The sequence below is a fragment of the Phragmites australis genome, chromosome 2 (assembly GCF_958298935.1).
Source record: "Phragmites australis chromosome 2, lpPhrAust1.1, whole genome shotgun sequence".
Classification (NCBI taxonomy): Eukaryota; Viridiplantae; Streptophyta; class Magnoliopsida; order Poales; family Poaceae; genus Phragmites; species Phragmites australis.
Window position 1 is genome coordinate 50374968 of NC_084922.1, and position 69461 is coordinate 50444428.

A 69461-nucleotide genomic window follows, 5' to 3' on the forward strand; every position below is an offset into this window, starting at 1 on the left:
ACTGGTCATTAGTGATAGGTCATAATTTGACTTTTTACTAATGACTTTCTAGGATGACCCGTCACTTATGACTGGCCAAGAATGACCTGTCACTTATAACTGGTAATAAGTGATGAGTCACAACTTGATCCGGCACTTATAACTAGCCAAGTATGACCCGTCACATATGACTCGACTAGGATGACCCGTCACTTATGACTGGTAATAAGTATCAGGTCACAACTATGACTCATCATTATTTTTGTATTTTATTTGTTTATTTTTCACATAGTGTTTTCTACTTTATCTAGATTTGAGTCGTTCTACTTTGTAACCAATAACAGTTTAATGTGAGAACTTATAAAACTCGCAAAATTAGAAAATAACTTCGCTTTTGAAGTATAGCTTCTTCTTTTTTGAAAGATCGCAGCGAACTAGAGCTTTAGCCGAGCATATATATAAAGAAGAAGATAATTGATTCAGTTTATAATGAAAATCAGGCCCAAAAATATTAACAAATGCACGATTTCAGAAAGGAAAATTGGCAAACAACCCCAAGACGACAATACGACCTCATCTCGAATGGAACAACGCCCAAACCAAATGGCACAACCAAACAACAGACAAATCGAACCCAACTCAACACGTGTGCTACCAGCCAAACAATTGTCTCTCACACAACTCAAATCGGAGGAGCCCTACTCCCACACCTCACCTCTCTATCAGAGGAGCGTGCATTGGACCAAATCGCTGTTGTGAAGCGCCAATCTAAAATGAAGAGTTGCTATGAATCGATAATGTAGGGGTAAACCTACAAAAGAAGCCAACGGATCATACGAAGTGAGCAAGGGCTTCTCGAAGAGATGTCTTCAAGAAGGTAATGACATCAATGACATCAATGCCATCGTCGCCCATCCGAACACCGGGGCGGATTTTCACCCGGAGAAGCATCTAGGGTAATGTCTCCTCCAGTGAGGGAATGGCGCTCGAGGGTCTCAACGACATTGGCATCAGCAAACCGGATAGATGTTTCGCTCACGGCTCCATGCCCCAGAAACATGCACAAAAGGCATTGATCGTGTCGGCCATTCGAGCATGCCGGTGAGGGCCCAGAAGAGTACGACCAACCAGGCGTGCGCAAAAACCATGGGGGGGGGGGGGGCAGAACCGGCAACCCACGACCAACCCGCCCAGATCCCAACGACCTCGAAGAAGAACCCGGTGTCCAAGGCAGATCTAGCCGTCATCCGCCCGAATCCCAGACGCACCTTGCGAGGAAACAGCAAAGGTGTGCAGTAGCGGTGGCGCGCAGCCCTACCCTAGAGTCCGATGAAGGGAAGCCTGATAGTGGCGATGAGGCACCCTACAGAGGAGAAACGAACCAGCCACCACGAGTGCAACCAGCCCGGCAGAACACGGATCCGGCAGGGAACACGCCGAATCTACTCTCTGGCAGGCGCACAACGAGGGGGAGTGGGAGGGAGGGTAGGGGAACCGCGATGGCCATCGCTTGGCGCCGCCGCCAGCCGCCGTCGTCGCCGACCGGCAGTGGCGGCAACAGCCGCTCTGGGCCACAGTGATGGGGGCTCCTGGCGGCAACAGAGTTTTGCCCCTCATGTTGCCTTCGGAGATGATGTGGGGATAGTGTGTTCCGTATTTTCTCGTAAACTCGAAATATGGCCATCAATTTGCATATCTTATGGAAAATCAGGTACAGTGAATATGAACAGCATCCTTTGACATATTTCTATTGTACATGACTATTTCTGAAATAGTATGCCATTTAGCATCAAACCTTTACAAGAAAGAACACAAAAGTACACGAAAGAACACAAAAGTTGTTGGTGATCGGGTGGTGCAGAGAATCCTTGCTCTTAGATTGCTGTGTACTCACAGTGAGCGCAGCAAATGATTGCTTGATTTGGCGCCACATGACTGCGCGTGGTTGCTGGAGACAGAGATGCATGCGAGCTGAGATTAGATTAGATTAGCTTCGCCTTTTCTTTATCCAGAGATGATTAAGCTGATGTAATCATATGATGACCCTATTTAGGAGCTTAACTTTAGCTATTATATATGCTAGTGATGCAGTCATATTCTCTGTTTGCGCCGTGGTTTCCATTTCTGGAAATCGGCTAGCTCTTTAATTTGTCTTGGGCTGTGTCGTCGGTGGTCCGGCATGCATGTTAGCTGGATACTGTGATACTGTTTTCTCTGAACTCCTTTCTGCTGCCTGTGATTGTTGCTGCGTGGTCCTCGCACAATCTTTCACATTTCACACTGAATTCTAACCACAAATTTCCATTAAAAAAACATATTGAGTTGCTACGTTTGCAGGATCAAATTGAACGTGTGGTGGGGCGGAGTTTGAGCGACTGAATGAGAGAGGCAGGTGTAGGAGCTAGCTTAGCTCGTACGGCTGGAATTAGAAGAGGTCAGGTGCTGCACACCGGGCAAATTGTTTATCTGTTTGTTCAGATGTCACATCAAAGGTATTAAATTTCGATGGCTGCCATTGCACGTTCGTAAAATCTGGACGATCAAGTAGAGATCTATGGATAGGTGACAACCTGTATGTTTGTGTCATTTTCCAGGACGTGGACGTGTATCCTCCATATGCGAACTGAGTGTTCTTGTCATTGGGAGTGTGGAGGAGCAAATAATCAAGCTTAGCCCAGCCAGGCGCAGCTGGAGAAATGCCGGCATGATGGTGACTGGTGCAACGATCCAAAATATTACTATATGGTGATTTGATTAAAAATATTGTACGCAAGAATTGCAGCCGCAGAACTGGTTGTTGAGTCGTATAGATCATTTACTATCTCTACCTGCCATTAGGATATCATGTAATCCTTCGCTTAACTTCTTCTCTTGCTCTTCTATCTACAAAGATAAATTCACACTTGCCATTTCAAATATATAATTCAATTGCTTTCACAAGTTGAAGGAGGCGGTTCACGGATCCCGTGGCAACGGTTTCATGCATTCATGCTTGGAGCAAACTGCACTGAATCCACCAGACGATTGAACGGTATGCGCACTTTTGCTGGCGGGTAGCAGGGCAAACGGGAGGCCCAAATTGGCAACGCCAAGATGAGCCCAACATGTCACACCAGCATCACATCCTTCGTCTTTCTCGTGAGAATACTAGTAGTTGCTAAAATGATGGCCTTATTGACCTGACCCATACGTACGCTGGCCCTAGATATCAACTCCCTCGGTAGTGCAACTAAAGAATTAGGTCCAGACGCCTTTCACCGTAGCGAAAAGAAATAAAGATGTTTCGATGGGATCTCTGGAAAAGACGCAAGTGATTATAAACCCCAGGCCTCAATTCCAAAAATCACGAGTGGTTCGTCTCCATCAGCCCTTTTTGCAAGGTCTGTACAGTGTACCCTACAGGTAATTATAGGACCATCTAGTAACATTCAGAAGAGTAAACGTCCTTATTTGCAAACTCTTCAAAGTAGAAGCACCAATATATGCTGCATCTCCCAAGAAAGAAGGCAATGTGCATCTATCCTATCCTATCCATACCCAGAGCAAGATATGGATTAGACATGGAATCTTCCAAAAAGGAGGAAAGCAAAACCATGCAATAGGCATACTATGGGCAAGATACCATTTAAGGGATAAAAAGGAGGCAAAGATATACGCATTTGGTGGTCAGTTTTTGATTGATGAGAGAAGAGATGAGCAATGGTGGGAGGAAGGGAGGAGAAACAAGGCATTGCCCATTAATTTGGGTTAACTGCAGCACTAAGGTGTGATTGGTTGCTTTAATGAATGAATTTTGACTCAGCGGATACGCATAATATCATGTAGAAGAATATTTGATTATATGCATGTATTATTCTAGCCTGTCTTGACGGATACAAATGTACGTCCGCAGTCTATAGTCTAACCCGCTTATACAGACAAGTTCACTTATTAGTATCACAAAATCATCTTTATACGAGAAATCAATCACAATCCCAACTCTTATTCCATTCATACGATCTTAGATTCGGTCAACAAAATAAAAACTCACCTCAACATATTTACGCAAATACAACTAACCAAAAACTCTTCTATTCAACCAAATATAACTCTACTCAGTATGCTTACTCTCAACTTAAGATCACGTACCGATAACCAATCACATTAAGAGAACATAGATTGTTTGTGCGAGTGGGTGCGAGGGGCCCGTGGCCTCCGAAAGGCCCCGGAAAGCATTGGAGAGGCTGCATTTTTAGTCTAGTCTTTTCAGATACTCTCAACTACGGAGCCGTATGCCGTAGCATCCGCTAATCTTTGGGCTGGGTTGCTTCATGCGGTGATTGTCCTGGGAAGTGGGAATATTGGGTCATCTCAAAAGATAAGATGTTTGCACACCAGTTAGTGCTGGTTGCACTTGAAAGGTGCTATGCTTGTCTTTGAAATTGACATACCAGCCTAGCCATGCATGTAAGGTAGTAGCTTGCTTTGTCGGACTTCAATATACGACTCCTACGACATGTCTAGAGCTATCATTCCCTTGTACAGATCTGGGAAATCCTTATTGGTTCAGATAAGTACAGTTTAGCATCTTCAAACGCAACATCACAAGCATACAGGGACACACGAGATATTTGCCTGTAGTGCCAAATCATTTCTGATGATAAGGTCACTCATAATTCTTGGCACCGACGGAACATGAGAGGACAAATTATCATGATTGAAACAGTTGCGCAAGTTGAAGGGGGAAGAAAAGACAGCAACAATGCACGAGTTTAGTTACAGGTTTGAAAAGTCTAGCATGTCCCTCGGACGCGCAGCATAACTGCGTAAGTTAGCGATTCGAATATTTGGGAAAATATTGACGAATAAAACTCAAATAAACTAAAAACAAACGCAAGGGCCGAAAGCTATATATAGCCCAGGTTGTTTAGTCGGGCCTCGCTTGGGCAGGCCAGGATCCACGTACCACGTGTGATCAAACTACAAATATATGGGGCTGTCCCAAGACACCCAGATGGGGTGGTAATGGGCCTATAGGGCCATCATAATCAACCGCTGTTCTCGCAGCAGGCCACAGTTGTACTCTAGTATACAGTACTACGCATCCATCCCACAGGGCCCCATACTGTAGTTATGTTGGGATCAACGCACGCAAATAGCAAACGGTACAATAGCCAAAACGGGACTTTTAAGGGTATCGAATTAAGCCCACAGGATGTGACAATACGTATTACCATGAATTTGGAACTATTTACATCCTGAGCCCTGACATTACGAAATGGACCAACCTGAATTCTGTTTAGCACTCTATCTGAATCAGACGTTAGCGTATATTGCTACACGCCTTACGCAAAGCTCCTCCAGACAACCCCAATATTTAGTAGAAAAAGCTGAGCATGTAGCACACGGAAGGGCTTACCACTGAGGCCAGCTCATATGATTCACGACAGCAACGTCTCTTGCTTTCTCGTACCCGTGCTAGCTCCCTTAAATTTCAAGGATGGCAGTGCAGCAATGGCCCATTGAGGTGACTTGGTATTTATCCACAGAGCTTGGCCAGATTCTTTGTGCTTGAAATCAGGATGCTTGCTAGTCAACTGTATGTCAAACAAGATAGCTGCAATGTTTAGAGCAAATGCAAACATGAAAGGGCAGTTCAAATGTGTTCATACACACCTTGTCTGATCTGTTGTCCCACCAATTCTCTGAATTGTCCACAAGATCTCGCCACAAGTCCGCTGAAAGAAAAATGATGTGTCATCAGCGAAAACAGGTCTGATGTTGCAAATTATCTATTTCTGTTCCAGGAAAAAGGGATGGTTTTGCTTAAAAAAAATAGCAAACATTACAGGAGCAACAAAATTTCAAAAAGTTGGATGATTGAGGCAAGGCTATACACTCTGCTGTAGTTAACCATATAGGCATCAACATGCAACATAATCCATACGTGAAAACTGATCAGGATGCTAACTTGCAATACATTGGGGAAAGTAGCAAATGGAGAATACAATAAAGCAGTATGCATGGTACAGGAACGAAAAGAACAGCCAAGGGTCTCAAGATAGATTTTTAGACAATTGAGAATCATGGAACGCAGCTTTGCATGCAAGCTGTAATGTACTAGCAGGGAACAAAGAACAGATTTTATACCACCTTCAAGTTTTTGTTTTGACACAGCAGAAGCATCTGGGCTCTTCCTAAACTTCATCCAGTTCGTACCAGCACCTGCTAATTATATTAATACCCAAAATTAAAAATTAAAAAGGATGCCAAAAGATTAAATTATACCTTTTCGCGTGTCATTATCAAAAGGCTTATCTTTTCTACCAGCATCATAACCACTACCAAAGACCAAATCATCCAACTTTTCAAGCACTGTTGTTGGTGCACTGTCGAGCCAGAGTACCTCTTTTGAAACTTTGTTCGTAAAATCAGGATACTTTGCACTTCTCTGCATTTATAAGATTGTTAGTACTTAGTAGTTTACAGACGTATTTCTTCGAAGGGAATAAACTTCTATGAATAAGTAGTATGCTCACAGATCCATTTTTCTTCTGAGGCCGGTTGTCGATCCAATCTTGTGGTCCAGCAATAACATCATTCCAGAGTTTGTTTAACTTATCCTTCTTGTTTTTGTAACCTGCTGATTTAATATCATGTCATTATCAGAAACTGCATCGCAAGTTACAAGTGAAATCAAATTATATCAACTGGATATAGAAAAAAATATTTAGGAGGGGGAGGGGGGTTGGATGAGCTGATAGCTCTGGGTTTTTTTTAGGATTTAGCTCTAATTTGAACATCACAAGTGAAATAAAAGTGTACCCATAGAGGTTCCGAATGTTGCTTCATATGCAATAATAGTTTAGGAGTCAAGATAGTTTCAAAAGAGACATTACCTATTTTGCAAAAATGTTGCAGCAAGGTTGCCATCATATATAAGCAAATTTTGTAATGTGGATCAGACAACCAAACCTATCAGCTAAACACTTGTGAAACTGATGCACATGCCATAAAAAAAAGGCACACAAAAGATACTGCCCGTTATTAATGCCCATCAATGATAATCAATGAAGTAACCCGACAAGAATACAACAAACATAATCAAATGTCAGAAAGCTGGAGCTTATTATTAGGTGCAAATATCCATTATGAGGGTCCAAGAATAGTGAAGTTTCACATATTGGAGCAGGGTTGGGGCAGCCAGGTGAGTGTAAGACATAAATACAGCACCTGAGACTGTGCCACGTGGATATTCAGAGCCGACTTTTTTCGCTTCAACTTTCTTTTTAGCTTCAACGACCTCCATAAGCCTTTCATCTTCATCCATTACAACATCCGCTTCCACAACTTTACTATCAACAAACGACAGCAGATGCGCTAAAACCTAGAACAGAATAGCATTTAATCACTTTTACAGTTAGAGTGGCTTCATCCAATCATCTAAAACAAGAATTGTAAGAAAACCAGAACATCGTATAATAGAAATAAGACGAAAAAATGCAGGCAGGCACACACACACACACACACACACACACACACACAGTAAAAATGGTCAAATTTTACTGTGAAACGCAAAAGCAAAGTATTAGCTAAAATCCAAAATATAGGTCCCAATATATTACCAGGGCGTCTGATTATTCCTTCATGCTATTGTGCAAAGGCAGACCAACGAAAAAAATGAAGTATGTGCAAAAACTACATGCCTGAATGTTTGCTTGGCCATCAGTAAGCTTGAACGGTGGAACATCACCAGTTAATTGCCCAGACACATAGACGAGATCATTTTCTTTTAAGTGAGAAGCAGCAACTTGTGCCAAATCATCTTGGAAAATTACAGGAATCCTGAAGATAAAAAAATATACAGCAACATCAGTATGCAGAGATGCACTAGAAAAATGAAAAATCATGCACATAAGTATTCTGAGAAATGAGACAAATACTCAAAATGACAACGCCAGACATGCCAAAAAGGAAGAAACGTGAAGTTTCACAAGGCACAACAAAAGAAGTAATTACCCCGGTTCTTCGGACATTTTTGGACCAGTGCAATCAAACAATAGTGACTGAATTCTGGGTTTCCTCACTAACTTTTTCTGACTCAATATAGTATTGAAACTTCACTCACTAACCCTTCCACTAGAATATCAAATAACAGGGAAACTTAAATATTGCAACAGAACAGGAAGCCGGTACTAAGTTACTTGTGCCACTAAAATAGGCCCCAAATTCACTCCGCAATTATACCGATCTTCATTCTGTTAGCCATTTCGACACAATTAAAACCAAAACCTGCGACATGGAAGCATTCTCGAGTCCTAATATGCCTCTCTCGTCGGAACAAGTACAGCCTCCCTCCTTAGTTTCAGACACTACCAACTACCAAGTAGTACCAACTGACGACAAGTAGCACAGAGAAGCAACAAGGGGAAAGCAATCACCGCACCAAAACTTGGGGAAGTCGACGCGGCGGTCCTGCACGAGCACGGAGACGGCGGAGAAACGTCCATCAGGCATCCGCTGCATCTGCACGGGCGCCCCAACCGAACCTACGAGGCGCACGGCGTTGGCCACGCGCGGCTGGAACGGGATGGTAGGCGGCTCCGGCAGCTCGCTCGGGAGCTTTTCCCTCTGCCACGTGGCGGCCCCCGCCCCCGCCGCCGCAGGAGAAGAGGCGGCCGCCGAGTCGTCCCCGGCCTTCTCCGCGGGCGCCGGCTTGTCGCGGCGAGCGTAGGGGCGCTTGGAGGACGTGGAGAAGGCGGCGACGGAGGTAGTGGTGGTGGTGGTGGAGCGGAGGAGGAAGAGGCGGGGGTTGAGAAGGCGCGAGAGGTGGCGGTGCATGGTGGCTACAAAACCCTAAACCCTAGAAGGGGAGGAAGCGGAGGCGGAGTGGAGGCGGAGGTGGAGGAGGAGGCAGGTCAAAGGGAGGGCGAGGAGGCGGGGTTTAATGGTGGGCCGGCGGGTGGGTCCACCAAATCAGGTGGTGACTGGAGCTGTCGAGTTGGGCCGGAGGGTGGTCCATGGCCAGGTTTTGTACGGATGGATAGCAACCCTTTCGATCAACTGGGTTACTGGCGTCGATCCACCCGGCCGGGCAGGGTGGCACAGGCGACGCTACCAATTGAGCTACGGCCGACCGAGTCGTCCTCATCATTTCTTATCTACAGTAGGTGACTTCGAGGCGATTCTTGAGCAGGGTCTCTGGCCGGCTTGGATTCGTCGGTCTCCCTCGACTCCGATGGCCATTTTCGGCGTCGAGAGGCTGGGGAGATTGCGGCTCTATGCTTTGGTATAGAGTTAGGTCCTAGATTTTCTAGTTTTTTGTTTCTAGACGTCGGTGCCCAGGCGGTGGAGGAACCAGTGGAATAAGTCTCTTTAGCTTTATCTCCATCGTTGTTACGGGGCGCGTGAGAATAGCTTCCTTCAGATCCGGGTGTCTAAGTGCCTGTAGGAGCTATACAGGAGTAAAATTAGCAACGAGCAAAATGCCCATGGGCAAAGGCTACACATGCCCGTGCCCGCAAGTTAAATCTTGCGCCTGTGCCCACGGCAGCCACCCGCCACGGGTAGGAAATGCCGCCCATGCCCGCCGTCCGTGGGCACGCTCGTATGCACGTCTGCTTTAGCCCAACCGCATCCCGTCACTGCTATGGAGCCCCTTGCCGCCCACGGCGCGCCGTCGCCCTCATAGCAGTTACGAGGAGGGGGAGCAGAGGCAGGCGAGAAGGGTTGGAGTGGAGTTGCATCGTCAGGAGCAGAGCTCGGGGCGCCGTGTCGTCGGAGCAGAGCTCGCGGCGTCACACCATCGGGGCTCAAGATGTCGTGTCGTTGGGAGGGCTGGAGGTGTCGCGTCCTAAATCTGTAATCACATAATTAAGCATATTTATACTTCTTGAGTATTATGTTTAATTTTGTGTGATTTTATTTTGTAACTCTAGAGCAATTCGTTTAAAGTCATTCAGATGAGAAAAACTAATCCGAGAGAGAAAAGAATAGAAATCGCATTGAAAATACCTCATTTCTCTAGCAAATGGGGCCCACATGTGGGCCAACCACCCCACACCTCTCTTCAAGTGGGCAGCTCACTCACTCTCACCCTCACTCACTCCTCACGCCTCCCACCGTGCAGCTGCTGCTGCTGCCCTCTTTCTCCCTCTCTCCCTCCCTCTCTCTCTCTCTCTCTCTCTCTCTCTCTCTCTCTCTCTCTCTCTCTCTCTCTCAAGCTTCCTCTCCTTCTCCCTCAAATCAGCCTCTTAAGAGAAGATTCGAGGTATGCATATAGTACTCACGCAATCCTTAGCTCATAAACTACTCATCTATCTAATTCATTTTCGTTTTCATGGAAGAATCGAGTAGTTCTTGAAATTCTTGAGCTTTTTGGAGCAAAAATAGAGTTTTTGATAAATTTGAGCTATAGAGTCATGTTGCTAGTTGATGAGTGAGTTCTAGGACCCTTGGATCATCCCTAACATGTTCCCTTTAGGCTTGGAGAAGATCGCAACTCGAATCAACCAAAAATCCACTCGAGAACAGCTTTTCTAGACTGACCCGGAAACTCCGGCCTCACCCGGATACTTCAGGTTCAATAGAAATCGTCCGTCGAATTGTGTTCAAAATTTTTTAGGGTTTAGGGTGCAAGATAGGTTTAGAATCATTTGGATATGGCATATAAACGTTTGTGTAGCACAGATTTGTAAAGTGAGTCAAATCGATCGAGAGAAAATTTGTGAAAAAAATCTAAGTCTGCCTAACCCGAATACTCCGGGCCAGTCAAATAAAAAGGCAGTAACTGAGCGCCTCTTCCGGAGGTTCACCCGAAGCATCCAGAGCGTGACGCGGTTGCAGTTGAAGACGACGCCCATCTCCCAGATTTCTGCGAGTGTTGCGTGGGTAATTATAGACAGCCACCTAAACAGCAAGGTAAGCAACTAAGCATATTGCACCCTTGTTCAATTGAATGAAGTTTAAAAATTGATAAACTATGCTTATATATGTTTGCATGTGTCGAGTCGAGATCGGATACAAATGGGTAGATTCTATGTTGAATGCATTACTTCTACTTTGAATTGGTGTTTATCCTTTCCTTGTCGCCTTAGTATGTTGTTGGTGTCTAGATTACAAGTTAAATCGAAATGCTTAGCAATGCATAGGTCATTCGGTAGAAGTCAAGCGGTGAATTGTTTCATCATTCGCGAGCATAGGTATTATTTACTTTCGTAATGATCACAATGTTGGATATGAGTTGATGATGGTTACATGAGTGGTTGAGTATGAGACGAGATGTGGGCGGTGTTAGGGGTGTTATCTGCTCCGGAGGAAATTCCTGTGGGCAGGCCAGGAGAAGATCCCGGACACCGTAGATCGCTTGCATCGTTTAAGCACCAATCATCGGTGTAGTCGGCTTTAGCACTTATCTTACTCATCACATGCCGATCTAATGGTAAGACGAGTCGAATACTTATGTAGCTGTGATCATTTGGGAGTGAACATCGACGATGTGAGCGGGCGGGCTTGTAAGAGATGCTAGTTTACTCCGGGAGTAGTTCTAGTAACTTCACGCCGAACGATGCATGATCCAAATAGTGTGGGCTTATTGGGAAAGGTTGATATAAGTACCCCTTGTATGAACTTGTGTGGTCATGCAAGCCGTATGGTCCTAAAGTTATGTGAGTCCAGGAGTATCCCATGCAGAGTGTAAAAATATTTCAAAATGCCGTGCTCTCGGTCATGAACATGCTTCTGTCCATCCGCATCGATCGTAGAGTTTTCGTTTGTGGTTGATGGTTGGATATGTGGGAGATGGTTGAGTTGATCTTTGTTACTCATATGTTCTTATGGTTCCAGTTATTTATGTTCAGTTGGTTATGGCAAGGTAGAATTATATTTTGTTGGTTAAGTTAATTGCTCACACATATGTATCTAGGTTGCTTACCGCTTATGTTTAACCTAACCATGTGGCTTTTTCTTGCTAATGGCTCAATGTATAATCCTTGGAGTCGAGATATGTACATGTGCTCTATATGGTTTAAGTCTTGCGAGTACCTTCGTACTCATGCCTGCGTTTTCAGTGCTGCTGGTGAAGAAGAGCCGATGTTTGGCTACTTCGTGCCTGCCGATCAAGGTGGCGGGTAAGAGTAGTGCATTCTACTCTCGGAGGTCGTACTTTTGGGGTGGAGCTAAGGGCATGTAGCTCCACTCTTTTTTGTTTTATAGGTTTATGTTTCCGTTGCGTAGATGTTGTCGCCTTTTATTGTAAATTGTTGGAAATGGTTGCATGTTAAAAATATAAATGTTAAATTACTTGCTCTTTCTTAAGCTATGTTGTGATGCTAAATGTTGGAAGGCATGTGTTTCAATCTTGGGCACAAAACACGTGACAAGACTACCGGGATGATATTCTGGTTAATCATCGAGATTGTGATTATGAATAATGATCCTCCTGGTGATTACTTGGAATATTTTTTGGACGGTTCCTCACTGGAGGCGTTGGCGGGTTCAGGATGGGCGATTGGCGGTAGGATTCAGGGTGGGTCAACGTCGGTGGGGTCTAGGACGGGCGGGTGACAGTGAGGTCTGGGGTCGTGGGGCGACCCTCCGCTAGAAGGGGCAAAATCTGGGACTCTGGGTGTGTGACGACGGCTGAGGAAAAGAAATTAAGAAACCCTAAGAGTTTACTTATATATTAAGTGTTTACAGCCTATCTGTCAATAGCACTAGAGTATGTATGTGGGTGAAGCGGGTATAGGCAAGGTTTTTTCATACTTGTTTCTTATGCCTGTTGGGTTTATACTGAGATCCGCACCCCGTATCCGCGGGCGAAGAAAGGCACCCGCGAGTAATATGTGCCCGTTGCCATCTTTATACAGGAGTCCTTGGTTGTTCGGCGCTTCGGTTTTCTACTGGGGCAGCGGCGACCTTGTTGGTGGAAGGCGGAGGAATGAACACGGGATATGTGGTGGCATGGCGAGTGGATTTGATCTCCCTTTCTGCTGTCATTGGGTGGCGGTTACAAGTCCATGGCCAGGAGGTCTGCATGGGGTGTGTCCCCAGCCGATGGATGTTCATAGGCTCTCATTTATTGTCGTCTACGGTGGGATACTACTGCGGCTCACTTGAAAGCCTTTGCGTGATGGTGCTTCTCTTGGTCTTGGGTTGCTGCCTGGCGTTTGCTTCCTGCTCCAGCGATCATGACGATGGAGTTCACCGATGCTAGGCGGTTTTGGCATGCACTGTTGTCCTCATGGGTTTGGTTGTAATTTCTGTTTTGGATAGGATACTTTGTGCAAATTTGGTGGCACAGTTGTCGTCTATGTATCATTTGAGTAAAGAGTCTATATTTCTATGCGTCTATGTATGTCTTTCTTACATATTAATACATACACTATATCAAAAATATTGAGCTACGGCTCGCGGACGCTGGGGTTCGCTCGTTATGGGTTAGTCGTCGGGTCAGGAGTTTGACTCTGGTTTTTGCACCGGGGCTTGTCCTCGTAATATTTTCGTTATTTCTAGCATGTGATGCTATAGGTGTATTATGACGTGCTTGTTACCCACAGAATCTTAGTTGATTTCACTGATCTCTCTAGGACACGATCTTCTAGCTAAGTGTAGATGTAGGTATGAGTGTGTACGTAAGGTGTGAGTGGGTGTCTGTTGGGTGAGGAATGTATGCATATATATGAATAGATGCTACACCTGTACTAGTGAAGAGGCGTAAAAAAACGAAACTACAACTCGTTCTCATCGAGATAGGCCTCCAAAATAAAAATTCCACTACCTTCCATGCATGGTGCCACAATAGAAACGCGATGTGTTCGTCGTTTGCGGAGCCTTGGATGGTTCTGTTGATCTTACTGAGGATGTGACCTTCTAGTTGCATGTAGTTGTAAATCAGGATATGTGCGTGATATATGGTTTGTGGTGTTTGTAGAGTTAAGATGTGTACGTATATAAATAGATGCTACACCTATATCCAGTTGAGAGGTGAAAAAATAGGTTTCTGGCCACTCTGAACTTGTCAGCTTGCGGTGGCTTCCAAGAGCAAATGTTATAGCTGAGTCTATCGTTATCTTATAGCTAAGTTTGTCTTGATATTAAATCCCAAAAGGAATATTATATGTATACGTGTGTTTAATGGTCAAAATATTTGATCGTGCTACGTAAAATTATATCTTTAATCTTATTTAAAATATATGCTACGATGCACCCACATGGCTGTGTATAGAGCGTTTAAAAAAACTCAGCTCGCCTTTGGGAATGCTTCAATCTGGCCCACATGAATTATTGGACTTGGAGAAAAAGGATAGCAAAATATGGCCCACAATGCCCATTAGGCCTTGCCCCAGAACTGCGAATGTAAATGGGCCTGACCACAGCCCATGTTTTGGTCAAGCGTCGCAAAATTCGCTGTCGCCGCGCGACAAAAGATCAACTAGCACTGAAATGAAAGCCAAATGATCAAATCGATCAGGTGACTACGCCACCCGCACCACCGGCGACGACTGTAGATGACAGTCCAAACTTGTGTTCTCTCCGTGGCTTTACTGACTTCAACTCGGTCGGTGTCTAGCCGTTGGCGTGCTCGATCGAGACCGGAGAGGATATGGGGTGGACACGGCGCCTGAAACCGGAAGGAAGCGGCCGGGCAAAAGCGAGGTCGGCGATAGCGAGCAGGGAAGCTGCTCTGACCGGGCAAGCCAAGCGCGAGAGCGATCGAGCCGACGGCGCTGCCTCGACCGCGAATTATTGCCGGGTCCGGTGCTGGCAATTCAATTGCAGCGCATGGCACACGCCAGATATCTAGCGACAAGCATACATATGCATCGCGCACGTCACGGTTGGTTTGACCGCCGCGTTTATGCACGCAGCACGCGAGATAAACGTTCGGCGCGAGGAGCCAATACTGCTCGTGAACATTTGAAACGTTTGGTGATCGAACTGTTCGTGGATCTCGGATCGCTCCAACTCAACATTTGGTGATCGAACTGTTGTTCCACACAAGCTGAAACGTTTGGTGATCGTTAAATTAATGCGCTTCGTTTTGCCATCTACCTACTGAACATTGTTTTCTGCACTACCAGCTGTGACGTTGTAATGGTTGCAAACATGTGAGTATGCCAGTTGCCGGTGAAAGGCAAACACGACATCACAAATAATGTTGCTTATTGCTTGTATAGGAACTACTCTAGGTTTTTCTTTCTTTCTTTTATTGCGAATTAACAAGAACAAGTTGTCTTTTAAAAAAAGCAAACAGGAGATATGTCTATTATATTAAAAAAAGAACGAACAGACTGAAGAGATGTCTATTATATTTTTTAAAAAAAGTTAACTTAAATTAGACAGTATATTACTCCAGAGATGAGGACAATAACATAACACCAATACAACTAGCACAATAACTAGGCTACTAGAAGGACGATTGGAAACAATAAAAAATGATGATGAAGCAACGGAAGACGAGCACTAAACTATTAGGACACATGCTGCCACAAAGGCAACCAAGCATTTCCCGAAGAAGGATTTGACGATTCAAGGTCCAACGTACGCTTGAAAGCCGACACTCGCAATCACGTTGCTAAGGTACCACGACCGCGACACCTGCAAGAAAGCCCTTTACAAGGAAATGTGAGGACTTATAGTCCCACACAAGCTTGAGGGCTGACGGCTGAGATGATCCGAGAGATCTCATCCGGTGGTGGTGGTGGAGATACTTCAAATTTAGCTAGGAACTTTAAGGCAAAGCGGGCACTACAACAGACCGACGGGGAGATCCAAATAGCAATCTAGAACCTCCAGAATGTAAGCTTCAAATGGTTGCGCCAAGCCCTTAGCGAACGACTGGGCAACACAAGCCACAACAATGGCCCCTGTGGCAAGGGCGATGTAGGAACGAGATTGACGACTAGAAGGGGTTGAATAGACGTCTGAACAAATTTCTTACGAAATCAATGGTATTCTTCTATTTAGATCACTCAACGCATCTCAAAACTCAAGCAAAAGCAATAATATAGAGAAATTTTAACAAGAGAAAATTGAGGCAACATGACTCTATAAATAGTATATGAACCATAGGTTCCATTTAAGATCAATTCATATGTTTTAGCACTCGAAAGATCACAACTTACAAACAAAAAAGAAAAGAAGAACACCGAGCAACAAAACTCTTCAAGTTAATTATCTAGAGGCAAGAAAATTCAAGACCCTATCACATAAGCGTGTGTATACGAATTGTATGTCTCTACCAATAAGAAGAATGACCTCATGAGGTGCTAAAATTTTGGCCCAAAAATCAAAATAAAAATCAAATTCGAAAACCAAAAAACTTGCAAACTTGCCCAGAAACCAATAGAGAGAAACTAGAAGTATGTGAGCACAATAACATGAAGAAAAATAAACTTCATTGCAACAGGGATCAGACCTATTTTATGCAGATTACAAAGAATTTTTCTCACAAATATCTCACCTAATACATAGGCTAAGCACTCATCTTCTTCTACTCTAAAACCCTAGCACAAGTTTCTCATATAGATGACACAAAGTGCTCAAAATGGCTGGTTCATCTCCTCCCATAGTCCTACCTCTATATTAATAAGGCTACAAAACTTGACTCATAATTTTTCTAGCTTTTTTTTTCCAAAATACACCTCTCTTGTAGTACATTTCTATCTAACATCGAGGGTATTTTGGTCTATTTTCTTCTCGATTCATCGGACGGCCACAACACCTTCATGACTTAGATTTGCCTCGACGCAAGCTTCGCGATGGTGCCGCGTACTCTTCCAGTTCTCCCACGGTTTTAAGGCCACACCGCAAAACCCTAGCACGCTTCTCAAAGCATGACTCCCCACTTGCTTACACCTTAAGTAAGCGATCCGATGTCGACACGTGTACTCCATCTTGCGATCTTGACTTCCGGCAAGTCTCTCCTGCTCTCACTCCCTCGAGCCGCCTTGTCACTTGCACTAACATCCTCTTCACTTATCTTTATCAACACGTTGTCTTCATCCGTCTTACATACTTTGTTTGACCTCCACGTGTTCAGCTAGGATCATCATTGATTTCGTCTGGCCTCCTTGATCATCTGGCACCAAGCACTCCACCTGGCCCCAATCATCCCATTGTCGACTGCTAAGTTGCATCCATCACCTGTACACCATGAGACAAGCAAACATATATCTCCAACTCCAATTCCAGTTAATTCATAATCAATATGCTCAAATGAAATCTCAAATCAATTCAAAATACATCAAAGCTCATACAAAACAGAAGATCATCAAACCAAATAAATACCAATATCAATCACTCATAACAAGTAAAATAAGAAATATTTCAATTTAGTTTCTCAAGCGATAACTTGGAGTGACGTTTGCTCCACAGACAACTCCTGATCAAGAGCATGGAAGAACAGAGCTAACGCTTGATGCTCGCAATCCAGAGGCTTCATGCTCGATTGTGGCAGCAACCCAGAAACAGTCTTGGGCATCAGGCCACACTATCCGTGATGACGGCTAAGGGGTCGGGTTCCTCCAGTTTCTTCTGTGCAGCTATTGACCTGGCCAACGTGGCATCTCCCTCATTGACGCCTATAAGCTTGACACCGACCGGGTCCGTAGTGACTGTAGTCATAGTCTTTCAAAGTGCATGTTCCAATGCGCGGCGTGCAGATTGCCACGAGTGAGACGAAGACAAATGCCACGAGTGAATACGGGCTACAATGTTGTATTCTCTATACGGTGTTCCAAATATGACCGTGTGCCGAATATGGTTGATATTTGGCACAGGTATGCCAGACCTGTAGTTTTTCGGTGTACGGTGTACCGAAATTCCATTTTCGGTAAATGATGTATCGAATACGAATGCTAAAATCGTAAATACAATAGCATGTTGTCTATTTCAACAAATAAGCTCATGTATGTTGTCTAAGAGACAATGGTGTGAAGGGGTTGCGACCACCGTCGGTGGCTGTAGCGGCGAGGGAAACCTAGGTCACCCCCACATCGTCCAATCTGAGAAGAATCCTGAGCACCGATGAGGAGCCCCTCCCACCACTTTGGCCAAGGTGGCCAAGCACGCGGGCAGGCGTGGAGGCCCCGCAGAGGAGCTCGGATGGCGGCGAGGTTTGAGGCCATGAGGTGGAGCTCGAACTGGTGGCGAGGTGACCGGAGGGGGTCGTAATGATCGGCAGAGAAGGTCAATCTGGAGTCGAGGTCGTCTGACATAGGTGGTAGATCCTAGGGTGATGGTGTCTTGCAGAGGAGGTGCTTCTTGGGGCGACGACTGATAGAGGGAGTGGATCTGGGGGTGAGGGTGTCCAGTGGAGGAGATGGAACTGAGACTGACGGTGGCTGACGAAGGCGACGGGCGCAGGAGTGTCTATAGTTGGTGGAAGGGCGACAGCCCGAGGAGAGGCAACGCAGGTTGGAGGGGAGTCTTCAATGGGGAGCGGTAGTGTTGGTGATGGGCTTCAGTGCCGTCGAGGAGGCCGACGGCAACCGACAAATCTTAAGTCGTCCCCTCCCTCTCCCGCCCTTCAAATATGGCATCACCCCACTAATACCGCCTTCGATAAGAACAAGTTATCAGTCACCTAGATTCCTGGTGACAAAAATAAATCGTGCAGCTTAGATTTGCAACATTCAATCATGAATTCATGATTGAACGTACCACGCTTTGAACACGTACGCTGTTTTTGTTAATTCGGAGTCGAGAGCCAATCGATCGTGGAGCTGAGAGAGATTACCGAACAACTGGTAGCTCGGAGCTGGTACCAGCCAAACCCCAACAGCAGCTCACATGAGCCTTGATTTATGTGTACAGCGGTTCCTGACCTGTCCTAAATCCTAATATGCTGACTATTTTCATAAGACTGTGAAAAGTTACATATATATTCCCATCTCACCAGCTAGTCCACTAGCGAGACATTTCTCGATCACCTGCTCACCTTGTTTCTTCATTTCTTCGGAAGAATGGAGTAGATATCATACTATTTCACATTATTATTCCAAAGGGATGGAGAAAAAAGTAGGGCAGATGAGCCAAATCGATCGCGGGCAGCTAATGAGCACCACTAGAAATACGGCTGGTTTAGTTTGAGGGATCAACTCATCCTAAATGGGATGGTTTATCGTGGGATCACGCCATGAATTTTGGTAGGATCAAACAATTCCTCGTAATTAGATTAAACATAATCTTACGAGGGACGAGGTGATGATGAATCAAACCATTCTATTTCTCAAACAAATAAGTTAATCTACTACTGCTTGGTTCTAGAGATGGCAGACAGATCTGTAGATTCTGCATCCGGCACGTGTGGTTTTGGATGCTAAATCTCACCCACAGGTCTGGTTGGTCGGGTCTCCAAACTGTAGCAGGTCGGACGCGGGTTTGTACCTACGTCTGTAGGTGCCCATGGGTCACCCGAACCCAGGTTATCCTCGCGCAGCCCAATCAACCTACCCGCCCAGCCTAGTCCACTCACAATGCGCCCTAAACCTTTACCTCACGCTGCCCTAGTCACTAGTGCCCTCGTACTTCCTGACTCGCAAAGCAATTTGTCACCACTGCCACTCGGTCATGGCCTCTCCAACATGGGGCACTCGTCGCTTGGCCGCCGCCACTCCACTCCAGCCACTCGCTGGTCATCGCCATCACCTCTAAGCCCCTTCAACCTCGCCTCGACGCCTCCACACGACGCGACCGCGGCACCACGTCGGCACATTGCATCGCCATCCCTTCAGTCTCATCGGCATCAAGTTGGGGTGGCGGGCTCTGGTTTGGATCTGATGAAGACCCGCGTCAATTCTTTGTGGTTCATAATGGATCCAGGGAGAGAGAGAGACCGGAGATAGGAGAGGATCTAGATCTGATGAAGCTCGAGCTTGTGCGACAATTAGGGTCTGACGGGTACCCATCAGGTTCGAATGCAGAGACACTTTTTAATTTGATTAGTGATTTGGATACAAATCGGATTTTAATTTTCAGGTTTTATGACGGGTACCCATCAGGTTCCGAGAATCAACACGGTTTGGAGGCCGTGTCAAAACCTTCCAGTCTCCCAGGCCTCATACTACAAAGCTTCCGTGCTGCCCTGTCCTTTGCTGTGCTGTGCGTAGCTGTCTGCGCGCAGTCGCGAGGCAGCTCAGCTAGCGCACGTCGTGTGCAGAAGACGAGTACCATGGGCGCGGCGCGGGCCCTTTGAGGGAGCTTCGCGGAAGATGCAACGAGCTTGGAGTGTCACCCACCACTGGTCTGGTCGGCGAGTGGGATCCCGCACGGCCGAAACTCTGTATGACTGTGGTGGGCGGAGTTCAATTTGCCTTCGATCTTCCGAATCACACCAGCTGCAAAAGACGCGCCACGAGACTTTCAAGATGTATGCATTGCACGGAGTACAGTGCAGCCAGAGATGTGTTTATATATGTACACGATAAGTATCCGTGCATTAAAAAAACATAAGTATTGAATATATTTATACATGTATATGATAAGTATCCGTGTATTATAAAGAAAACATAAGTATTAAATATAGTAACATCAAATGTCAATTTAAGGTATGAAAATATAGATGTGTTATAATAATATCATTGAACGAATATGTCAGGAGCGATATCTTAGTTTGATTTTAATTAGATAAAAAGAGGAATAAATTATCCACTAAATTTTCTTTTAATTAATCAATTTGTTTTTATTAGTAAATTAAATTTTATATCTATAGTTGGTAATGAGATAGAGAGGCTGAAGGATAAAGATAGATAAAAAATAGTTAAATTATTCAATTTTTTAATGCTTGCATTAGGTGGTAAGAGAGAGGGAGGGAAAAGTTGAGGTGTGAATAAATTCGTGTTTTTATATTGTACAGATACAGATATAGAGAATCATGTGCTACACATACGCCTCCCATAAAGAATATCGTTGGCTGACGAGTCAAGACATCCCCACTTTGGATTCAATCATGCAATTACTCAAACTTATTACAACCAGCAACGTGAAGCAACGCAACAAAAAGAGACAATACGATCGCTAGCAATCAAAGATTGGACGTGCGAGTGAAAAAATCTCGATAGGTTATCAGAACTAATCATAGTGATGAGCTTTGACCAACAAGCATATGAGTCTGACAAGGATGACCGGGTAAGTGTAAAATCTATTATATTATAATTTAAGTGTTAAAAAAGAACCATCAAAAAGTCATAGCAAATACGATTAATGAATAGTTAATTTCAGAATTAAAATTATAAAAAAATTAGCAGTTCTATTTACATACTGTTTACAAAATAAAATATCTAAATAAAAAGTCCAAATAAACAAAATAAAATAATAATTGAAATTAGGGTTAGAATAAAAAAGAAGGATACATATTAAATATAGTCTAAAAAATCAAATTATTATAAAAACTAAATATCTAAATAAAGAGTTTAGGTAAAATACAATTAATCAAAAGTTATTACGATAAATATTACTATAAAATTAGCCACGTTATTAATATAAACTATCTTAGTAATTCAGTAACAGACGTATACAGAAAGACACACGTACCATACATATGTGTCGCGAGCCAATTTAAAAAGAAAAAAATACACCAAAATTAGCTGGTTGATGCCATTTTATAGCTGCACAATAGTGTTCTTGTACTTAGCGCCAAGCTCACCGACGTGCGTACACTGCATATGTTCAACACGAAAATTAGATGATTTCATGAATTGGTACCAGAGCGAGATGATTTCATGGATTGGTACCAGAGCGAGCATGGCAAATCTATAAATGAACATTTCGAAACTAGCTAGTATGAAGTGGGTTGTTGCCACAAATGGAACTGACCCAGTACTGATAACTAACCAACATATAAAACTCACCGCGTCATCAGCTGCTACCAATCACAAACTGATCTGATCATTGTGAACAACGAAATTATAAAGCCTTAAACGCACCTACCCTAATCCCTACATGCAGGTATAGAGGACTAGCTAGGGTGCAACCGATGAACCGATGCATCAGTTAACAGTCCTTTTCAATTATTCGGCTATCTCACCACATTAATTTGCACTTTTCTTTTGTAGTACACCATCCCTCCAAAAATGCAAGGCGTGTCTTATTTTGGGAAGGTCGGACTTTTATATTTTTAACTAACAATTAATTAAATTGTAAATATGTTTTAGTGTGTAAAAATTATGTAACTAGATTCATATTTCAAAATATGTTCACACTATATTAATTTTGTAACTATAAATGATATATTTTATGAAAAACAATAGTCAAAGTATAATTTTGAAGATTTTGTCTTGTATTTTTGGATGGAGGGAGCAGTTATAGGATCTTCCTTTCTTCGGAAGCAATGGTTTAAGAAGGTTTTATTTTCATCGGAATAGAATTAGAGCTATACAGAAGCGAACGAAGAAGATCATAACGGCCGGGAGGGCAAAGTGCGTGTCCTGTGAAGATTGATATTTAAAATTTGAAATCATGTGGGTCGCAATATAAATTACAAAATCATTTCCTTTAAAACATTATATTTGAAGGGCATGATTAGTATTGAGAAAGCTTTAATCAGGCATCTCAACGACAGCTAAAAACGAAAGGCCAACAGAGCACCAGAATTTTAAAGGAGCGCAAGCAAACATGGAAATAGAACAAGCTAGAGACTTTTGTTTATCGTCAGCAATAAACAAAACAAGCACAGAGCCAATATAATAAGCGATGATGAGACGCCCCCCCCCCCCACATACCCCTACGAAGACCTTCATTTGCCCATCCCAAAATACTGCTCAAGATTTTTCGTGGGCACCGTATGTGAATTGTGAAGTGCCATTTTACTACTAGTATTAGACATGATGAAGGTCACGCAGAAGAAACGTTGTGACTCATGAGACAGAGCAGCGGTGGAGCTCGAGCAAAAACCAAGAGTGAGCCGATGTAGCGACTTGAGCTTCGAATCCTACTAAGCAATGGCTAACTCAACACATGAATCCCCGTAGGTATTCCCAGCCATGGTGCGCCTGGTCCCCGGCTCGCACGTCAAGGTCGGATTTTGACCGGCGGATCGCTAGTGGCACGGCGAGCTCGCTCAGCCCTGCTGGGTTGAAGAATCAGAGGAGGAGAGGGAAAGCAACTGAACAGACCAGGGTAGAAGACGAGTTGGGTTTTGGCAGCAAGCAAGGGGTGGCGTGATCGAGGACCCCGCTGGAACGTTGCCTGGGGAGATCGGGGTTGCCGCTGCCTGCGAACAGGGGAATTTTGGGTGCCGCGCGCGCGGCAAGAAGAGGGACCAAGTCACGAGATTGTGAATTCGACAAGGGGGTTTTCTGTGAAACAGGTACGGTGGGATCAGTTCAGCTCGTTGGATGTGGATCGGACGAATGGAAGATGGCGTTTGCAAGGTTGCTCGTTGGATGTGAAACAGGTACGGTGGGATGGAAGATGGCGTTTGCAAGGTCGCTTGAAAGGAGGAGCCACCCTTGCCTGAACTAAGCTTGAGAGCTGGTTTATATTAAAAAAACACCCACCAACTAAATTGATTGAGCATTCTTGATACGATTGTTTTAACTCGGAAATCTGTCAATGATCTATTCCTTTATACTATCTCAGTTTTTATTTACTTGTCATCAATTTTTTACTATAATAATTTTGATCTTATATTTTTTTTAAAAAATTATAGATATCTAAATTTTCGTATCATTAGATTCATCATAAAGTATACTTCATTAGTATTGTATAATTTAAAGTATTTGTGAATTTTTTGTAGAAAAAACATAATATCAAATTGTTATTAGTATAAAGCTGATGATAAGTAACAAAAACGAAGGTAGTAATGATTTCCCAATAGAAAAATTGAATATGTCATACCAGTTCACCGGAAGCTTCAAACCTGTTCACCAAATTAACTACCCACGATTATCATGTGTTTCAGGGTATCCTTATACTCCACATCAGAATTCAGATAGCACACATCATACCTCAGCTATTTTTGGCAACACCATAACCATTAACTCTCCAAATTAGATAAACAAGCAGCCTGGCATCTTTCTTCCCCCTTTGATGAAAGAGAAAATCTACGATTTGTCATCGAATAACTACTGATTCTACAATCCGCCATCGAATAAATTCTGTTTACTTTTATACCATCGAATAAATGTTTCAATTACTTATATGCCATCAGCTTCCGGAACTACCCTTCGCTTCCGGAACTACCCTTTGCCGAGAATAAAAAAAGTCACAAAAAATATATCGATTTTTGTGCACGCTCTATAATTCATAATCAACCCGTTTTAACTGTATTCACTAAAAATACTGTATAGAATTCAACCTAAATTTTTTCAAAATATACTACTTTTGTAACTTCTTGCACTTTTTTTATTCTCGGAAATAGTATAGCGGAGGGGGATTGTAGAATCAGTAGTTATTTGATGATGAATCGTAGATTTTCTCTTCATGAAAAGAAGGAGGTTAGCACTAACGACGGCAACACGTGACAGCCAGCACAGGACGCACAACAGCCTCCAGCTCGCACAGGCACAGCCCCAGGAGGAAATAGTGGTGTACAGTAATAACCAACGCAACGCCTGGGACGAAACCCAAAAATTGCGCGCACGAAGCTTCCGCGAAGCTCACTCCCTCCCCGCCTTTTTATCTCCCACCTCCCGCTGCCTCGTCCCCTCCATTCCCACCACCTCCCGGACCCTCTCCTCCAAGCTCCAGCCTCCCGGATCCCATCCCCATCTTCGACCTACCAGGCGGCAAAGATGAAGCTCTCCATCCAATCGTTCGCCAAGAAGCTCTCCATCCCGTCCCCGAAGCGGACGTGGAGCGGCCAGAAGAACGGCAGCGGCAAGCGGTCCCTCTCGCGCAGCGAGGCGCCGTCGTTCGCGTCGGCGTCTTCGTCCTCCTCGGACGACACGCTGGCGCGGTCCTCTACGCCGCGGTCCGTGCTGATCCCCGCGGAGATCCCGCGGCGGGAGCTGGAGGCCGTGCTCCGGCGGCTCGGCCACGGGGAGCCCTCCGACGACGAGCTCGACGCCGTGGCCGCCATGGCCGCGCAGCCGCCGGCCCCCGGCGGTGAGGACGAGCTGATGGACGCGTTCAGGGTGTTCGATGCCGACGGCGACGGCCGCATCACGGCCGAGGAGCTCCGCGCCGTGATGGAGTCCATCCTCGGCGAGGGCGAGGGGTGCAGCCTCGACGACTGCCGCCGCATGATCGGCGGCGTCGACGCCGACGGCGACGGCTTCGTCGGCTTCCAGGACTTCGCACGCATGATGATGAACGCCACCACGGACGCCCGGAGCTTCTTGTGATCTGGCCTCGTTCTGTCCCCGCTCGGTTGCGCTGTTCCCTTCCCGCCAAAGATCGGATGTCCCCGACTTGCGCTCAGAGGGGGTACCATCATCTACTGCGAGACGAGTCCATTTTTCTCAAAAATCTTTTGGGCGCGCATCAGGATGATAGACTGCTAATTGAGAAGTACCACCTGCTAATCCATGCAGGATTGGCTAAAACCCCATGCATGCAAGTTGTAAAATTTGTCAAGAGAGAGTAACGGCAAGGCGAATGCTTCGTTCTTTCAAATTTTGAATTTCAAATCCTACTGAGTAGCATGCCGTTGTGTCGAGATTGTATTCGTGTTTCTGAGATGATATTTGGAGAAAATTTGGCCGAATTTGCGTGTGCCGGACGACACCGATCCCCCTTCCCCCCTCCCAATCCCTCTGGTGTGTGGTTGTGATGGCAGCGTCGCGACTCCACGTCTCCCCCATCATAATTTTGTGGCACTAAAAGACTTATCACCAGACGTCTACTGCATGCTTTTTTTTGTCAGAAATGTTTCTTCAAGCTCCAAGATAAGCTTCGTGACGGTGAACGTCTATCAGAAGACGTTCTAGAAATGCATGGTCCGCCATTTCTGGTACTGGTTGCCCCTGGTTTCATCACTTATTTCTCATCTACTTCCAGCAGATGGTTTTTTTTTTTTTTGCCCCCCGAAAAGCTGTGTGCTATAATTCAAGACCTAACATTGCCTTTTCCACTGTTTCGTCAAAGTGATTCAGTTTACTAGAAGAGAATTGCATGACAAGTTGTCATGACAAGTTGTCATTCAGAAGTACAAGTCGCTTTTTCCTTCCTTTATTAAGCTTCAAGCAACGTCTTAGTTACAATGAACCAACCATGATGACAGAATCATGAGAAGCAGCAGCCTAGCAAGCGCTAGATTGAAGTCAATAAAGCTGACCAGACAAGAATGAGAAACAAAGATGCAGATATGATTGTGCACTACGAAGTTAAGTTCTAGCAATTGCCCGGCAACTATTTCAGCGTTGAAGATTCACTTGTAAACTTCTTGGAATTTCTTCAAAGAATCCCTGGGCGTACCTACGGTTACAAATTTCGTTGATAACCACTTGTTTACGATGGTTACCGAATGATTCAGTTCGTATCATTTTTATAAACCGAATGGTTACAACTAAACTTAAATTTAAAATTCATAAAATTTAAAATTTTGATAAAATTCAACCGATTTCTATCGAATTCCATCAAATTACTATACGATTAACATGAAAACCGATAATCGTTTGTAAAACAGTAACTAAAACCTGGGCGTACCTGACTAAAACCGTTCCAGCCTCCAGGTCGTACGAATCTGCAACATGCCTTGGATTTCTACCAGAGGAAACTGCACATCAGTAGCATGGGACCGGTGTGTCTCGCTCGCTTCACAACTTCAGCCCCAAAAATTTAGGAGCATCTCACCTAAACAAAACCACTGCTATTTTATGAATTCATGTCCTTGAAGAACATGGGGTCAAAGCATAGTAGTCTGCCAGTGATGCAGCATTTGACCAGCATGAAGGGAATATTTGCTACACTAGTGAAGTACAGGCCAAGTGACAGGTCCTCTGCACTATTGCACCTTGGCATGCTGATCAGACCCATCATCAGCAAGCACATTGGTTGCGAATGCCCATGAGATTAGCCTGTTCCCATGAGATTAGTGACAGGTCATTTGTACTTTGTACCTTGTTTATTTCCTTTTAGGAAACTCCCGCTGTAATTTAAGTGAACCTTCTTGCCGGTTTCCATGCAGCTTTTGCGCCCGTTTCCATGGAGCCGAAGACAGCAACGTACACAACAGCAACACCCTCCTCCTCGGCTCCTCCTTCCCCTCTCTCCCTCTCTCTCCTCACATGCGAGCTGAGCTGAGGCCCCATGCGGCCATGACTCGTGACAAGCCCCCGTCACGCGCTGTTCCCTCCTGTCGCAGAGCTCACATGCTCGTAGCCAGCTCTGACTGTGACCGTGCCTCTGTCCAATAAGTAAATTTAACAGCATCTCTAACCAATTTCTCAAATTTAATTCTCCATTCTCCTATAGAGAGTTCCCTGATTCTATTTTCTATTTATCAACGTACTTCATTACTCTCTAAATTTAGTTCTTTATACACTATTTATCACGGGTCCTACCTACCGGTCCCACCTGCTAGGTACAAAACAATAACAACAGCTCTCAACCACAAGCATGTCTGCATCTCTGCTCTCTCTCATTTCTCCTTAAATTTCTCTCCAGCTCTTGGACTCACTCGGCAACCTCGGCCTCCTATGGCTTGACGACCTTGGCCTCCCGCCGGTGCCCGATTCGAAGAGGAAGGGGCGGGCCTGAGCTCCTGCAGAGGTGATCGAGATGGGAGCGCACGGGCGAGCACGGGCAGGCGAGCGCGTGGGAGACGGCGCAGGCAGGCGAGTGCGGGCAGGCCGAGTGCAGCCGAGCAAGGGCAGTCGGGCGCAGGGGTGACGGCGAGCGAGTGCGGGTGGCCGGGCACAGGGGCCTCTCGAAGTAGTCGTCCAGTTCTCACACTGCCCCAGCCTTCTCACGCGCCCGATAGTTAGCTCGCTATATGTGGGGAGCGAGGGGGAGGAAGTAGCGAGCCCTCAAATTTGACGAGTGGGATAAGGAGTCGATTGGAGTTTGATTTTGTCCGATTTTTACTAGAAAATAGGATAGAGAGTATGATAGCAAACCGGTTGTAGATGGTTAAGGGCAATTCCTATATAGAGAATACACCTTGTTCTAAGGTGGAGTCCATTTTTTATATAATGTATAGAATTTATCTTGGTTTTAAACTTGACCCCGCATCTCGATCAAAAGATAAAAAAATATTCCTACAGTATCTGTATTGTATTGTATTGTGTTGTGAGAGGGGAAGAGAGAAAGAGAGTGCTATTTTTTATACCATGAAATCAGGTCTTATATATAGGAGTGAGTTATATGAAATCAACTTACACAGTGTATGAGACCTCATCTTTAAGGTTGCATTAAATGCTTAGGATCAGATTTTTCTGCACATTGGAGACGTCTTAAGGCTCTGGCGCTCTGCAGGTTCAATTCATGTTGGGGGAGCTTGGCACAAGTGGCGGCGAGTGACGAGAGAGCGTGCATGCATTCTCTCTGCATGTGTAGTTCTTGGCTGCTTACCAATGTGCTGCACACTTGTTAGAGCCGTGTGTGCTGCGACGTCTCTACTCGTGCGTGGATTGGAATGGTAACGAAGTGGGTTAGAGCTTCCTCCAATGCCTAGGGGAAGTATAATAATGGTTGGGACAGGTTTCGCATTCACCTAAGCTAAGTTTGTCTTCTTCGCTTCTGCCTTTTTGAAAGAGAGAAACTTTTTTCTTTTTTAAGAGCGAGAGAGTGCCGTTGTCTCTCCTCTTTTCTGTCCGCGCGTGCACATGCTGCTTTTTTCTTTTAACAGTTGCAGTGTAACTTCTTGGCCCAGCGCAGGGGAGAAAAGAAAAGGATCCGAGGCAAGTGGTTTGTCGCGTTTGTTTCGGACTTTCAGACTAGTTTGGTTCGTATGAGTACTACTTCTCGGTTATTTCCGGCTCGGCAAAGCAGTGCATGGCCATGGCTGCCTTGTTGATCTGATGCTGTGGAGGCTTCAGCCTTGAGATCTTGTATGGACCGATCGGATTCAGGGCCTGGAAGGAGTGTAATCCCAGCATCGTTAATGCAACGGATGCCACTCTTGGAAAACTGACGGCTGATGACACGCGCCTCTCTGCAAAGCCTCCTCCAGGGCATTCCAGCCACACTGCTACGTCCCATTACGCACCGCATGCAACGCTGGGCTGGCGCTGCGGCTCGGATCGATCGGCTTCCGCATCCGCATCCGCGGACGCGCGTCGCCAGCCGCCACGCTATTGCTGCCGCGCGCGCGGTGCGCTGTATTCTGCCGTTGCCGCTGGGCCAGCAGGGCGGTCAACATCGCGCTGACGGCCGCGCGTGTTGGCCCACGAGTGTGCGATTGATGTACGAGCCCACTCTGTGTTTTCTGCTGCTCGCCGGCTCCGCATGCAAGGCTAGCGGCCGCATGTGCATGCATATACTCGCGGCCGCGGACGGCACTACGGCAGCCAAGAGGAGGAAGAGCACGGCGGGGAGCATAGCCGCATTGGAGAGGCGGCGGCCACGATGTTGGTCTCTGCCACGCCTCTCCCTGACGTAGCTGGAGGGCCGGCGCGCCGCCGTCGCCTTCACTCGTGGGCTCACTGCTTCGCTTGGAGTTGGTTTAAAAAACATCGACCACCTTGGTCGGGGGATTTCGAAAACCGGACGCCTGGATGAGTGCGTATATCATGGTCGCGGCCACGCAGGTCGCCGGAAACTAGCGCGCGTCCGTCACCGGCGCTCTATGGCCCGCTAGAAATTCTTGCCGGCATCCATGGCAGACCACGGCGGAGAGGCTTTTCGTTCTTGGATTTTAAAACGTCGACCATGGTGGTCGGTATTTCAAAATCGTCCAGGGCGGTCGGTGTTTCAAATACCGACCACTTGACGAGTTCTCATTTCATGGTAGCAGCCTCGCAGATAGCCGTGCGACGCCCTGCCGTCGCTCCCGGGGACCCTACGTGCTCTGTAGTTGAGTAGTTCATGTAGACGGCGACCATTGCGTCAACAGCGGTGGGGCTACAGTTGGTCGGAGTTTGTGTAAGATTTTGATCTCCTGTGTCTAATGTATCAATCCATAATTACGTACGTGATACGCATAGTATAACAGTTATAGTATCACACTCAAACTTCGTATACAAATAGTAAGATTCTGAATACAAAAGACTTATAATACATACCGAATATTACAAGACTGACCTAGAGGCCATCAAAACATATAATTGAAGCAAAAGCCCAATCCACAAGCAGTGATGGTGCGAACGCGACTTCAAAGACTACTCTTTATCCCCGGCTTCACTTCCGACGAAGTTGGCATTGACTTCTTCATCTGAATGACAACAAGAGTGAGTACAGAAAGTACTCAGCGAGCCATAAATTACTTTAAGGTGTTGATAGATACATAAAGGGTTTATTCAAAAATAAAGCTTTACGGTTTAGATTTAAGCGTAAAACAGTTTATGCAGATATCCAATTGTATCAACTATGATCGACTTCAAAACATTTTAAGTAGTTTAAAACCCAGTGACGAGCTATATCTAGGGTTTCTCGGTCCTAGAAGGGGCTACACCTCACTCTGTAGTCCCTATTATCACATCTGGTGTACATCTACTACCACACAGCTTCTGACGTATTGAGCCAAGAACCTCATCACACGAACATCATCAATGTCCTCGCTTCCAAGTCCTCTTAGCTTGTTCACAAGCACCATCATCCGATCATACATTGCTTGAGGAGTTTCATGATCCTCCATCACAAATCTTCCTAGCTTTCCCTCAAGCAATTCTATTTTAGATTCTCTCACACTTGTAGTCCCTTCATGAGCAACTTGAAGTGTGTCCCAAATTTGCTTAGCTTCCTCAAGTTCATCTACTTTGTTGAATTCCTCCGGACTCAAGGCACTAAGCAACACACTTGTAGCTTGAGCATTGCGATGCATATTTTGTTCTTCACTTGAGGTGAGCTCTTGGTCTTCCTCCGGCAGCTCAAAACCTGTGCAAACAATCTTCCAAATACTTGGATGAAGAGAAATTAAGTGCATTTTCATTTTGTGCCTCCAAGCGGCATAATGTGTACCATCGAAGAATGGTGCACGTCCGGAAGACACGGAAATGTAATTGCTAGAAGAATTCAAGCGATCATAATTGAAAGGAACTTCACTTCCCTTTCCTTTACCATTACCATCATCACTTCTTGATGGATCATCTTTCGGACCCCTCGGACTTCCGGATGTCGACATAATAATTCCCTCCAAGCGGTGAAGCCTTGTAGGAGGTTAGGCTCTGATACCAATTGAAAGTGCCTAGAGGGGGGGTGAATAGGCTTTTCTGAAATTTAAAACTAAAAACAGCGGATTAAACTGCCGGATGGTCCGGAGTATCCGGTCTAGTCCGGAGTCTCCGGCCTGACAGGAAAATTTAGAATAAATTTGCACTGAGGATCACAGCTAAATACTATGAGATGCACTAGGTCAAGTAGATGTTACTAAGCTAGAACAACAAATAAAACTAGCAAGATTGATACTATAGCAATTTAAATGACAAATGATTAAATGCACACGATCAAGTGATTTTCACAAAATAGAACATGAGAATATATCCCGGAGTTCGGCCACCTCACAAAGAAGTGCCTACGTCTCCGTTGAGGAGCTCACAAAGAGCCGGGTCTTCTCCAACCCTATCCTCTTCTAGCGACCACAAAGATCAAGCTAGAAATTCTTACTCAATATGAAGGTGCTTACAAACTTCCCGAGGCACACCACAAGTTTTGGGTGCTCTTCGGGCAACTCCTTTCCTTTTAGAAACCCAAAGCTTCAAAGGAAATGATCGCAGAAAATGCTCGATGAAGAACTCAATGCTCAAGTGGCTTGAACTCTCTCCAAACCCACACTCTCAAATTTTTGCAAATTTGGCTCTAGAGATGATTGGAGAGGCTTTGAATGCTCTTAAAGTGCTCAAGAGGTCTCAAGGAAACCAGCCACAGCAAGCCCTAAATGCTATGGAGAGAGGGGGCATTTATAGCACTCTCTCACAGACTAGCCGTTACTGTTTTTGTCAGAGCTTACCGGAGTATCCGGTGTACACCGGAGTCTCCGGTCCTAAATCCAAAAACGGCGTCAGAACGGTCACCGAACGTGTCAGAACTAGCCGTTACAGTTCTGTTTAATTACCGGAGTCTCCGGTGAACACCGTAGTCTCCGGTCCTGTCAGTCTTTCCAAAAAGATTAAGTCCGGAGTCTAGCCGGACCCTCCGGCATCTTCAGGTACCGGAGTATCCGGTGAACACCGGAGACTCCGGTCTTTCCTATTAAATATCAAAAAGATTAAACGCTAACCGAGAGCCTCTGCCGGAGTCTACCTCGGAGACTCCGACTGCAAACAAAACATTTTACCGGAGTATCCGGTGAACACCGGAGACTCCGGTCTTTTTCTTGAAACGATTAACCCGAAGCCGAGACTCTCTGCCGGAGGCTAGCACGGAAACTCCGGCTGAGCGCTGAGTACCGGAGTATCCGGTGAACACCGGAGACTCCGGACTCAGAAGATTTTCAGAAAGAGTTTCGTGTCCGTGAGTGAATGTGTCTCTCAATTGGGTGATTCTAAAGGATCTCTTGAGCATTGAGACACTAATCAAGCAAATAAATTCATCCATCTAGGAAAAAAATCTATCCTAGACTCAATTGCAAAAGTAAAAAGAATTTAAGCCCTATCTTATATCCTTCGTTGATTCTTCAATTGTTTCGACGGGCGTCAAACGTCATTTACCTTCACAACTAATGCTCATACCTGTTCAATACTCACAAAGCATGTTAGTTCTTTAATCGTTTTGTCATTAATAAGCCAAAACCCACTTAGGGGGCCTAGATGCACTTTCACAAAGCTTGAAGAAAAAAGGAGGAGGGACCAATCTAGCATGAGATCAAATTAGAGGACATATTAGCAATTCGTTGGCACTTTGTAATAAAATTAAGTATTTTTTCAATATTTTTTTCAAGATTAGGGGGGCGTCTGGCCCACTTTGGCCCCACTAATCTCCGCCACTACTTGTGGGTAAAGTTGTATGATCTCCGCAGAGAAATAAAACTGATTAGTTAGCCGTGCACCCGATGAAGAGTGACTTGGATTTTTTCTTGATTAGTAAGAATCTTGGATGGTTAGTTTTGTAGTTGGGTGGTGGTGATCCAATGAGTTGGTAGCTGGGTATAGAATACTTAATGAGTTTGGTAGTCGAATGAAATTCGATGAGACGTGTCTTTTGAAGTATTGTCGTCATATATAGTAAATAAGACCGATATATCATCTTGAGTCCCAAGTTAGATTGCTTAGTTGAAGTAAACTAGAATTAAATATTTTTTTCTCTTAAACCCTCATGTTATGCTTTTTCATACTTACTGAGTATTCCATATATTCACATTTACTATAAACAAACAATATTGCTCAGTCAGGAAAGATTTTGAAGATTTCGCATAAGATGGCACGTTCTAGGGTGTGTTTGACGTCGATTGCCGGTGGTGTCGCCCGGAAGATTGAAGACTACACTTAGTTCTGTTGCATCGCTAGTCCCTTTTTATTAGAACGAAGATACATTTAAGTTAATACTGTTATTTCACTTATGACATCATTTAATCTTGGCATACATATAGATATATTCAGTTTAGTCTTACAATCAGGTATGACATCTACTACATCTAACCGTGACTAATTGACGACGTAGACTACTGTCTATTGAATACTACGTATAAAAAATCACAAAAAATTAGGTATACATATGTGCACCTTTATTCCTTAGTGTGCCAGCCACTGCCCTTAGTGTGCCAGCCACAGCAGCAGGGCAGGGGATGGTCGGTATTTAATTTACCGACCACCTCGATTACCTCGTTCGCCCGATGCATGCTGAGACGGGCAACGCCCGGCGCTAGGCGCTTTGGCCGTCAGAGCGAGGTTGTTGCGAAAGCCGTGAGCATGCATGGCCTAGCCAGGCAGCTTACAAGTACATGGCGCATCGCCAGCAGCGGCGCTGCTCAGATCATGCCTCGCAATCCTGGTGCTGCGCGCGCTCAGTGTGCCGTCTCCTCACTTTGCCGCTGTGCTGTAACTTTTCGGCGTTTTCAATAAATAAAATATCAAATAAGATACTAAAATTATAAATACAATCGTATGTGTTATCTAATTTTGAATTTTAACCCATAAAAAGTCACAGCATATCCGGCACAAGGATGATGCCTTACCATTCAGAGAAAGTTTCCAGCAGGTCGAGTCAACGCGGCACGCGGCACTGAACTCTTGCCTACTTCAGTTTAGCTATGCGCGTTGCAATCACGTATAACGCGACCAAAAAACAAATATATGTGATATTGTCTCCCAAAAAGACAATAAGTGACCGAGATCAATTCACCGGTTTCTCCTGGTCTTTTCGCTATAGCTCTCAAACTACTCAAGTCACACAAGTGGAATCCCATGTGCTCTATAAATACATGTAGTAAGCTGGCGTGTAACGAATAGCTCGGAAAGGAAATCGGTAGCAGCATAGTATTTTTGATAAAACAAAAACTACTGTCAGGCATCAGCAACGGATCTAAGACGTAAACGAAATGCTGACACAGATGAAACAGAACAAATGCTATCATTCATCGCCATCACCAACGAATTCTCCATGAGCATTCCAGGGCCTAGTTTCGAAAGACTTCCCAATCATACTCCTCTTCTTGATTATCGCCCCATCATCACTTGCATATTCGGGGAAATAGTCCAAAAATGATTTAGTTCCAAGAGTATTGACTCCTTCAAACAGAAACTCAGTCACTAAATCCTGTATATGAGGGCAACAATAAACTTAGGAAAACACCACAAAACTAGTCAAAAGAAACTACTGTTACAGTGGTTGCAGGAATGCAACCTTGGCAAAATTTTCACCGATCAACTTCTTTAAGAGCGGATAACCAGGATCCTAGAAATAAACAAGGCACCAGGGTTATGACTGATGAATGATCCACTGTACAAGTTGTAACCTGGGTACCAACTAAGCAGTAGTAGTACAAACTACAATGCAAGTAATACTTGAGTGTACAAATCCAACTGATAAGTATTTTAATGCATGAAACGGTTTTCGTGGAAGATCAAACCTTCTCAGCTCTCCATGTGAGATATTTATGTTGTGCTTCTTTATTACGATCAATTTTGTCTTTGCTAATTTCTTGAACTGCGCCATTCATTAACTCAAGCCAGGCCTGCATGTTGAGAATGATGAGAATTGAGAACTAGTGGCAGCATAGAGAAACTTTGACGAAAAAAATGGTGCACACCTTATAATAATCCATGAAAGCCGAGTATAGAACATGGTTGTTGGTCTCAGTTGGCTCCAATATTGTCCAGATAACAATAGGAGAGAAGAATCTCAGAGACTCGCTTGTAATCTTGCCGCCCCAGGGCAGAAGCTGCAGTTCATCTATTAAAGACATCGAGCTACGCATAAAGTAATTACAGGAATGTTTGAGGTTTCTGAAGTAATATGTGGATGAAGGGCAAGATCAGACTACCTCACTGTACTTGTGTATAAGAGGCATAAAATTCCTGTAGTATTTTTCCCTGTAATCCTTGTGTGCAGTGGTATCATACAAAGGATTGAGGTCCCTGAGAGTAGTCCAATAATTCATTCAGGCATACTTAAATTCATGTTTAGACATTACATGAAGGAAAGACATTTTTGCTTGCAATGACAACCATTTGCTGACACTTACAAGACAACAATACTTCGTGCAGGAGATGTAAAAGCGTTGGCACAAAATATAGGAAGATCGTATTCAGGTTCAAAGAAGGCAGCAAAGTCAAGAACCTGCACCAGCATTGCATATGCATCGTAAGTAGTAGAGCATCAGCCTGGACAGATTATTCCATCAACAGTAAGCAAGAATTTGTAGTAGAATTGTGTGGATAACGGCAAAATTAGAACCCTGACAACCTTAACTAGGTGGGCCATCATTTGCAAATAAAGCTCAGAGAAATGGCAACAGAGACCAAATAGAATTCATAGAGGTTTTTCTTGTGGGTACTGTTATAGCAACACAACCAAAACAGATGTTCCGAAGAAGATTAAAGAAAAATGCTAAAACACCAGAACCATAAATTAAGATCCACATAATTGGAGAAATGAAATATTACACCATTAAGCAGTCAGAGGCACTATAGAACATTTGAATTAACAAATCCGTCTAAGGAAAAACATGCACATATGCATGAGAAAACCGACAGCATTTTGCAATAAGAAGATAGCACAATTGCCCAATTCTGAACTTGTATGTCAGTTATGATGTTGCTCATGGCAAAGTCTCAAAAGGCTGAATAGCATGTATCCTTAAATGTGCCACTTCATCAACTTTCTGAATGGAGAGGATCAACCGAGAAAAATTTAAGAGAACCAAAACAGAGCAAATACCTGAACCGAGTTTTTCTGCTCAATTGTCAAGCTTCTAAGCAGTCTAATTTTGGGGGCGCTGAATGAGAGAGCATTGAAAACAGTATTATCTTCGTTGGCTTTTATGAACTTGAACTTCTCCTGGAAGCATGATGAAAGATAAGGTCAACTTTCACGAGGAAAATATGTTGATGGCAATTGACAAGAGAATGCCAACATGATTGATGCTAGTTGGTATTCTAAGGAGACATAATTTCTAAGAATAAAATGTGTAGAGCTAGCGAATATGAAATTATGAATATATTTGAGCGTGTGACCCGACTTAGTAGTATTACCAAAAGAATAGTCCAGTGACATCAATTCACAGTTGGGGGCATCATGTAACATACTGGTAACAAATAAAAGTTTGGATTAACTTTGGATAAGTAGCATACACACAACTGAGTATTCCCCAGATTTCAGAATCATGGATTAACATGTACAAACTGTTCCTAATAAAAAAACTAATTGCAATCACTTGGTTGTGATGAAGAAAGAAGGCCTTTGTCACTGGGGAAGCAATGGCAAAGTACAGCAATGCTGGGACCCCGCAGTGTCAGACTCAAATCAAGCGCACAAAATTTCAGCAGGTACTTGCAATGATAACAGTATGTTTCCGTAGCTTACATCAATCCCCAATTTCTTATGACTGGAAACTGCCGAAGTAGGAGCACCTGGTTCGACCGGAGTAGTTCAGCCATGGAGGCACGAGACGCACGACCGCTAGATCTAACACTAACACTATCATGAGGAGATGAGTTGGGGAAGCAAGAACCTGGGAGGGGTGAGGGGTGAGAGCGGTGCGAAGGCGGGTCTGCTCCAGCGCGAAGTGGACGAACTTCTGGTACGAGAAGCCTGCGCCCAGGCCGCCGCCGTAGCTCATGTTCGCTTCTTAGTTGGCACAGCGGTGCGACTGTGCGAGCAAGGAGAGGGAAGGATGACAGAAGCACAGGGGACGAGAGAGAGAGAGAAAGAAAACCAGAGAGGGGAAAAGCTAGACGTACATGGGTCGGGTACAGAGATAGCAATTTATTCTGATTACTTATTTATTTATGGGCAAATACTCAAATATAGTAGAATACATGTAGTATTTGATATTTATGGGTATATTTATAGAGGGAACATACTATCCGATAGGTAAATAAGTATGAGTATATGTAAGACTATATCAGCGAAACTCATATACTCGTATAGATCTATGATAAGTGGGATATTCCACCAAACTTTAACATTTCATATCACATCTTTATATTTAATATTTAAAAAACAGGTAGTTGTTCTGGTTTGTTTGCATGTGATTTGCTTTAGGTATTTTTGGCGCCCGTGTTCCATTCTGCTCCCCTCGTGGGTCCATGTCTCGCGCCCGTGCTGCCATGTGCTCTTACATGAACCCACCTATCGCGCACGCTCCCGCGTGTATCCACCTGCTGTGCGCACTCTCGTGCGCTACCGTGCCCTCTCTCACGCGAGCCTACTTCCTACGTATGGCCGCGTTATGTGCAAAATATGTGTGCGTAACTAGTAAGTATAATAGCTCTTTGCTCTGTCACCCCCGGCTGCCCCCAGCTGCCCAGCAACAGCAACGCTATTTTGCATCTCTGCTCTTCGGATGATGGGTTTAGTGTTGGCCCTTCGCTCGTGGATGGATAAAGAAACGATAGATACAAATATAGTTGAACGCTATCCGTATTACTCGATTGCCATATCTAGTCAGGAACCTTCCCATATTCATCCAAGCATATCCTACCTGTCGCTAGCTTTTGCCAAGTATTCACTACCCTAAATCTCAAAGCAGACAACAGTTCAACATGGAGTTGCCATCTCCGTTTGCAGTATCCACCGCTGCATCGTTCAAAGCTAGGATCGGTTTATTTTAGCTTCTGTTTTTTTATTTTTTTTAAAAAAAAACTATACTTTTAGTTTGTTGAAAACTACTTTTAAAAATAGCATGTTTACTTCTATAATAAATTTTTAGTTTTTTAACAAATAACTTAAAAAAACGTATTTTAACGAGTTTATCAGTTTTAATTTATTTTTTTAAAATAGGCTTCAACCTTCATCCTATACAACCACATCATTCTAACATCTAGCAACAACAGAACCAGAATAAAAAACAGGAGTACCCTATAATCCATCCACCATCTTTGCGTTGCTACTGCACAGGGCCTGGTGTTTTTGCTGATTGAAGGGCATAGCCGATTGGCGTAGGCTGCGGTGGAGCCGATCGAAGAACTGTCGTCGATCCCGACTCCGGAGTTCACCGTCACGTCAGTGATATCCAAAATCAGAAGCAAAACGACCTGCTTTTGCAGTGCACAGCGTACCCCGACCCGTGTTCCACTAGAAAATAGTGCGCCATCCCTTGGTGTCTCTGCAGCCTTTAGGTCATCTCCAACAGCTACCTTAAATTTCCATCCTCAAAAATACTATTACAGTATTTCTTATTTTTTCATCTCAAACAGCTACCCTATTTCTTACCTCCTACTAATCTTTTCCTCCCTTCGGATCTACTGACAGACTCAATCAACAGTATTGCTACAGTACTCGACAGTGTTTTCCTCCCTCCAAACCACCGTCAGTCTCTGTCTACAGTAGTGCGATGCTCCAGTCTCTGGCAAATTCACAGAACTGTACTATCGCCGCAATACTGTAGCACTGGATAAGGATTTGTTAGAGATGCTATAATAGACCGTAGTACTAGAATCTGTAAATTTAGGAATTTCATTGGAGTTAGCCTAACCGCCTGTTCCATTTGCTAGATAAACAAGGAGATGCGCACTTCCATCCTGTCCTCATGCCAATGATAGCTAGATAACAACAATTCCTCCAATTTCCTCCATCTTCGCAAGAATATTCCCGACTTTCTTCATCACGTCGTGCTAGCTAGCCAGTCCGTGTTTCAGTCTACGTTACAATCTTATAAAATTGTATCCGAAAATTAACAAACGATAAGGAATATATGCTGGTACTTCGTACAAACCTAGTAGCCTACCACCGTGTAAGGTACTTAACAATTGATTCAGAAACAGCAGGAAACTTTGAAACCAAAAGGGAAGTTTTAGCTTCCACAGAGATTCCAGAATTCTAGTTGAATTGAAAATGTTACTCATGTTGTTGTGCCCCACTCTGCTTGGCAGGCCTATTTGCATTGCATCTTAATATTTGCATTACACTACATGCCCATTCAGCTAACCTGAATTATACAACCAGCTAGCTTGTGGTGTCCTTTCCTTCAGTTAAAGTGAATTACTGTGGAACCAATCATACGCATGATTTCTAATAAAATAGGGGAGAAATAGGAATAGATTGAGCATCACATTGCCTTATTCAAGATCCAGTTGCTTCAAACTAGAGAACTTGTCATATTTCCATCGGATCCAACTAAATCAAACAAGAACACTACAAAATGAAGCCCAAGAAAGTATAGGATTTGATTAAGTGGATATATGGGCATCCAGATTTCGAACAATGGAAGCAAGAATGCAAGATCCAAAGATTCGAATCGTATGCTCTTCACCAGTTGAAGGAGCATAGGCATCTCTAGAGCCAGAAGCAGAACAGATAAACGAATTACTCTGAACCACTGCTTTCCAGCCTCAAATTTCCAACCAATATTCGCTGTTCGCAATTATTAGTAGAAAGAATCTAGTGCTAGCAATCATTTAATCGTTGTATATACAGTTAATTTCCATCGCACACGGCACGCTTGGGTAGAGAAGGTTCAGGGGGGAAAAGAGGAAAAGCTCGAGCAAATTCGACGGATGCAAGGACCTATGGTGCGAGGCTATGCGATCTTGGCGAAGCCGCCGCCTCCCGCCATCATGACCTTGAACTCCTCGAAGGAGATGAGCCCGTCGCCGTTCTGGTCGACGCCCTCGATCATGCGGCGGCACTGAGCGACGGACGCCGACTCGCCGAGGCCGCGGAGCACGCGCGCGAGCTCGGCCGCGGAGATGCTGCCGTTGCCGTCGGCATCGAACACCCTGAAGGCGTGGCGGAGGTCCTCCTCGACTGCGGCCGCGTCGCCCGCGACGGTGGCGTTGAGGGCCGCGAACTCGTCGAGGCTGATGAACCCGTCGCCGTCGGCGTCCGCCTCGGCCATCATGCGCGCCACCTCGTCGTCGGTGGCGGCGTGGCCCAGGCTCTCGAACAGTGCGGCGAGCTCCGACCGCGAGATCCGCCCGTCGCCGTTGGCGTCGAACTTGCGGAACACCCGCTCCATCTCCTCCTCCGCCGTCCGCTCAGGGGACCCGCCCCCGGACACCGACTCAGCCTTCGGCGGCGGCGACGGAGACTTGGAGCGGCGGCCGCGGCGGAACAACGAGGGCACCGGCATCTTGATCTTGCCCATGGCTCTGCCTCGCTTCTTGGTGGGGTTGATGCGCCGGTGGCTTCGGCTTCTTTCGTCACGGTGCTTGCGGCGTCGGTCTGGAGGGAGACGGCGCTATATATAGAGACGGGGCGAGGTGAGGAGCCGGGGAAGCAGGAGGGGGGAGGCAAGACCGCAGGAAGCTGCGCGCTTGTGCGTACCGCTGACAGGTGAGCCACGGATCGGAGAGCATAGAGTGGGTTGCGGATGCCGCAAACGCCCCGCTCGGCTTCTACAATTGTTTACTTACTCGCGCCTCCTATATTTAAGACCTCAAATGACGGCTTCCCCCGCCCAGGGGAAGAGTTGATTTGCGAGTACTTTCTTCGCTAGAGTTAGAAGAGGTACTAGGAGGAAGCCCGGACCGGTGGAGGAGTGGGCATGGGGAGAAGCGGCGAGACGCAGAGGATGGTCTGGGCTAATACTAAAGCAGAGGGAGGGATGCTGGATTAGTACGGTGATGAGTGGCGACGATGGATCTGAGGGTGGGAGCGTCCTCGAAAAAAAAGTGAAAGACGAGACAGGGAGCGAGTGGCATGGTCTAAAGGGAGAATAATAATCCATAAACAAGAGGACGAAGAATGAATTGTGTCTATCCTATTAAAATCTGACAGCAGATGATAGTCTAGGTCAATGCTAGAGTGGAGGGAGGGAGACAGGGACGCTGGATTAGTACAGTGGTGGATGGTAGTGATGAATTTGGTGGTGGGAACGTCATAGAAATGGATGAAGGAGGACGAGACAAGGGAGCAAGCGACATGATCGATAGGGAGAAGAACAGTCCGCAAGCGAGAACAAAGAATGAATTACGTCCATCCAATTAAAATCCGACGGCTCAAAAGTGTCGCCATAAAAAAATATATATTTTTAGCACACCAAGGATAGCACGGGCCTTACTTCCTACAATATGTAGGATCGATCCAGTAGTGGCAGCTTATGTAATTATTTTAGTAGATAATTTTAGTAGTTCTCGGGTGGTTTACTCGTAATACGGTAAGTTCTATGGATTCTTAATTTTGTGAATTGCATTCTAATGTTCTATGGTGTATTAGATAGCCAACAAGAAAGATAAGGCGTTGCTTATATTAGGAGTAGGGTTTAAAATGGAGCAGATATTTTTCGTTTCATATTCCAAAAAACGAATACAAGTGATATTATCCGAATATAGATACAGATATTTTTAAATATGGAAACAAATATTTTTTATCCGGATACGAAAATAATTTTTGGGTCAAATAAAGAAACATAAAACAGATATCCAATCAAATTCAAAACGTATAATATCCATTTTCGCCTGACCCATTAAATAACAAGCTATAAGCCTCTACCACCATCCACAGCTCACCATGGTCCATACAACCCTAACTACTTAAATCTTAATCTAATATATCTAGACCCATACAACTCAATTTGTATATACACATTGTTATTTTTTATTATTTTTATATACATAATTTAAGAGGTCTTTATCATTTGACAAATATCTAGATCCATATTTGTATTCGATTCGTATTTGCATTGTATTTATTTTTTATACTATCCATATTCTAGATCTCCGTATTCAATTCAGGTTAAAAATACGGATACAAAATGATAATTATCCATCCATATCCGATCTATTTTCACCCCTAATTCTCATCCTTGAAATGCCTTTTAGGTGGACTGCTTAAGTGCATGGGAAGTAACATTAATCTGGCACATTTCTAGCTTTTTGCATAGCTGAGATATTGCGATCCATGAATCTACAAAGCACGTATCATGGTTAGACTCCATTTGGAATTTATGAATTTATTATATTTTAAAAATGTCTTATTTTACATAGTATTTTATGATCAATCAGTCTTATGCTGTCAATCTATATGTTTTTTTATATTGATGGTCAAAGCTAAAAAAAAAATTGATTTAGGACAAATTCAATAGACTTATATTTGGAATCGGATCGTGTATTCAGCACATATTATTTGACAATAATACTATGTATACTCTCAAAGTCAGCATATCATGCACTCATCTGAAGGCTAAGACCAGCCAATGGAATTCTTAAAAAAAAAACAGTGCATAATAGTATATTTGCTTCCTTGCAAACGAGAAGGAACGATTTTCTATTGGCATATCCATTATCAACGATCATATGTAATACATATAATCATTTGAGCCTTTGACAACAGATCAAGGCTTCCAAATCATCATTCTATTTCCCATATCGCTGGCAACAGATACATCTCTCCAAGCCAACTTAAAAAAAAACCTGCAATGTTCTTAGTAAAATGGTAGAGATGATTGCGAAGATGGCATATGATTTGGATAAGTCGGATTTGATTGGCAACAGCCATGAAGAAACCATATACGAGTTTTGACCTTTCCATCGAACCAATTGGATACCCTGAGAGGAGGTGCTAAATTAGTGGAGAAGATTAGCGTGAAGTCTTGTACTATAGCCGTCGTCCAGATTCGTCGAATGGCGGTGAAAACCGCGGTCGGGGACGGGAGACTCAGCCGGCCAAGGAGATCTCCCGTCGACGTGCTCCACACGACGCGGAGGCGCCGGTGGCCTGGCCGCGGTAGTACGGTACAGCTAATTGTGACGGTGAGAAATGAATCTGGAGAGCTGCCTGGAACTGGAAGCCGTTACGAGGTCCTTCCGGTTCTGCCTCCGTCATCACCGGGACTAGGAAGGTGGAGGCCCGAGCAGCATAAAAGTAGAACTAAATTTTATAGTATCTTATTTTTTTAAAGATCTTATTTTTTTATAATAATATGTTTTTTCTCTTCTTTCTAACTATTAAATCACAAAATAATAATATAAATAAAATACTATATCTTTTTAGATAGGACGCTATAAAGTTTACTTCCATAAATACTAAATTTTATAGTATCTTATTTTTTTAAAGATCTTATTTTTTTATAATAATATGTTTTTTCTCTTCTTTCTAACTATTAAATCACAAAATAATAATATAAATAAAATACTATATCTTTTTAGACAGGACGCTATAAAGTTTACTTCCATAAATACTAACAGAAAAGCAAACGAGAAACCGCGTGAAAAGTAGAGCTTGCGTTGTTTCGGCGGGGCCCACCTGCATGGTCAGTTCCGGGACCCGTCGCTGTTGTTGGTGGGCCCGCACGCAACTGTCGGAGCGGCGAGGTGGATCCCGCGGCGTGGTGCGCGTGCGCCACCTGGCTCCGCGTTCGTGACAGTTAGGGAGGCCTACTCAGCTGTCGCTATTTATTTATTTTTGCTTTTTCATGGCGCTCCAGAGTCCAGATACCTGAATTCATCTTTAACACCAATGGGGAAAGATTTGCTTGTGGCACTAAGCACATGACAATCAGTGTGCTTAGAGGAACGAAACAAACCAACTTTCTCACGCTGGCAACAAGCATTATCTGGCAGAAGTAACCGAGCCAATGTTGGTGCTTTGTAACAGACGATACCCGCCGTGGTGAGAATCGTCATGCGTTATATGCTACTAGCCAACACGAGCAAATGGGCCCGATGCCATGGGGTCCCTGTTGCCTCCGATGTCGCTCCCACTGCTGTCCCCCTCGGCCTCGGCCTCACCTCACCAATGGAGCAAAAATTTTGGGAGAGCGGATGGCAATGATTCGTGAAGCGCCATTTATTTCGTTTGCCAGCCATTCTTTCACATGCCATGTCCTTGGTTACTACACCTACTACTAGCCCAGCCGATAGGAAAATATCGCCAGTCTCCATATGTCCTAGGCTAGTGATTTGCTCGACGACCTCCCCGGGAAGAGCCGGCCGATGCAGACAGGTGCAGGTGCACGGGCATCCAGCTCCAAGTGGCGTGGAGTCCGGCTCACCGCGCTACCGGCCGCGCCCGTGAAGCGAGGGGCAACCATCGTGGGGGTCCGGTAGGCCACACGACCCGTGAATGCCCCGGAAAGTGGCATCTGGCGTGTGTGGTTGCCGTCACCTCGGCAGGGCCGGCGCCCGGCCCGGACGATGTCGTCTCTCTTTGTTCCCCGCTGATAGCAGCCACTCGTTGCAAGTTGTAATCGAGACGTATGCCATTACCTGCTTCTTCTTTTTTTTATAAGGTTTTTTTATTAAATATCATCGTTACATCAGATACAATATATAAAAGTTTATCTCTAACCTTCTTATAACAAAGATGACATTACCTGCTTGCCGTGGCGGAGGTTCAAAACAAAGATATGCCAAATTTACTGTAGCATGGTGACGCCGGAGACCAGCATCAGGGAAATGGACCAGAAGGTCCTGTCCAGCGACGAATTCCAAAGGAGGAGGCTTCAAAGAGCTACGCGACCAAGCTAAGAACTCGTCAATGTAATGAATCGAAAGATGGCTCACCGGGTTTGACGAATTTGGAAGCGCAATGTAGCACTGCGCGGCTATCAGACTTAGGAGAGAAGGCGGTGCAGCTTGAGTCGATTCGCGGAAAGGAATAGATTGAGGCTCGGAATCGAGAGTCGTGGTGAGGCTCCTTGAACCGGTTGGAGTAGCGGGGCGCTATAGGAGCTACTTCAGTTATGACGATAGAGCTGTTGCTTGTTGTTACAGTGGAGCTCTTCTGGAAAGAAGAAGAGGTCAGGAAGCTCGAGCTCGGCGGAGAGACCACCTCCAGTAGCGAGGATCCGACTGAGGACGTCATCACGAAGCTCACCGGCGTGTCCTGACCTCTTCACTCTTAAAAAATGTTGAACAATAAGGGGTCAGAATCAGGTTGGCCGATGTCTAGCTCCGCCCCCTGCCTGCTTGGCTGTACCGTTTCCAAATCTCCTCTCCGTGTGTTTAGATGGAGTGACCAGGACTCTGTTTATACTGGGACTGGGGACCTAGCTCTTCGTTGGGCGATTCATTCGACTGGAATTGTTGTTTCAGGAGGCAAACTGAAGCACCTCACGTCCTCACGGTCGTCATGGATGTGTCATGATTGCACTACGCAACTGCAAACCGTTTGTGCTGATACTGACATTTCGTACAGTAGTAGTGTCGCTGAGCGTGGCAACCGAGCGCCGGAGTGCATCTCTCTGTTTCTATCGGCTTACCTCTCTGGAGCTGCAAGCTAAGATGCGTCTGCATGTTACATGTCAGAGTTTGCCACTGGATGCAAGCTGCGAGTTGCGACGAGAGACAGAGACCAGCAAAAGAAATTCACGTTGCATCCTAAAATCTTTTGCCTAATCGGGCGCCCGTGAGACGAGACGTTAAAGTATTCGCCTCTGATCGAATTTGTACGTGTTCTAGTTTTCCACGAAGAACGAGATGCAACGTTTTTCCTCGCCACACGCGTAGCAAGGTGCATTGACCCACTAAGCGCGTGGTATAAAAACGCAATCATCCGGCGAAGTACGTATACGCAATTGCGTAACTATGACTGTCAAGGACGATTTGTTAACTAGTCGTACTCGTAAAGCAAAACAGCTCGACACACGCTCGTCCGTGATTGCGTGCTCTTCACTTGTCCGTCAGGAAAGACAAAGCAAGCTCCGTCTTTGGACGCTGCGCGTTGCAACGAACCCAATTCGCTCGTTTCGTGACTTGTCAGCAAGGTCAAGTCGAGACCGGGATAGATTTCCACCCATGCCTTTGAATGGACGCGTCTGCTATAGGGCGACATTATCACTAACAAGTGAGCTAACTCTTAACAAATTTATTGTTACTGACAGCGTGAATTAACTCTTAACGAGCTCTACGTTTTAGCGACAACGTTACGTATGTAGTTACATCCAAGAATCTTTCGGCCCGGAATAAATTTCCACGCAGATTTTAGTTTGGCCAAGTTGGGCAGGCTGTACACGCGTGCCTGTCTGCACTCGTCAATTCGTCATGGCGACGAAAATCTGGAGCGTTACGCGCATCCAACTGTTTCCGTTGCTTCTTCAGAGCCAGCTGCTATTACGTACGTACGGACCTAACGCTGATCGATGATTGATCCATCTTTCGTTGCTGTATAGCAGCGAGCAGTTCAGCTGTAGTAATTGAATTGCACATGTCTGATGCCTGTGCATCGGTTTTGGTACGTACTGTACTGCATTGCCAGGAATAGGGTGCTGCTTGTTTCGCCCTCCTTTTTTTTGCAACCGTAGTAGGAGTATCTTCTGTTCAGTCGTTGCGATGTCTTCTTCATCAGTACCGTCCTTTTTTTAAAGAGAAAGCGATTTCATTCATATATAGTGCAAATACATCCTCATTTTACAGTCGCTCCCAAACAACAATTAGAAATCGCAAAAAAGACAACTGGAGCGTTTCTACCATCTTCAACCACTGCCATGTCTTCGATGCCGACAAGCTAAAGATAACGACGTTGGACACCAAAGACCTTATCTTCTTTTTACATAGTTGACGTTACGACCTAAACATGGTAAAGCCATAACAACTAGCGACTCGGAAACTCCACCAAACCATATTTGGGACACTGGACGAGCATCGGTAGTCTCAACACCAAACTCCGTAAGGATCCTCAAGCTGGTGCCACCAACCTCAGGCTTGCTAAAGCTGTAGACCTAGTAGGCTTGTCCGCTGTTTCCAAACAAAAATCCGGCAACCCCTATGCACTGATCGAACACCAAGGGGATTTGAGAAATCTCCCCAATCGGAACACATACCTCTTGAGGTCGTCGCAGAAGATATCATTGGAGCCAACAAACACACATAGATAGCCCGGAGGATCAAAAGACGACGACGCTCCACCACAAGCACCTCTGAAACGAAACCAATACCAAACTTACCTAATCTGCAACCTAACAACTACTAATCTACTCTATTAGCTAGTTAGGATGTGGATCCACCCATTTCCCCCCTTCTTTGGTGCCGAAAGACCACCGGCGGAGGAGAAATCGGCAAGATCGACGTCGGATTTTGAGGATCACATGTCTCGCCTGTCTACACTGTAGCTGGGAAACGGCGATTCGAGAACTCGTCTGATTAGTTTGAGCACGTGTAGTTCATCAGTACCATCCTTGCCATGATAAGTAACATCGATGTTGGGTAGTTGTTGATGAAATAGTGGGCAGCCATGAAAACATAATTAGTACACGCAGAGTTATAAATAGAGCTCTTTTACGGTGGTCCATACTACCTAGAGGTAAGAGGTAGTATAAATCTAATCCGACGATCTATATAATTGGATATTTTGGTAATTGTGGCAATTTTGTTAAAATTAACTATCATGCTTTTGCTAATAGAAAAATTGACGTCGCAAACATCGGATCGCTAACCCTAGCCGATGGGTAGCAAATGAACTCTCATGCCGAAGACAGATTAAAATGTTAAAATAACAATGAAATATTACTCTATTTAGAGACACATAATTGCAGTTAATTAGTTTTATGCAACGTATTTTTCTTCCCAAAATAACCCTAATACTACTATACTACTCACATATACTACCTATACTACTAGTAGAAAATGAGTAGTATTCTGACTAATCTGGATCGTTGGACTCTAAAAATAGATGGCTCATATTAATTTTGGACCACCGTAAAATTTCTCTATAAATAAACTAAGGAAAAAGTCCACTATTTCCGTAAAACAAATAACTGCTCTCACATGACGTAGTGGCAGAGCTAGGATTTTATTACTGGTATACCCATTGAACACTCTAAGTTTTCAAATCCAATATGCATGTTCACAATACCAGCGCGACCTTCACAAATGGCAGGCGCCCGACCCGATGTCGATCTGCACCGACATGGCATACCAAACTATGTACCGCTCTAGTATCGGCGGTAGAGCCTCCTATATCACTCGTGGGATGATGATACCCCTTATATATTTGGTGTGGCATTTGGCGTGTTCTATGGGAAGGACATCAATGTGAGCATCCAGTATGGGCCGGTGGTGCCGTCGTACTTCACACCGGAGAGCATGTATGCCTCGGCGAGGTCGATGGGCCCCAACATGTAGATCAATCTGAACTAGAACCTCACTGGATCCTGCCCATTGACCATGATTTTTACTATATTCTTTTTTTAAAAAAAATTTATTAACTCTCGTCGTTATATAAGATAGAGCCGCACAAGAGTTTGGGTTCTACTGCATCGTAAGACTCCACTTCTACGAGATCCAATACCCGATGAAGCTAAACCAGCGAGCCTTCTACATCTACATCTACATCTACATCAACATCAACAACCAGACGGCGCAGGAGGACATGAACGTGATAGATTGGAGCAGGGGCATCAACAGGCCGGTGTACACCGACTACCTCGTCGTCACGGTACCGACGTCCGGCCAAACGGTCCTGTGGGTCGAGCTGCACCCAGACGTGAACACCAGGCCCATCCGCCCATGCTGCTTACCCGCCACATGGCTGACCGCCTGCCGCGCACGCGCGCCCTCCGCCGGCAGAGCCCAGAGGGATGTCGCGGATGCAAGCCTGGGGCTTCTCTCCGTGTCGACCTGTCTACCTGGAGCTTCTCATTTTTAATGGGCTTATGTGTGCTACATAATTATGGTTTTTTTAGCCAAAATACAGGATAGTCCTGGTCCTACCTGAACTAGCCTTTGGATGCCAGGACGGAGGTGCGGATGATTCTACACGACACAGGGGTACCTTCCGTCTTCTCAATCGGAGAGTTCTAGAATCCTCCATAGACGTTATCAGTACCGATACTTCAAAAGGAAAAGTTACTATCATTAGATCTCTTGCTCACATACAAACAGCATTTTCCCTAGGGTCAACCTCTCCTACTGGTACTATTAAGCTACCACCAAACAGATCCTGCGAAATTTGTGTGGACAAGGACAATTAGCCCGTGAGTTTCAACTTGAGACCCCACTTGAAAGCGAAAGTTTCGAAAGCTCTTGTTTGTAAGCACTACAAGTTTCCAACTCTAATAACGGACGTCAAGATTATAGGTTTCAGGCTTCATGAATCATGACTCCCCTACTTCCTCGACTGTGGCTAGTGCTCGTATGATATCTGCAGAGGCCACAGAAAGAGTCACCGGTCAGCGAGATAGTGGAGGTTACATCGATCAGTCCCTAGGCTCGCTTTTTAGAGTATTTTTCCTCGTCTGGGGGTGTGGCCACTCGGTGAGGCGCTTTCCGATCGATCACCATAGAAATATAATCATTCGACTCCACCGGTCAAGCGACCACACATCTGCCACTACATCCCACTACCAGCTGATGGCTTCACGGAAACTTGTGGACTGCACACTATGGTGCGTTTCTGCGGCGCAAGCGGCAGACAGAACTGCTGCTGCAGGACTCGATCCTGATAATCTCAACACCACAACCTGTCAGCATCCAGTTCCAAAGGCCGGGGAACAGATGAAGAGGGTGCTGTCTCCGCGTGTGAGATTTCCATGGTGCCTCGTGTGTTCATTTGCTTCGCACAAATTAGCGAGCACAATCTCTCAGTGTAATTGTTGCACCTGAGAAACATTTTAATCGTCTGAAACATCGGCCTCAAATTTAAAGTTTCGACCCAACATAATAGATGGGCTGCGGCTCATTTGTGGCCCATAGCAACCTCAAAAGAAAAAAAGTAGCCCATTTATTCTGCAGGTGCAGGGTCCAATTGAGCTCTTGAGCTTTGACCAAAAACTTTTGTTTGGTACCGGCTAGTGACAGTTCAGTCTGCAGGAACGAAGCAAAAGTGATTTTTATTTGACTAACTTGACATTAGTCAGGTCATGCTGAGCTCAAGCTGATTTGAAGTTTATAAGATAAAATAAAATAATTTAAAACAAAAATAAGATGTTTCAACAAAAAGACTCTGGATCTGTCTATAGTTACAACTCTAGAAATTTCTAAAACTAAAAATCATTAACTCTAAAAATTATTAAAACAGAAGCTCTTTCAAGCAAATACTCTGCACTAGGCGTGGCTCTAGTGGTGCGAGGAATATACATTTGGTCCTGAAAAGCAACCTGGCAGTTCGTAACAAAACACAACACGCTCTCTCTGTCTGCAACGGAACCGAAGATGGCCGAGCCGGTCAAGCTCATCGGCTCCTCCAACAGCCCGTTCGTCCACCGCGCCGCCGTGGCCCTGCGCCTCAAGGGCGTACCCTACGAGTTCATCCGCGAAGACATGAGCTGCAAGAGCGAGCTGCTGCTCAAGCACAACCCCATCCACAAGAAGGTGCCCGTGCTCCTCCACGGCGACCGGGCCGTCTGCGAGTCGCTCGTCATCGTCGAGTACGTCGATGAGGCCTTTGAGGGGCCGCCGCTCCTGCCCGCCGACCCCTACGACAGGGCCACCGCCCGTTTCTGGGCGCACTTCCTCGATGAAAAGGTTACGAATCGTGCTACGGTTGCAAGTCTCGTTGGTATATGCAGCTTCAGTTTTCACGTCTCTACATACACACTCTTGTGATCAGTGCCTGAAGTCGCTGTGGCCGGCGCTGTGGACGGAGGGCGAGGTGCAGAAGGCGTCCATGAAGGAGGCGAGGGAGAACCTGGCGCTAGTGGAGGACCAGCTCAGGGAGAAGAGGTTCTTCGGAGGCGATTCCATCGGTCTCGCTGACGTAGCCGGCGCCGGTATGCTGGCACACTGGCTCCGTGTGCTTGAGGAAGTGGCTGGAGTGAGCATCCTGAACGACGAAGAATACCCTGCTCTGCGCCGGTGGGCGAAGGAGTACACCGCCAACGAAGCTGTCAAGGAGTGCCTGCCGGACAGGGACCAGCTTTTGGCGCACTTCTCCATGATTAGGGACAAGTGCATCTCGGTAGCCAAGTCCATGCTGCAGAAATAAAAATCGAGCTCGTCGTCGTCGTCATCTAGTAATGTGTTTTTTCCTTTTTTATGATCATGGACATAGTCTGAAACACTAACCCAGAACAAAACAGCGTGATACTCCCTCGAAGAAGAAGCAAAAATTTGGCCACGTTTAGAAAATTTAGTTTTCCTTTGGTTCAAAGTTAAAATTACACCGTGCCCTAAAAAAATTGACCAGTTAATTTTTTCCTTAAGTAAAGCTAGGTAAAATTTTCTCTAGTACTGCACGACGATAGCATCCGAGAACCTTGTCGGATCAGCCACGCGCACGAGGAAAAGGCCACCACCACCACCTTGGCTGTCGCGTCGCTTTTTCCGCTCATGCCGCTACATCGCCGCGTCCAATTGCCATTTACAAGCCATTGCACGTTGTACCACAAGCGGAGCTCCGCCATTGGACCCCACTGCTGGCCGTTGTAGCTGTCGCCAAGCTATAAAGGCTCGACCACTCGCCCTTCGCACCTCACCTCCACTCGCCGAGGCAAGCTCCGTCCTCCACCTCTCTCTCTCTCTCAGATGACAGCCGCCATCGATCCATCACCAGAGACCGCTGCCAACCAATTAGGTCATGTGACGTGCTTCACCTGACCACCCTTCACCTTCCTTGCCCCGCCGCCTAACCCCTCCTCCTCTCTCCCGAGCCGCCACCAAGCCACCGGCTTCCGCCTCCATCGCTGGCCACTGATGGTGCCTCACCGACCAAGCCGAGCATGGAGATCCCTCTCTCACGCCACCACTCACTCCCGATGCCCAAGAACATTGCGCAGACTGTCTCTCCGCGTTTTCCCTTGTTGGCGCCATCGCTCTCAACTCCGGTTAGCGATTGCACGGTTCCGGCCATGGCCCGTCAAAACCTTCGCCAGACCAGATGAGCAGTAACATGCCTAATGAACAGTAACCTTTTCCCATATTTAATTTTTTGAAGCCCGTTTCTCTTTCGTTTTAGCTCCGTTTTTCTATGATTCTTTCGCTAATATTTATCTAAATTCAAACACTATCCATTCTCACCAATTTCATAATTTTTAGATTTTATTTATATTTTGTGTATATTTATTTTGTTGTCGTGTACCGCGCTTTAGAGACCGGAGTGTTCGAAGAAGAGGAGGAGGAGCCAGGAGCGCATGACCCTCTCGAGGATGTCAGCGGAGGCAAGTTTCCACCCATTCTCTTGTTGATCATATTGAATCCAGGTTTTATCACCGCAACCCGTAGCAACCATATTCCACAAAATAATTGCATGAAGTATTACTTATTGGCATAATTTGAATTGTTGATTTAGTTATGTCCTATTTTAGATGAGCCAACCTGAATTGTTTGACTTGAATATAACCTTGGTAACCTTAGGACATTAATCTCGATAATTTTAATTATGCTAAGATGAATACCTTGTTACTAGTATGCTTAGGATTGTGTACTTCACTATTATTTCATGTTTAATCATAATTAGTTTTATGAAATGTGTAAACTCGGTGCCTTAGCATTGTGCGACTTACAGGGATAATTAAAGGCAGAAGAGAACTTGTCAGTGAAAAGATAATGATGCCGTATAGAGGGGATGGTGAATAGATATTTTAACAAAATGTCCAAGAGGCCACCGCTACGGGGAGGGGCACCAACTTCGTCACCACGCCCTTTGCTACCGCTGACCCGATGGACTTGCTTGAGGAGACAGCCCCATGGAGGGGCCGAAGGTGATAACGACTAGGATCTTTGAGGGGGGCTCGAGGTAACCACGGGCAGTGGCCATGGTGACCGACGGCCAGACTCGGCAGATCCATCGCAAAGGCATGAAAAAAAGGTTGCATTGGGCATCAGTGAGGCAGAAATGATGCTATCGTGGACTTCTTTGTAGCGGCACCTTCTCATCGACGTGGTAGCGGCGGTCTTGCGAGGGCAGAGTTGGACAAGGGGGAGGATGCGATCTCAACGATTTGTGTGACGGGATTGCAAAGAAGGTAGAGTATGTGATTTGTTAAGCGATGTGTGATCCGGCGGATGGAGGGAGGGGCGGACGAAGAGAGGGGCGCCCGAATCGAACGACGTTGTGCAGTGTGGAAGCGAAAATTTCGACAGCAAAAGAAAAATGTGACACAGGAGGAAAGAAACACTACTGACCTTTTAAATAGGAGAGAATAGATAACAAAATAGCATTCTACATACTTATATTTGGGGACATATCGGAAGAAGTAGCAAGTTTGGTCGCCGGTCGACGTCGTACCCGCCACCTGCACATCACGCGCGTAGGCCCGGCCAGTACGGGGTTACTGCGATCAGCTTTTGGATTTTGCGCACTTGTTAATCAGCATTGAGAGACCACAAGGCATCAATTCGACGATTCTTTCGAAGAAAGCAGAATACACGTTTCCAGGCAGAGCAGGAGCAGCTGTATCTTTTTGAGAAATTTTTTTATTGGCAATTGGAAGATAAGTTAATTTTTTATTTGCTATCTTACAAAATAAATTTTCTAATTTTTATTATTTCCTAGTCACTATCATCTATTGATTTATAGAAAAGACATATTTACCTTAGAAAGAAAGACAATGACCTCGGATAAAGCCCCGGGCATGGTCGCCAACGGTTAATCGAATTTTAGGCTCTTTACATATCAAATCTTAGAATGTGATGTACTAGAGAATTGTAGAAAATTTCTTCAAATGCTGAATTTGGATGAATAAATTAGGAGATATGAATTTCTGAAGCCGTATTATTTGATGACCATTAGGGGAGTTGCATAGTTAAATTTGTGACTATGATTATGTATAGTAAAAATATAGAATTAATTTTTATAGTCAATACCAAAATTGTAAAAAAATTGTATAGATAATTTTAATGTGCTTATTTGTTATGTTCCCTGTTGTAGAAAAATAGATATGAAAATAACAAGTTAACTAGACTGTAATGGAGATATTTGCTCATAAGGATAAATGTGTCTTTTTTTAATGGATGACAATAACGAGCAAGTAATGAAAATTAAAAACAGTGATAAATAAAAAAAAATAGATAATCACCTTATCTTCTGATGATAAATAATAATTTTTCTCCATCTTTTTTAGCTACATTGGGCCCATGGACACCTATTTAGGCCAGCGCCGATAGTTTTGTTTTTTTAAAAAAAACCTTCAATAGCCATATGCTATCTGTATAAGTACTGTACCAGACAATGGTCTGTCACTATTAGTGGTGAACGAAAAGCTTAAAAGCTCATGAGCCAGCTTGTGTTGGAGCTGACTCAGATCGACTCGTTATATTTTGTAACGAGTTGAGCTAACATTTTAGCTTATTTTTATCAAGGAGCTGGTTTCTAGGTGGAACAGTAATGCGGCTGGAACCGCTGGAGATGGCCTTACGCCAGGCTTATTGTTCAATTAGCTCCGGGACAACTAAATTCATTATCAGACCAAGGCTATGCCTCTCTCTGACCGACCCATGTGCCGGTCATGTATTGATTCTAGCTTCGAGGTGAACCACACCTCTCAGACTTGAGCTGCATCAATCCTCCACCTGTAGTGTAGGGTTGCATCCAACAATGTTTATCAGACCAAGGGAGACAGAGGCTTTAGCTCAAGGAGACCAATCAAATAGTTAGCAAAAATTTTGTATGGTTATGGTGTTCTTTGGTAGTCCTGTCTTCTTTCTTGTAATAAAAACATGCAAATGATGTTTTGCAAAGTCTTGAACCTTGTTCAAAGCTGCAATCGTGTAAACTTTGTTTCTTTTAATTGAAAGACAGCGCTCATGACAATTTGTCAAAAGAGAGAGAGGCTTTTAGTTTGTTTTGTGGAATGAAGCAACACAGCAGCTTCTCTCGGATGAGACGGTTGACTAACGGAAGCAGCAGCAGCAGCACATCTTTGACTACGTTACGTCAATGTGACTGAGCCAAGCAGAAGCAGTCTTGATTATTCCTACAAATAGGGATGGATTATTATGGTCTCGCCAAGATCACTGCAAGAACGAGTTTGGTAGTGAAAGGATGTCTCCTCCGGTTAAGCTCATCGGCTTCTTCGGCAGCCCATACGCGCACCGTGCCGAGGCGGCACTGTGCCTCAAGGGCGTGCCTTACGAGCTGATCCTAGAAGACCTCCTGCGCAGCAAGAGCGAGCTGCTGCTCCAGCACAATCCCGTCCACAAGAAGGTGCCCGTGCTCCTCCACGGCGACCGGGCCGTCTGCGAGTCCCTCGTCATCGCTGAGTATGTCGACGAGGCCTTCGACGGGCTGCCCCTCCTGCCGACCGACCCCTACGACCGTGCCATGGCTCGTTTCTGGGCTGACTTCATAGAAAACAAGGTGATCATTGTTCAATTAGAAGCAGGTTCTTACGAAATCTGAACATTTGCTGGTTCTCTATACTGAACGCTGCTGGACAGTTCACCAAGCCGTTCTGGATGGCGCATTGGATAGAGGGCGAGGCGCAGAAGGCGTTCGTGAAGGAGTCTGTAATATTTATATATATATTTTTCTTTAACACGTAACCAGTAGGAGATGACCCTACTGTTCCATCAAAAAAAAAAAAGGAGGCCAAGGAGTACCTTGCGCTTCTGGAGGCTCAGCTCAAGGGGAAGAGGTTCTTCGGCGGCGACACCCCCGGCTACCTCGACATAGCCGCTTCTACGCTAGCTCCCTGGCGCAGCGTGATCGAGGAGGTGACTGGAGTGACATTGGTGAACGAAGACGAGCACCCTGCTCTATGCCAGTGGGCCAAGGAGTACAATGCCAACGAAGCTTTGAAGCCGTGCCTGCCGGACAGAGACCAACTCCTCGCCTACTTCACCAAAAACAAGGAGATGTACAAGATTGGCGTCAATGCAATGTTGCACAAGTAATTAGGTGCAAGAATACGTCTCTGCGGTGCGTGGATCACACACGGCGTGTGCCGGAATAACATTGGTGTGCCCAGATGAATATGTCCATGTCTCACATAGATGAATTCAATTTTTCTGCGAATCTAGATGTTTCTTTCTTTTTGAAACGAACCGGCAGGACAGATGTTTCTTTCTTGATTTAGTGTAATAGTTACTAGTGGAAGTATGCAGATTTCTTGCTTCAACAATGGAAGAGAGCTAAGCAGTCGGAGGGGGATGTGGGTGTAAACTATATATATTTGTCATGGTTTCTATATATTTCTCATGGTTTCTATAATTTTTCATGGTTTTTATATATTTGTCAAGGCTTTTGTCATGGTTTCCTCGATGCAAATCAGACCTCGCCGCTGATGGACCGCACTAACGCGCATTCTTCCCTGCTTACACTTTGCCTTGCATCTTGCTGTTGCCGGCGCCGAATCGCACCCGCACAAACGCTAACCACCGATCCGCCATCGCCACCGGCACATCGCTTCTCGTCGCGGTTTTTAGTTAAGTTTTCATTCTTTAATCTTTGGAAGTCGAATTCAATTTGAATGGTTGAACATGATTGTAATGCTCTGCAGGAGAAGTTAGTTATGTTTCAGTTTTGGGGCTGTAAAAACTGAAAGTTTTTTCACTTTAGTATTCACTGAACTGGATACGCTCTTAGTTTGAATAGAAATTGGACATCATTTGATGTCCTTTTCATCTAAAATACAGTTCAATTTTAAAGCTGGAAGGGCAAAATCCTTTTCACCTGAGCAGAAAATTTATGTCGGAGGGTGAACTCCTCAAACAGGAATTCGGAGGGACCACTTTGAGATTCGGTCGGAGATAATTCTGAATCCGTTTTGCGGGTGAAATAAATGGGCGTAAATGCGATGCAGGTGGAATGGAATAATCAGAAGCAGGAAGTAGTAAATGCTCAGGGGATTTTTAGACAAGTTCGGGCCGCACTGAGCGTAACACCCTACTCCTGTGTGTATGCTATAAATACTCTGAGAATGTCTCCCTGAGGTTCTGCTGGGTTACAAGAATATTTGTCAAGTCTAGAGCTTCGTGCTCCTTGTTCTTCGGTGCTCATCGTCAGTTGTCGAGAGTTCGAGCTGGTCCGAACTGGTCCTCTTTCTCTGGGGAGCCCGCCCCGCCTTTATACTCGCCGGGACGGTAGCGTGCCCAGAAATGGTGGCGCGAGTTCCAAGACGCCATAAATGAAAAGCAAACATCATGGGCTACTGCGCGAGGTGACGGGGAGGGTTGAAAACGCGCTCCCGTCCGGTCTTATTCGTCATCATACCATTTTTCAACGGGCGCCGCGGGGAGGACCCACCGGGCAACCACCGAGCAGTCCGGTGTGCCTGCCCGGTCAGAGTAAGCCTGACACAGCAGGGCGGCAGGCGGGGCGCCTTGGGCTTCGTGATGTTATCCCGAGGCACGCTGGATGTCCCGCGATGAGACCCGTGCATTAAATGTCCCCACGCCTCCCTGCCAGGCTGTGGCAGGGACTGACAGAAAGCGTGTGGGGAGCAGTTGGAAGTGATAGGCCACGCGCCCTCTTAAATGCAGCATCGGACTTCTCACCAGTTGACACCTCACCGCTGGACCTCTGTGGGGGCCACGGGCGAAGGACTTCTCAGGCCCTCGAGGGCCACTGTTCGCCGCCCTGAACACTCTCTCCCGGATATGCCCTTTCTTGGTCCTCGGGGAACCGAGTGCTCGGGGGCCACTGTTCACAGCCCCGAGCACTCTCTCCTGTAACTGACTGTTCGGGTCCTCGGGGAACCGAGTGCTCGGGGGCCACTGCTCGCATCCCCGAGCACTCTCTCCTGGAACTGACTGTTCAGATCTTCGGGGGACTCGGGTGCTCGGGGGCCACTGCTCGCAGCCCCGAGCACTCTCTCCTGGAACTGACTGTTCGGGTCTTCGGGGGACTCGGGTGCTCGGGGGCCACTGTTCGCAGCCCCGAGCACCATCTTCCCAATACTTAGCTTTTCTTGTCGTCGGGGAACTTGAGTGCTCAGGGGCCACTGTTCAAGGCCTCGAGCACTCTTTTCCCGGTACTTGATCTTCTCGGGTCATCGGGGAACTCGAGTACTCTGGGACCACTGTTTATGGCCCCGAGCACCCTCTCCCAGGACTTGGTCTTCTCGCACCTCGGGGAGATAGCCCCCACAGGAGGACGCCACGTGGCACCCTGCTGTTCTGGCCTCGGGACTCGAGGACCCCAGGTTCCTGTGTCACCGACAGTTTATTTGTTTATTGTTGAATTGAATTGAATTCTTCCCATTCAAGTTGTTACTTCTTTGATATCTTCATATTTCGAATTGAAAGTTCAAGGTCCGCAACAAAAGGTCCCAAATCTAAGATGTTTTCCCAACCCAAATTGAAATTTCCCTCTCAAAAAAATATATTTGAAATGTCTGAACCTGAACATTCTTACTGGAAGGATCTTTGCCCTTCGGACTGTACAAACTGAAAGGTCTATATCAGTAATTTCCCCGCACCAACTGAAACTTTCTTGAAAACATGAAAGCAAAAATGCCCTCACATGTTGAGGTCATTGCTTATGCCAGACATACGGTTCATTTTAGCTCCGGGTCAGCTTTGTTCTTCTTCTTCTTTTGAGACTGTGTCCAGCTTGTTCGATGACTATATATACAGTATCTGCCTTATCTGCTAATGTAAATCAAATCTCTCTGACTGTATAAGAACTAGCAAGATGCCCAGACTAATAGCGTGGCTAACGTCCTGTAATATTTTGTCAAAATAATCTTTGATTAAAAATTAGTCTCTTTAGTTTTTTACGATGTTAGTATCATTTAGTTACAAAGCACATAAAATTAGAAAAAAAAATAAAAATTATGTTAGTAAAAAAGAAAATTATTTATGCTCCAAACTTGTACCTGAATTGTATACATATATTGGTTCAATTTGTATACGTTTTAATCAACTGTCAAAATTGTATGTCAGGTGTAGCTAGTCTAATTAAAATTAGAATAAGTTTGTTTTGTCTGCTTGATGTGATGACTTTGAGCTACATAATATTTCTTAATCTATTATCTTAGTAAGAATTTTGAAAAATAATAATAATTTTTATTATGAATTTTAGCTATTGATTAATTGTATTTTACATGGGCACTTTATTTAGGTATTTGTTTTTATAATAATTTGTTTTTTATAAGACTATATTTGATATCAATCCTTATTTTTCCTATTCTAAACCCAATTTTAATTATATTATATTTATTTTATTTAAACTGTTTATTTATATATTTTGCTTCCCAAACCGTATGGAAATTGACGCAAGATGGGATGTTTTCACAAAATTGAAAGGTCTAAACCTGAACTTCCTACCTAGAAGGATGTCTGTCCTTCGGACTGTACAAACCCGAATTTCTAAATCAGAAATTTCCAGCCCAAACTGAAACTTGCTGAACAATAAGGAAGCAAAAAATGCCCTCATATGTTGAGGTCATTGCTTATGTCAAGCAGGCAATTCATTTAGCTCCGGGCCATCTTCCGTATGGCTGTTTATATTACATTATCTGCCTGATCTGCTCATGTACTGATTCTTTCTTCTAGATAAATCTAATCTCTCTGACTTGAGCTGCATCAATCCTGGTGATCAAGGGACAGAGGGGTTGCATTCAACTATGTTTACCAGACCAAGGGACAGAGGGAGTGTTTTAATTTCTTATTTCAACTGAAGCGACCCAGTAGCTTCTCAGGAAAAACTGAAAAGAGAAGAGTTGATCCTTCTTGCAGAAGAAGCAGCACACCTTTGACTATATCAATGTGAGCCAACCATTCTTGGTTATTTCTATAAATAGGAATGGAAAGTATAGCTTCACCCAGATAACAGCGAGTAAGAACTAGGAAGCAGAAAAAGATGTCTCCACCTATTAAGGTCCTTGGCACTTTCAGCAGCCCATTCTCCCACCGTGTCGAGGCGGCCCTGCGGCTCAAGGGCGTGCCTTACGAGCTGATCCAAGAAGACCTTCTCAACAAAAGCGAGCTGTTGCTCATGCACAACCCCGTCCACAAGAAGATACCCGTGCTCCTCCATGGCGACCGGGCTATCTGCGAGTCCCTCGTCATTGTTGAGTACGTCGACGAGGCCTTCGACGGGCCGCCCCTCCTGCCGACGGACCCCTACGACCGTGCCATGGCCCGTTTCTGGGTTGACTTCATGGACAATAAGGTACTCATTGTTTAGAAGCCGGTTCTTATGAAATCTGAACATTTGCTAGTTTTACTAAACATTTCTAAACAGTGCTTCAAGCCGTTCTGGCTGGCACTTTGGACAGAGGGCGAGGTGCAGAAGGGTTTTGTGAAAGAGACCAAGGAGAACCTGGCGCTCTTGGGGGCGCAGCTCAAGGGGAAGAGGTTCTTCGGGGGCGACACCGTCGGCTACCTCGACATAGCCGCTTGTGTGTTAGCTCCCTGGCTCAGCGTGCTGGAGGAGGTTACTGGAGTAACCTTGGTGGACGACAATGAGCACCCTGCTCTATACCAGTGGGCCAAGGAGTACAGTTTCAACCAAGCTTTGAAGCAGTGCTTGCCTGATAGAGACCAACTCCTTGCCTACTTCACTGCAAACAAGGAGATGTATAAAATGTTCGCCAATGCAATGTTGCAGAAGTAATCGGGTGCAATGAATACGTTTGTGCACGTGGAATAATCCAGATATTTTCTTCTTGATTTTGTGTAATAGTTACCAGTGGAAGTGCTTCTAGATTTCTTCTTTGAACAATGTAAGGGAGCTAAGTCTAGCTCAGCTGGATGGAGATGTGGGTGTACAACCACGCACTTAGGTTCCAACCATCTTCAACATAAATATATCTGTACCTTTCTTCTCTATCAAATAAAAAGATTTCTGGTTCCTTCTAGTAACTTTGCTCTCATATTTCAAGGTGCAAGAAGTAGTGATGTGGTTTCCATCCAATGGGATTCGTCCATGTAATCAAACGAAATACATGTGATCTTTTTAAAACAAAATGGATTACACATAGTATTTGTTCTTCAACAGCGTAACTTGAGTCCGCTTAAGAACAAGCAAGGGATGAGCGCTTTGTTGCGCCAGCACAAATTCAGTTATGGAAGAATAGAACAAACTATGTCGATTTGTCAAAATACGGAGTATCTTTCATTCACACATCTATAGTCAAGAGATACAAAACAGAAGGATAAACAAGGAGATCCTTTACGGCCTCACCGTCATCTCACCGGCGGCAGCTTCAGCAGTTCAGCTCCAGGCGTCCTCGACGGCCAGTGGGCCGAAGGGCATGACGTCGCTGCGCTCCATGGCGCGGGAGGAGATGGATCTCCATGGCACGGCTGCGGCCCCAGCTCAAAGCCCTGCGGTACTCGCTCCAGGCAGCCTCGACGGCCAGCGATCCGGCTATCGCGACGCGGTCAAGGAGGCCCCAGACGAAGGCACGGTTGTGGCCCTCGTCCACCGCCTGCAGCGCATGGAGGCCGAGGTGAAGGAGATTGTCACGACTGAAGGGCGCTGGCAGCACAACCCGAAGACGGCCTGAAGCCTGGAGGCGGTCTGGCGCGTATGGGCGCGGGAATTGGGAGCAACGGCGTGAGAGCCACTGACGGATATCGTTGAGGAGCTATAGGCGTGAGTCTTGGGTGTGTGGGCCCGGGTACAGCGGGCAACGGCTGTTAAAAGGAGAAGGTGAGTTCGAGTTGTATTCTGAACAGAACACGAGAATGAACTGAAGGAACAAGGGTGACAGCCACGTTGGCTTCACCGGACCGAAACCTCTCTTCTCTTCTCCGGTGACGATTGAGTGTGAGCGACGGTGAGGTCCGTGACATTTGGTATCAGAGCCAATCACCCCGACGACGGAAGCTTCTCGGCGGCGACACCGTGGAGGACCCCTACCAGCGACCGCGGTACCAATCTCGGCAGCAACAGAAGGCACAAGCGATGGAGGAGCAATTCGCGGCGTTTCTCAAGTCATACAACGAAGATCGTCTTCAGCAGCGGCAGGACAACCGGATCCTGCAAGAGCGGCTGGAAGCGTGGCAGAAATCGCTCGAGGATTGGAGGCCAGGGTTGGAGGCCCGAGTGACCGATCTGCACCACGCCGTCGACGATCTTCGACAACATGTGCAGAAGATCGAGAATCATCCCTCGATTCTCTCACCGGCGAGGAACATCGACATCCATTCCGCGGAGAACGCGCACCAGGAAGAGTTATTGGGAGCGATTGCCATGGATCCGCGTCCCGGGCCGTATGGCCACGGCGAGTCACACGAGCACCGGGGATCGGCGTTTGGGAGTGTCACCACTCTCGCGCCAACCCCGGTCACAGGTGCGCAAAATCTTCCGAGTGCTTTGTTCTCCACACCTAACCTTCCTTCGGAGCGATTTCATCGATCCGAATCGCACTTCAGTTCCATGTCCCATCTCAGCACCCATTTTAAAATGGATTTTCCGTGTTTTGATGGCGAGAATCCTCAATTCTGGCGAAGAAGATGCGAAGATTATTTTGAAGTCTATGCTGTGCCTCCAGAAATTTGGGTGAGAGTGGCCTCCTACCACTTCACGGGCAACGCTGCTATCTGGTTGCAAGCGCAGAAGAACAGTGCAAATTGGGAGGAATTCTGTTCGAAGTTGTGCAATCGATTCGGTCGAGAGCAATACCAAGAGCTGATACGTCAGCTGTTTGATGCGAGGCAGACAGGTTCCGTGGAAGAATACATGGTGAAATTTGAGCCCATTATGCATTCCATTTTGGCGCACAACCCAGCCTTCGATCCCGTGTTCTTCACAACCAGGTTTGTTGATGGCTTACGTGCTGATATCCGCACCATGATCGTGTTGCATCGGCCAAAGGATTTGGATACTGCCTATTCGTTGGCTTCCTTGCAGGAGAGCATTTGCACACCGCAACGATCTCGGAGTGACCGGGTGGCCGACACCACGCTGGGTGTTCGAGGAATTGCCCGTGCCATTCCCATACCTCGAGCAGCCCCAGAAGGACCCGCAATGGATCGGCGTGGAGTTGAGAACGCCCGTGCCATTGATCGGCGCCAACCGGAGGACAAATTGCTAGCACTGCGATCATATCGCAGAGCTCGGGGATTATGTTTCAAGTGTGGAGAGAAATGGGGACCACAGCATCGGTGTGCATCAACAGTACAGATTCATGTTGTTGAAGAATTATTGGAGCTCTTACAAGATCAGAGTAATGCAGTAGAGGCAAGGAAGGATGAACCCGAGCAGCCCACTCAAGAGGAGGAGTTAGAAGGGGATAGTCTGATGGCTATTTCCAGAGTTGCTGTCTCGGGGGAAAGGAGTGCTCACACTGTCAGGTTACTGGGCATGATCGACACCCAGGAGGTCTTGATCTTGGTAGACTCAGGTAGTTCACACAGCTTCCTCAATTCCCATACTGCAGCTAAACTCTCTAGGAAGCAGCTAATGGTCCCTGAGAAAAAGGTGAAAATTGCTGATGGAGGATATATGCATTTCAATCGCATGATACCCAGATGTGAGTGGTGGACCCAGGGTTACTCATTCCATACTGATTTGCGCATTTTGCCTTTAGGCTGCTATGACATTATATTGGGGATGGATTGGTTGGAGGCTAGCAGTCCTATGGTTAGCCAGTGGGACCTGAAACGCTTATCATTTCAGCACAAGGGCAAGATGATTACCTTGCAAGGAGTGGTGCCTAAACTAGATACTTGCCCATCTCTCTCAGCATTTCAGTTAAACCAACTCCTGAAGAGCAATTCAGTAGAGCATATTGTGTACCTGACTGAGGATGCCACACCATCGGCTGAAATTGTCATTCCTGATACAGTGCGGCAATTGGTGGATAGTTTTGTGGATATTTTTGAGGAACCAAAGGCTTTACCACCTCACAGGTCTTGGGACCACCACATTCCTCTCATTCCTGGTACCAAGCCTGTGAGCATTAGACCTTACAGATACACTCCTGAGCAGAAGGCCGAGATTGAGAGTCAAGTTCAAGAAATGTTAAGATCAGGTCTGATCAAACCAAGCACCAGTCCCTTCTCTTCTCCGGTTCTGTTGGTTCGAAAGAAGGAAGGCTCTTGGCGATTCTGCATTGATTTCAGGCACCTGAATGCTATAACTGTGAAGAACAAATATCCCTTGCCGGTTATTGATGAACTATTGGACGAATTGTCTGGAGCAGCCTGGTTTTCAAAGCTGGATTTACGTGCAGGGTATCATCAGTTTCGGCTCTGTGAAGATGATGAAGCAAAAACGGCTTTCCAAACTCATCATGGGCATTTTGAGTTTCGGGTTATGCCTTATGGCCTCTGTAACGCTCCTGCAACCTTCCAAAATGCGATGAATGAAATACTTGCTCCATTGCTGAGAAGGTGTGTTCTTGTGTTCATTGATGATATACTCATTTACAGCCGTAGCTTGGACGATCATCAGCAACACTTGCAGCAAGTCTTCCATATCCTGAGGGCTCATGGGCTCAAGGTCAAACTATCAAAGTGCACCTTCGCTCAACAAACCATCTCATATCTTGGTCATACCATTTCTGCTCAAGGAGTAGCTCCTGGGGATAAAATTCAGGACATTCAGACCTGGCCACTGCCAGCCAATGTCAAAGAATTGCGCAGCTTTTTAGGTTTGGCCGGGTACTATAGAAAATTTGTCAAAGATTTTGGTCTCATTAGCAAACCGTTGACAGATATGCTCAAGAAACACTCAGTCTTTATCTGGACTCCTACTGCAGAGCAGGCTTTTCATGAACTGAAGGTACGATTAACCAATACTCCAGTTTTAGCCTTGCCAGATTTCAGCAAATGTTTTGTCGTCGAAACTGATGCTAGTGATCGAGGAATTGGGGCGGTCCTTATGCAAGATGAACATCCTATTGCCTTTTTGAGCAAAGCATTATGCCCAAGGAATCAAGGACTGGTCACTTATGAGAAGGAGTGTTTGGCAATGATTTTAGCTATAGACCATTGGAGAGCATACCTTCAACATGCTGCCTTCACAATTCGCACTGATCACCGCAGTTTAACTCACTTAACAGAGCAGCGGATTCATACACCTATCCAACAAAGGGCGCTTACCAAGCTCATGGGTTTGGATTTTCACATATAGTATAAACAAGGCTCTTACAACAAGGTGGCAGATGCACTATCTCGGCGTCCGCAACAATTCACTGATGAACTTGCAGCCATCACGGTCTGCCGACCAGCATGGATGGAGAGTATAGTGCAGACTTACAGTGATGATCCTTTCACTAAGCAACTACTTACGGAGCTCTCTTTACCTGGACATAGCCACTCCAACTATACGTTGAAAGATGGAATCTTGCGTTTCAAAGGTCGTATATGGATCGGTAATAATCCGACAATCCAGCAGCACATCATTTCAGCACTTCACGATAGTGCATTGGGTGGTCACTCTGGATTTTTTGCTACATATCACAGAATCAAACGGCTCTTTGCTTGGAGTAATCAGAAGAGCATGGTCAAAGCCTATGTGCAAGCTTGCGCAGTCTGTCAACAAGCCAAGTCTGAAAGGGTACCCCCACCTGGCTTGCTGCAGCCCTTGAGTGTTCCTGACCAAGCATGGACCATAGTGACTATGGACTTCATTGAAGGCTTGCCAAAATCAGCAACTTATGACACTATATTGGTGGTAGTGGATAAATTTAGTAAGTATGCACACTTCTTGCCACTCAAACATCCTTTTACAGCTCTCCAAGTAGCCAAGCTCTATATGTCTCACGTGTTCAAATTACATGGCTTGCCACAAGCCATTATTTCTGATTGGGACCGAATTTTCACAAGCTCCCTGTGGCAAGAATTGTTCAAGCTCTCTCAGACTACTCTTCGCTTGAGTTCCTCATATCATCCGCAAACGGATGGACAAACCGAGCGTGTCAATCAGTGTCTTGAGACCTATTTGCGCTGTGCTGTTCATGCTTGCCCCAAGAATTGGTACCATTGGCTTGCTCTTGCCGAGTATTGGTACAATACATCTTACCATACATCACTTGGTCTCACTCCTTTTGAAGTTCTATATGGGCACAAACCAAGGGATTTCGGTACTCCTAATTTGGATGAATGCACTGTCTCTGATTTGGCAACCTGGATGAAGGAGCGTGCAATAATGACACAGCTTCTTCACCAACACTTGGAGCGTGCTCAGCACAGGATGAAACACCATGCTGATAAACATCGCACTGACCGCCATTTTGACGTTGGAGATCAGGTATATCTCAAACTGCAGCCTCATATTCAGTCATCTGTTGCACACCGCCCAAATCAGAAATTATCCTTTCGATACTATGGTCCGTTCCCAATTGAAGCTAAAGTGGGGTCTGTTGCTTACAAACTTCTTCTGCCGAGCTCCAGCCAAATCCATCCTGTGATTCATGTTTCCCAACTGAAAAAGGCTGTCAATGCTAATACGGTGGTCAGTCCCAATCTGCCGCCAGTACCTTCAGTTTTGCAGGAACCAAAGGAGCCTGAATATTTCATCGACAGGAAGCTCGTCAAGCGCGGCAAATCCACTGTCGCCCGAGTGCTGGTCAAATGGCTTGGCTTGGACGACAACTTGGCCACCTGGGAGGACCTTCAGCAGCTCCGCCATCGTTTTCCAGACTCACCGGCTTGGGGACAAGCCGGTTTTCAAGGGGAGGAGATTGTCACGACTGAAGGGCGCCGGCAGCACAACCCGAAGACGGCCTGAAGCCTGGAGGCGGTCTGGCGCGTATGGGCGCGGGAATTGGGAGCAACGGCGTGAGAGCCACTGACGGATATCGTTGAGGAGCTATAGGCGTGAGTCTTGGGTGTGTGGGCCCGGGTACAGCGGGCAACGGCTGTTAAAAGGAGAAGGTGAGTTCGAGTTGTATTCTGAACAGAACACGAGAATGAACTGAAGGAACAAGGGTGACAGCCACGTTGGCTTCACCGGACCGAAACCTCTCTTCTCTTCTCCGGTGACGATTGAGTGTGAGCGACGGTGAGGTCCGTGACAGAGATGCGCGCCGCTGCCTCTCTCCCCGACCCTGACTCCCTGTCTCGCTGTTGCTGAGCCGTCGGCCCTCTGAGCGCATAGCCGCACTGAAGAAGAGCTCAAGCTGCCGGACTGCAAGGCTGCAACAAAGCTGAACTGCTGAAGCTGCCGCCGATCCTCTGATGCTGCAGTAGCTCCACGGGATTACAAAGACGAGCTACTCCTCGGCCTCCTCCGATGGCAAGTATACCTCCTCCGTTTTTCAACCTGTAAATTTTCATTCTGTTCCCCAAAGCAGTACATGCAAAAGTTTTTTTTGTCTGTGAGTGGTCTATGCAAAAAGCTGGAGGATCTGATTGGTAGAAACTACATTTTATTGGAAAGAGTATTTTCTGATTGCTAGAAGCAAAAGAGTCCCTATTCTGTGTTTAAGTTCCACATAGAGTTACCGATTATATTTGCTTGATCCAGCTCTATTTTTAACTCGGATAATGTGCTTATATTTCGACGTTTTAAGTGCTTCAATGTAATGGTTGCATAGTTGGTGGGAAGCGATTCGAGAACGTTTTCCACTTTTCTAGTTTTCGTTCTCATTTGATACAAGTGTCATTGCATAGGTTGGCTGATTAAGGATTAATGGCCGGTCTTGACGCATATTTCAAGTTGACCTCTCTTATGTTATTCCCCACTGAGTATGGCAGAACAACAATATGACAAATGGTTCGGTCATTACAGGTCTGAATTGCTAATTCTTTATCAGATATAAGGATGTAACTTGTAAGGAAAATAACATTATATCCTTGAATAGTTGGGTGAACCGTCCATATAGATTGGATGTTCAAATAAAAATGAGGAACTGATCCAGCACTAGACCTGTCATACATTAACGCAGTATCATACTGCATTAATTGGGAAGGTTCACTTGGATATGAATCTTGGTTAGCCACAGGCGAAAGAAAAGGAAGAGTATTCATTCATAATCATCATGAGTCTTGAGTACCTTCGTGATATGATAAATTTGGTGACGCCAACACTTGCATGCAACTAAATTTCATCTTTTTCTATCTTTTTTGATAGTCACTGAGAGGATGGTGACACTGGCCTTTTGGTGAGCAAGCTGCAATCAACTGAGGCATATCTTCAGGGCGGCAACTAACTTCCATTTTCATGGTCCTGAAACAGCAAAGCAGATGTGTACAACTCTCCTCTCGATGGAACCGCACATCTTCCTTCCATGTTGGATTAACACTCTTGTAATGCATCATTGGTTTTTACTGTGCGGATCTCCTATCATATGAGAGGATGTAAATGAAGACTTTTGTATGCCTTTCTGTCCTAAATTCGAAAGATTCAGGCAGGCATACGCCAATAAAATAGCTAGAGCCTTTTGGATGTCTTTGGACCGAATTTCCATCTGGTGAGCATGGGTGATCACAACGGTCAGCGCCTGTAACATCTTGGGTTTTAATATATTAATTAATTATAAATTTCGTTCGAAATTAAAAAATTTGTGAATAATTATCCTAAATTCAAGAAAAATGTGTATATGAATGTATATATATCAGTATGTATACATTCTTATATATTAAATGAGCTAAGTATTCTAAATGCACCAAATTTATTTCTATATAAATCCCTACATGAATTGATTTATGGTTTTTATGGTTCTTTGAGTAGGATTTGAAATTGAATATCTCTCAATTTCAAATCTATTCTTAGATTCTATTCAACTCAAATTCAATTGATTCAAATCATCGTCCAAATCTCAGAGCTTTACTTCTAATTCATAATTCAAATATTCCCATTTGAAATGATCCTAATCTAAAGTCAAATCCAAATTCAAATCTCTCATTTGAATTTAAACCCAAGCCTTCTTTTCTTCTCCTTTTCTCATTTTCACTTGGGCCGCTTCTCCTGTTTCCCTCTCGGTGCCGCCCAGCAAGCCAGCCCAACCGACCTGGCTCCCTTCTCCCGCGCCTGGGCCACAACCACGATGTCGGCCCAACTTCCTCGTGCGTCGGCCGGCCCACTCGCTAGCGCTCGTGCGCGAGCACCGGCCGTCCACATGTCGCCCATCCCACGCTCGTCCATCAGCGTCTTCTCCCTCTCCTCTAGTGCGACGCCGCGCCACCGTGACGGCTGGGGCAATGAATGCACCGACGACTTTCTCGCCCCCTCCCATGACATCTCTCCGCTCTCTCGTTCTCTCTCCT

The 69461-nt window shown here is 45.4% G+C and overlaps 7 protein-coding genes and 2 long non-coding RNA genes across 11 annotated transcripts; 6 read left to right on the top strand and 3 right to left on the bottom strand.

The window, feature by feature from the left end:
• Window positions 1-5129: 5129 nt before the first annotated feature.
• Window positions 5130-8914, bottom strand: LOC133909592 (protein OSB3, chloroplastic/mitochondrial-like). Of its 2 annotated transcripts, none has more exons than XM_062352092.1 (8): window positions 8405-8914; window positions 7665-7803; window positions 7192-7345; window positions 6498-6601; window positions 6247-6409; window positions 6112-6183; window positions 5635-5696; window positions 5130-5555 (listed from the first exon to the last, which is right to left on the bottom strand). In XM_062352092.1, the coding sequence occupies exons 1-8, from the start codon at window positions 8797-8799 to the stop codon at window positions 5400-5402; spliced, it is 1245 nt and encodes a 414-aa protein (XP_062208076.1). In that variant the 5' UTR covers window positions 8800-8914; the 3' UTR covers window positions 5130-5399. The 2 variants fall into 2 exon arrangements, with proteins under 2 accessions (XP_062208076.1, XP_062208077.1); XM_062352093.1 differs by having other exon boundaries at window positions 6498-6598; window positions 8405-8912.
• Window positions 8915-22601: 13687 nt separating this feature from the next.
• On the top strand, window positions 22602-23988 carry LOC133910241 (uncharacterized). The gene is made up of 3 exons (XR_009908493.1): window positions 22602-22856; window positions 22929-23353; window positions 23861-23988. It is a non-coding gene; the product is annotated as an uncharacterized LOC133910241 (long non-coding RNA).
• Window positions 23989-24534: 546 nt separating this feature from the next.
• On the top strand, window positions 24535-25606 carry LOC133909593 (probable calcium-binding protein CML35). Its single transcript, XM_062352095.1, has one exon. The coding sequence runs from the start codon at window positions 24693-24695 to the stop codon at window positions 25242-25244; it is 552 nt and encodes a 183-aa protein (XP_062208079.1). The 5' UTR covers window positions 24535-24692; the 3' UTR covers window positions 25245-25606.
• Window positions 25607-34389: 8783 nt separating this feature from the next.
• Window positions 34390-37438, bottom strand: LOC133909594 (phytochromobilin:ferredoxin oxidoreductase, chloroplastic-like). 2 transcript variants are annotated; one of them, XM_062352097.1, is made up of 8 exons: window positions 37109-37438; window positions 36316-36435; window positions 35621-35715; window positions 35420-35513; window positions 35186-35317; window positions 35006-35110; window positions 34780-34830; window positions 34390-34664 (listed from the first exon to the last, which is right to left on the bottom strand). In XM_062352097.1, exons 1-8 carry the CDS (start codon window positions 37214-37216, stop codon window positions 34593-34595), a joined length of 777 nt encoding a protein of 258 aa, XP_062208081.1. In that variant the 5' UTR covers window positions 37217-37438; the 3' UTR covers window positions 34390-34592. The 2 variants fall into 2 exon arrangements, with proteins under 2 accessions (XP_062208081.1, XP_062208080.1); XM_062352096.1 differs by having other exon boundaries at window positions 34390-34692; window positions 37109-37436.
• A 2233-nt stretch (window positions 37439-39671) lies between these two features.
• LOC133909595 (probable calcium-binding protein CML10) lies at window positions 39672-41165 on the bottom strand. Its single transcript, XM_062352098.1, has 2 exons — window positions 40864-41165; window positions 39672-40777 (listed from the first exon to the last, which is right to left on the bottom strand). The coding sequence occupies exon 2, from the start codon at window positions 40682-40684 to the stop codon at window positions 40118-40120; it is 567 nt and encodes a 188-aa protein (XP_062208082.1). The 5' UTR covers window positions 40685-40777; window positions 40864-41165; the 3' UTR covers window positions 39672-40117.
• A 9384-nt stretch (window positions 41166-50549) lies between these two features.
• On the top strand, window positions 50550-51542 carry LOC133909597 (glutathione transferase GST 23-like). Its single transcript, XM_062352100.1, has 2 exons — window positions 50550-50939; window positions 51025-51542. Exons 1-2 carry the CDS (start codon window positions 50628-50630, stop codon window positions 51397-51399), a joined length of 687 nt encoding a protein of 228 aa, XP_062208084.1. The 5' UTR covers window positions 50550-50627; the 3' UTR covers window positions 51400-51542.
• A 3786-nt stretch (window positions 51543-55328) lies between these two features.
• Window positions 55329-56543, top strand: LOC133909596 (probable glutathione S-transferase). The gene is made up of 3 exons (XM_062352099.1): window positions 55329-55710; window positions 55791-55850; window positions 55935-56543. The coding sequence occupies exons 1-3, from the start codon at window positions 55396-55398 to the stop codon at window positions 56244-56246; spliced, it is 687 nt and encodes a 228-aa protein (XP_062208083.1). The 5' UTR covers window positions 55329-55395; the 3' UTR covers window positions 56247-56543.
• A 3517-nt stretch (window positions 56544-60060) lies between these two features.
• LOC133909598 (probable glutathione S-transferase) lies at window positions 60061-61156 on the top strand. The gene is made up of 2 exons (XM_062352101.1): window positions 60061-60468; window positions 60541-61156. The coding sequence occupies exons 1-2, from the start codon at window positions 60157-60159 to the stop codon at window positions 60910-60912; spliced, it is 684 nt and encodes a 227-aa protein (XP_062208085.1). The 5' UTR covers window positions 60061-60156; the 3' UTR covers window positions 60913-61156.
• A 6113-nt stretch (window positions 61157-67269) lies between these two features.
• LOC133910242 (uncharacterized) lies at window positions 67270-68644 on the top strand. The gene is made up of 2 exons (XR_009908494.1): window positions 67270-67492; window positions 68326-68644. It is a non-coding gene; the product is annotated as an uncharacterized LOC133910242 (long non-coding RNA).
• Window positions 68645-69461: the final 817 nt, after the last annotated feature.

Excerpts from the sequence above, each read along its gene's own strand:
- LOC133909592 (XM_062352092.1), bottom strand. The coding sequence starts at position 8,799 with ATGCACCGCCACCTCTCGCGCCTTCTCAACCCCCGCCTCTTCCTCCTC. Across the intron at positions 6,410-6,497 it reads CTCAGAAGAAAAATGGATCT|AGAAGTGCAAAGTATCCTGA; the intron begins GTGAGCATACTA and ends TTATAAATGCAG. Across the intron at positions 6,184-6,246 it reads TGATAATGACACGCGAAAAG|GTGCTGGTACGAACTGGATG; the intron begins GTATAATTTAAT and ends TATAATTAGCAG.
- LOC133909593 (XM_062352095.1), top strand. The coding sequence starts at position 24,693 with ATGAAGCTCTCCATCCAATCGTTCGCCAAGAAGCTCTCCATCCCGTCC.
- LOC133909594 (XM_062352096.1), bottom strand. The coding sequence starts at position 37,216 with ATGAGCTACGGCGGCGGCCTGGGCGCAGGCTTCTCGTACCAGAAGTTC. Across the intron at positions 35,514-35,620 it reads GCACGAAGTATTGTTGTCTT|GGACCTCAATCCTTTGTATG; the intron begins GTAAGTGTCAGC and ends GACTACTCTCAG. Across the intron at positions 35,318-35,419 it reads TTATACACAAGTACAGTGAG|CTTCTGCCCTGGGGCGGCAA; the intron begins GTAGTCTGATCT and ends GATGAACTGCAG.
- LOC133909595 (XM_062352098.1), bottom strand. The coding sequence starts at position 40,684 with ATGGGCAAGATCAAGATGCCGGTGCCCTCGTTGTTCCGCCGCGGCCGC.
- LOC133909597 (XM_062352100.1), top strand. The coding sequence starts at position 50,628 with ATGGCCGAGCCGGTCAAGCTCATCGGCTCCTCCAACAGCCCGTTCGTC. Across the intron at positions 50,940-51,024 it reads CGCACTTCCTCGATGAAAAG|TGCCTGAAGTCGCTGTGGCC; the intron begins GTTACGAATCGT and ends TCTTGTGATCAG.
- LOC133909596 (XM_062352099.1), top strand. The coding sequence starts at position 55,396 with ATGTCTCCTCCGGTTAAGCTCATCGGCTTCTTCGGCAGCCCATACGCG. Across the intron at positions 55,711-55,790 it reads CTGACTTCATAGAAAACAAG|TTCACCAAGCCGTTCTGGAT; the intron begins GTGATCATTGTT and ends GCTGCTGGACAG. Across the intron at positions 55,851-55,934 it reads AGGCGCAGAAGGCGTTCGTG|AAGGAGGCCAAGGAGTACCT; the intron begins AAGGAGTCTGTA and ends TCAAAAAAAAAA.
- LOC133909598 (XM_062352101.1), top strand. The coding sequence starts at position 60,157 with ATGTCTCCACCTATTAAGGTCCTTGGCACTTTCAGCAGCCCATTCTCC. Across the intron at positions 60,469-60,540 it reads TTGACTTCATGGACAATAAG|TGCTTCAAGCCGTTCTGGCT; the intron begins GTACTCATTGTT and ends ATTTCTAAACAG.